The 72,089-nt window shown below is 41.0% G+C and overlaps 1 protein-coding gene across 1 annotated transcript; it reads right to left on the reverse strand.

The window, feature by feature from the left end:
- Positions 1 to 5,297: 5,297 nt before the first annotated feature.
- DIPK1B (divergent protein kinase domain 1B) lies at positions 5,298 to 45,288 on the reverse strand. Its single transcript, XM_051980310.1, has 5 exons — positions 44,546 to 45,288; positions 36,891 to 37,025; positions 11,564 to 11,671; positions 10,127 to 10,303; positions 5,298 to 7,027 (listed from the first exon to the last, which is right to left on the reverse strand). The coding sequence occupies exons 1-5, from the start codon at positions 44,606 to 44,608 to the stop codon at positions 6,215 to 6,217; spliced, it is 1,296 nt and encodes a 431-aa protein (XP_051836270.1). The 5' UTR covers positions 44,609 to 45,288; the 3' UTR covers positions 5,298 to 6,214.
- Between the last annotated feature and the right edge of the window lie 26,801 nt (positions 45,289 to 72,089).

Consider the following 72,089-nt stretch of genomic DNA (forward strand, 5'->3'; position numbering starts at 1 on the left):
TGTACCCTATTCATCTTTACATGGAAAAAAAAAATGGGCAAGTACTCCTATTGATCTATTAGAACACAAGATCTCAGGGTTTTTCATTAGTGTTCATGGACAACATCCTAAATCCAGCATTCCCAAATTTTCCTATTCTCTGCCCCTTGTAAAGGAGTTAACTGGATCTTGCCTAATTTGGTCTTCAGGGGAAACGGGCTGTTTGAAGAGATCCCATCAGTAATGACTACCTGTCCACTTTGCACAAACTATCCTTCAAATTCTGACATAAGAATCAGATTTGGCAATAACTTTGTCCTATCAATACCCCAAAGAAACACATATCACTTGGTTCAAGATCCCAGATTAATTACCTCATAGTCCTTGTATCTCTTGTGCCCAACTCCTTGTCAGTTCTGTCTCCAGTTGCTTCCCAATTCTCAATTACTGATTTGTGTTTTGCCCTCCCGTCCATCCAGATAGCCAGTTTTTGCTTGGCTTTATCCTCAAAAGGATATTGCACACCTGGCCCTGTCTCCCTCAGAATTTCAGACTCCATACCATCTTTTCTACAGTCAGTGTGAGTCTACAATTCCACCACCTTCCCTGGAAGTCTTCTGCCCTACCCTCATGACGTGGGTAAAAGGTGTCTTTAGAAGCTACAGGTGGCTCTTCTCCCTTAATTCATTCCCTAAGTATGACCATTGGTGCCTCTCACCAGGTCCCTAACCTTGCACATTTACAGCTGCCTCCGGATCTCATATGAATCCACCATTGTGCAGCCATCTTTTTTACAAGAAGCCATGTACCCTTCTTGATTAAACCAGTGGACTTGGGCATTCAAAATGTGGAATGTTATCTACAAGATTCCCTGAAGATCACTGATAAATTATGAAGGCAGTCAACCAGACTTTCAATCTTGTTAATACAGTGTAAAAGATACCATTTTTAATGTTGTTTATGCTAGAATTCTATTACAAGTGGAATCTTGAAAAGCTGGAGGAAATTGTGGCCTCTGGATATGTTTTCAGAAAAGGAATTTGAAGGTTTGGGATCCAAAGGCCTTGGCACAGGGCCATGAAATTCTGAAAAAATTCTCAATCTCCAGTTGACAAACCTAAGGAAATAGACCAGTGGGCTAAAGATGACATTGAGGATACTGTCAAAATTTCATATCCCAAAGATGACAGGAAATGACTACTTTAACATATTTTACATGCATTGACATACCTGCCATCTGGGGGAGGGGGTGGGGAGAAGGAAGGGAAAAACAAACAAAAGCTTTTGCAATTATCACTGCAGAAAAATTACCCATGCATATATCTTGTAAATAAAAAGCTATAATAAAAAATAATTTTAAAAATATATATATATATAATAAGGACATGGGGGGGGGGGGGGAATGCTGTTATTGTAGACAGGCCAATCCTGTTACATTCCACAGGAGCTCATGCAGTTGCATGTCCTGTGGAGAGCCAGCTGCTAGCAAAATCCAGTATTCCATTTATGCAAAGGATAGAAAATAAGGATTTATCTTAAACAACAGCTCCCAAGCTGTGTCTTGTGAACAGTAGCTTACCCTTAATCTACATCTTTTCACTTGCAAAAGTGATTGGTATGCAAAAGTGTCTGAGTCATGTAAAATAACTGGTATTAGGTTTTGTGATCTGAGTACAATATCCATGTTGCTGTATAATGTCATGAGAAAACCAACTACAGAGAGAATTTATGCATATCCCTATCCTACCTGTTCTGCTAGGAATGTGCCTCTCCTGTATATCATCCTATTCTTCTGATACTTTGAAAATGAGTAGCCAGTCAGGATATTTGGTATGTATGATGAGCAGAATTTTTGACTGACCAACATTCAACATAATGGATAGCTAATGAGTTTTTATGCTTTAGATATGTTGAAATTTACAAGAAGTAATTTGAAGCATTTAAATTTTGTCGTACTTTGAAGCCTTTACATTTTGTTTTAAGAAAAAACTGGATAAAAATCTTGCATTAAAAATTAGCATTGAAAATCTTGGAGGTGATTTTTAAAAAATAATTGTGATGAAGATATTTTAGGTTTATGTTTTTTTTTTCTTTTTAATGAAAGAAATGTGTTTCATATATTTCTTTCAAGGAAGAAGCATTTATATTTTAATGTTGACAAAATTAGAGTATAAATTCGTCCTTTGCATCTTGCTTTGAATTTTCTTTATAATCTGAGTCAGTACCAAAAAAAACAGCTTGCTCTGTGGGGTGGGGGTAATCTTCACATCTCTCCCACTATTGTAACTGTGTGTCTTTTACTAGGAAAGGAGTTAAGTTCTATTTATTAAGTGGAAATGATAAATAAATTTGCAACATTTGATCTTAGTTCACTAAAATATTGTCCTTGAAGGACTATTAGAAGAGAAGGAGAAGTTTTGACACTAGGTATATATATGTTTATGTATGTATAATTTAGTATTCTTGGGGCTTTTAAATTTTGCTTAATTTTACATTAGTAGTTTAAAATACAAAAAGAATTCTCTAAAGATGTTTTCTCAGGTCAGAGAAAGATTTATTAAATTGCAAAATTAGGTGTGGGGTGTTTTGGAAGTTTGTAGAAAGAATGAGAAAACTTAGGACCCAATTTTTCACCTGGAGCATAGATGATCTTACCATGCAAGTATTCTAATATGTTATTGCATATAATGCATGTTTGGGGTAAGAGGGTATATGAATATGGCTCACATGTAGATTGCAAATTATCAAAGGAGATTGTTGTTCAGTTTCAGTCCCCGTTCCAACATCCTGTGAGGTTTTCTTGGCAAAAATACTGGCGTGATTTGCCTTTTCCTTCTCCAGCTCATTTTACAGTTGAAGAGGCTGATGCATACGAGGTAAATGATCTGTCCAGGGTCACATAGTCAGTGTCTGAAGTTAAATTTGCAGTCAGGTCTTCCTGACTCCAGGCCCAGCATTATCAATTTGCCATCTAGCTGCCCTCAAAGGAAATAAATTAGATCAACTAAGAGTGGGACCCTGCTGGGCCCAAAATGTAGAAGCTGCTTAAAGGTTGTGGCTAGAATGAATATTGGTTCAGATTTTAGAGCTTGTTTTACAGATGAGTAAACCCAGTGCCCAGTGAAATTAAGTGTCTTATTTCAGGTCACACAGTAAACAGAAGAGCTGAGTTTTGAACTCCAGTCTTTGGAGCTCAGGCAACCAAGTGGAACAGGAATAAAGCACCAAGCTCAGAATCAGGAAGACACATTTTCATGGATTCAAATGCAGCCTCAGACACTTGGCTGAATGACCCTTCGCAAATACTTCATTCTGTTCACTCTATAGAGTCTTTGCCAAGAAAACCTCAGGACTCCACAACTTTGGCCTCCCCACAGTCACTAAGTTCTGTATCAAGTCCAGTGAGTTTGGGGGTTTTTTGTCATTTCTTGTTTGTTAATCTCGTATACAAGTTTTCCTTAGACAAATATCGTGATTTTTTGTCAGTACCTTAGTGATTACATTATATAACTATATATTATAAAACATATAGATACATATAAAATCATATAGTCTACACTGACAGTCTAGAAAAAGAGTACCTAGAAACTAGTGCTTTCTAGACTAACAAATGATCATTATTTATCTAGACTGACAATCCAGAAGAGTGCCATCTAAACTGTCTAAAAAATAAGCTTTCTAGATTGACAAGAAAAGTGTCTAGAAAAAGAATGCTGTCTGGACTGTCTAGCAAAGAGTGTTTTCAAGACTGAAAATCCAAAAAAGTGTCTGGAAAAGAGTGCTTTCTGGACTGCCAGTTTAGAAAAATATCTGGAAGAAAGTATGGGAAAGAATACTTTCTAGTCTGTCTAGAAAAGAGTCTGGGAAGGAGTTTTTCTAGACTAGTCTAGAAAGAAGTGTGTCTATATTATGTATCATCCAAGATTTTATTGTAGCAGTCATGGTGAGAGGAATAATGAGATTATAATAACTGTCTCAGTCCTGTTTTTTCAATTCAATCTAATATTTCCCAGGGCAATCTTCTGCAGATCCCATTTCAGCCTCAAGTCCTTACTTTGAGCACACAGGGGCTTTATTAGAAAGTACTAAGTTCATGAAACACCACCCATCTGCAGCCCTCAGAGCATGGCTCTGGCTCTTCCTAGCTCAAGTTGCTTCTGTTGTCCGTCTCTCTCCAAATTGAGCTGGTTCTAATTCCTACTCTAAGGATTTAAGATGGAAGTTCTCATTAATACAAACCTCATAAACAATGCCGAAGAGATTTAATAATGGTTTTAGCAGAATTTAGAAAATGAAAGTTCACCCTTTGAATAGCTCATAACTTAGATTTTTTTTTTTAACTTTAATCATCTGACTTTACCTTAGAGTGCATTTAAAGACCTTTCCGTGGTGTGTTCTGGCCTCCTTGCAATAGGCTGTTTAAGTAGGAGTGTAGCCAGTTTAGTCCCTCAGCCTGGGGAAGCAATCATTTTGAATGTTAATGATAACTTGGAGGCTCCACAGAAGGGGAAAGTTTGGGGAGGGAAAGGGAGGAATGGTGGCTTTAATAAAGCAAAGGAGAAAACTACCAGAAATGAGAGGGAAGAAAATTGGCTGAAATATAATATACTGTTGCTTTGCATTTAACTTTGGTGCTAGATTGTTGAGCAAGGAGTGGTGCAATGAGTATGAGACCATCAATCTCCCTAAAAGTCATTGCCGTTCAGATGAATAGACAATTCTAAAACGAAGACTCAATTTTTACAATAATATCTTGGGTGATGCAAAAAAGACTTGATTATTAATCTTCCCAGCTAATGGGAGAACATTTCTATTCTGACCATCAAGTAAACTCCTATCCATTTAATAAACATTCTCACCTCTTAGGAATATCCTCTCCTTTGGAGGATACATGAGGCTGCTTGGACATTATCACAAGCCCCAGTTTTAGTGGTGGCTTAAATTACCCCACAAAGAGACTTAAAGATTTACCCAACTTCAATTTGTAGAGAAACGTGGAAGGTACCTCGTCAACTCTTCCTAAAAACTGGGCAGTTGAGTCAGGAAAGGGGAGCTGAAGAAATCTATCCAATTAAGAGAAAGTATTTGTCAACAATAGGGTACTGAGATAGAATGGGGGTTTCAACTTAACCCTCTAACCCACAGGAGTCCCCGGAATAACCCAGAACAAAGAAGATTAGGTGGAAAGGAATGCTATTATGACATGTCAGTGACCTGTGGATAAGAGAATTTACCCACAGTAATTAAGAGAACAGTCATCTCAATAAATCCTCAAGGAGCAATTGTTGCAAACAAGAGTGGCAGCTCAGATAGACCAGTGGCAGTCACATAAAAGCTATTTATTTACATCAGTATTCAACAAAAATTTTTTTTGTAAAAACAGCATTATGATTCCCTTGGTCTGTACTAATACAGATCCTTCCTTAATGAGGAATGATTGCACAGTTAAGACTAATTCCTCTGCACAGTTGATTTCTACTTGCTACACAGCCTTTTAGCTATGGTTGCCAAGTTCTCACATTATTGACCTGGGTGTCTGAAGGGTTTAGGACAATAGTCTTGTAAGGATTGCAGGTACATTTTTCCATGGAGAAAAAGGGTTTTAGCTCATGGGAACTTCCTATTGGTGGAGAGCTCTTTCTAGTGAAGGAGAGGAGAGGAAAGCAGAGACAGGTAAATAATGAATTCTTATAGAGGTGGGGCCAGGAAAGGGACCTAATTGTTTTTGTTGTATTCGATTTGTGTTTTTTTTTTTTTTAATCTATCTTCTGGAGCTGGAGAAGAAAGCTGACTCCAGCAAGTGACAAATGTTTTGTATTCAGTACCAGAAAGAAGATGGGATGGTAGTAAGTCCATGTATCCCATCCATTCCTTTGGGGTTTTTTTTAAGATCCTCAACTCCTGTTTAATTTCAAATTATGTCTGGGGAATTTGGACGAGTTTCATTGCCACGACTGTGGAAATGTCACCAGGACAAAAGAGAAGGGAAGAATTCAGTTCTCTCCTCACTGTGGATAACCAAAACCTTTCCTCATAGAAAGTAGCTGTGGTGTAGATAGATTAGAGAAAGCACTTATTCTACTTGTGACATAGAATTGGTTGTAGCCAGAGCTCTGTTACCATGGCCTCTCCCTCGGGATGTGGAAATGTTTGTCCTACAGAACCCTTTGTTGTAATGAGATTCCCCGCAAAGGACAGCAGAGGTGGGCTGTGGCTGGGACAAGCCCTGGTCCCTTTAGGAATATTTGGTATTGGATATCTTTTTCCAGAGCAAGGTCTTGAGGTTACTGAGCACTAGGGAGTGGTGCACCTCCATCTGGCTGGCCAGGCCGCTCAGAGTCATGCAGATTTGGAGCTCCTTCTGGAGCTCCTCCTGGAGGTCTGCGGGGGTGCCGGACAGCAGGTAGTCCTTCAGCAGCCCACACACCTTAGCTAGGTTGGGCTGGATCAGCTCACTCTTACACTGCTTCATGAGCCTGTCGCAGGGCGCCGTGCAGTCCTGGCCGTAGGTGCAGTCCGCGTTCTGCTCACAGTGGCGGCCTTTGAGGAAAGCCCGGACCGCGGCCTCCGGGGCCACCTTGCCCAGGTCAGCCATCTTAAAGTCAAACTTGGCGTTGTAGCCCACGTTGGCAGAGCTGGTCTCGCAGATGTAGAAGACCCCGTAGGTGCCGTGAAAGACCTCCTCCACAAACTCCAGGAGGCCGATGGCGATCTTGGCCCTGCGTGGCCAGGCCGGCGCGAACCACTGCTGGATGAGCCTGTGGAGTGCGGAGGGCAGCAGTGGCCTCAGAAAGGGGGGTACCTCGGTGCCGTACAGGGAGCTGTGGGGGATCTTCTCCGTGAGGTACAGGTCCCCACAGTGCCCCAGCAGCTTGGACGTGTGCTCCTTCTCGTGCAGCGAGAGCATGAGGAGAAACTCATTGAGCTGCAGCAGCGCCCAGATGGACTTGGCTTCTGCAAGAGACACCTTCCCATCCTGGTTGACGTCCGCCATGGTGATGATCTGGCCAACCAGGCCAGCGAGAGAAGGCTGATCTCCAAGGTTACTCTGCCAGATGGAACAAAGACACCCCATTATTTCTAGTGCAGGTAAAGCTGGGATGAGAGCCAAGAAGACTGACAATTGGGCAGGACGGCCTCTGCCTGGCCCTCCGTGACTTGGTCCCACCCAACCTGTCAGCCAATAAACAAGATTTCTCGCATGCCTACTGCTAGCAATACTGTGCTTTTTTTTTTTTTTTTTTAACACAAAAATGTTTTATTTTCAAAACATGTACATGGAAAATTTTTCACCATTGACCCTTACAAACCCTTGTGTTCCAATTTTTCCCCCTCCTCCCCCCACCCTCCCCTAGATGGTAAGTATTCTAATATATGTTAAGCATGGTAAAAAATATGTGTTAAATCCAATATATGCATACATATTTATACAATTCTCTTGCTGCACAAGAAAAATCAAATCAAATCAACAAGGGAAAAAACAAGAAATAAAATAAAATACAAGCAACAACAACAAAAAGAGTGAAAATGCTATGTTGTGATCCACACTCAGTTCTCACAGTCCTCTCTCTGGGTATAGATGGTTCTCTTTTTCACAAGATCATTGGAACTGGCCTCAATCATCTCATTGTTGAGAAGAGCCACATAAATCAGAACTGATCATCGCAATACTGTGCTTCTACTGCCCTTAGTACTATGGGAGATACAGAAATTAAAAGAATGGATTCTTTCCTCATGGAGTTCATCGTCCAGCAGGGGAGAAAGGACCAAAAAATCATGAAAAAGTGGATAACATTATACTAAACTGTGAGTCTAAATAATTGTGTTGTAATCCTGCCCTCCTAATAACTTAATGATTTTGGATAAGGCATTCCCTTCTTTCTTAGCCTTTATTTCTTCGAAATTTGCAAAATGAAGGTGTTGTACCAGATGATCTTTTAAAAACATGATTTTAATTTCAACACTCATTTGTTTTAAATTTTGAATTCCACATTTCCTCCAGTCCCTCCTTCACCCTTTGAGAAGCAAACAATATGCTGTCAAATTATACATGTGAAATCATGCAAAACATTTCCATATTAACCATATTTCAAAAAAAGCAAGAAAAATAAAAATAATTTTTAAAAGTATACTTCAATTTGCTCTTAGTTCATCAGTTCTCTCTTTTGAGGCAGATAACAGTTTTCATTATAAGTCTTTCAAAATTGTCTTGGGTCACCTACTGATCAGAGTAGCCAAATCTTTTACAGTTTAATCATTATACTAGACAATATGAAAGCTCTCTTCTGTTTTTGGCATTCATAAAATGTTCTCTCTATCATACCAGAGAATTTTTTCCTTAAGATCTAAAAAGTGTCCGTAGAATGGATTGCATTTAGAAATCCAAGCTATACATAATTATATTTTTAAGTGATATAATTTCTAATTTCTAATAATTAGAGAAATACAAATATAAGTCTGAGGTCCTAGCTCAGACCCATGACAGATGATGAAGGGCCAATAGGCACATAAATGCACTATTGGTGGAGTCTGGAAGGTAATGTAGAATTGTGCCCCTAAAGTCACAAAATTGTGTATACCCTTTGACCAGTTACCATCACTACAAGGCCTACATCTTAAGAAATGATCAAAAAGAAAGCATAAGGCCCCATATGTACAAATAGATTTATAGCATCTCTTTGAGCTGAAGAAAATCGGGTGCTGTACATTAACTAGGTAATGATTATATAAATTATCATCTATGAAATTGTTGTTTCATGAGAAATGATGAAAGAAGCAGTTTCAGAGAAACCTGGAAAGACACAAACTGATACAAGTGAAATTAGAGCTGAGAGAACAATTTATACAACATTAAAGACAAACATTTTGAAAGCCTTAAATACTCTGATCAATGCAATAACCAACCATGATTCCAGGGGACCCAACAATAATGAATGCTACCGACCTCCTAATAGAGAAGTAATGGACTCAAAATGTGGAATAGCCATGGGGTTTTTTGACATGGTTAATATGAAAAATTTTTTAAATAAGCTTATTTATTGCAAAAGTTTTTCCTTCTCTTTTCCCTCCCTCCTTCCTTCCCTCCTTTTCTTTCTTCCATTCATTCCTCCCTTTCTTCCATTTCCTTTCCTTTCTTCCTCCCTCCTTCCTGTCTCCTTCCTCCTTCCATTCCTACCTCCCTTCTTTTCCAATGGGGGAAAAAAGATGAGCAAAACAGAAAATAAATACTTAATTGAAAAAATAATAATGAACTGCTGTTGAGAAAGTGTTTCTCATGGAAGGCAGGTAAGATTCAAAAATATTTGTGCACATTTTAGTGGCAGAAAATCCTGGACTAACCCTCAGGATCCACCTGGCTTTTAGTTCCAAATGTGATTCTAACTCACTATATAATCTTAAATGACTCATATTAGCTCTTTGGACTTCCATTTCCTCATCTATAAAATGAAGAGTTTGAATCAGGTGACTTCTGAAGTGCTTTCTAGCTATAACAATTTATAAATCTGTCTCTCCAGAAACCACCCAATCAATGCTGGAAGAGACCTTTTTGCCTCTGATGATCAACTTTAAGTAAGTTCTGCTGGCTTTGCACCTAATCAGTATTGCCTAAGTATGTGCTGGGAGATTTATTCATTTATTCATTTAAAACCAAAGACTTGGGCAATAGAATAACTGGCTATGTCAGCTATTAAGGTCAAGGATGGAGACAATAGGGAGAACATACCAATCTAGTTAGAGAGGGAAAAAAATCAAGGACAGCAGAGATTACAGGTGGATGCCATTCTTAGAGCTTGCCCCAACCATAAATACTGGCTCTGCCCAGTGTCTTTAGAGAGCCCAAGAACATCTTTTTGATCTGTCCTGAGGCACAGACCCCCAAACCCAAGTGCTGAAGCTTTAAAAGAAAAGCAAAAACATAATTGTGGAAATTTATAGAAGAATTACATATATAGAAGAAGAACATATATTGGATCACTTGCTGTCCAGGGCAAGGGTGGGGAGAAGGGAAGGAAAAGATTTGGAACACAAGATTTTGCAAGGGTGAATGTTGAAAATTATCCATGCATATGTTTTGAAAATAAAAAGCTTTAATTAAAAAAAAGAAAAGAAAAGAAAAAGATAGATCTGCTGCAACAAACCAACTAACTTTGAGAAAATTCAGAAGCATTTCCCTGAACTCATCCATTGATGTGCCTCTTGTTGGCTTGTCAAACAGAACCAACTCTCTTCGGGGGGCTGTATCAGGATTGTTCTCAGCCTTCAAGGACTCTGTGATACCACATTTGATGATTACCGCTTTCCCCTTCCAAACTCCACTGTACACCTGGTGTAAAAATAAAAGAGTTGAGGAATTATCCAAGTAGAAAACCACCAAAGTAGGTTTTGAGAAAAACTGCCTATACATGATTGGATGTATTCCTACTAGCTTCCAGTCCTGGATAGCTGGGGCCAGGAGGAACACAGATTCTCCTGAGTTTTCTTCCCTCTGTGTGGTGTCCGGACTAGCTTTCTGGAGGATCTCTGGATGGGTCTTGGTCTAAGGTGGAGAAGTGATGAAGGCAGGAGAGTGACCATGAGGCTGGTCAAGGATGGAGTCTGGATGAAGCTCGAGCTCATACACACTTTCTCCTCTCCAGTCCTCTCAGCCCTCAACTATAGAACCATTACACCACCACATCACACTATATGTGTACTAGAGAACCATTACCTCAGCAATCACACTGAGTAAACACCCTACTATAAGTATCCTTGCTTCAAGTAGAACACAGGTGGTCCCGCCCTCCCTAACTTCTCTGAAAAAGGTTTTGAAATGGAAAAGAGAAATGGGGAGCCAAACCAGATATTGTCAGCGGGTTTCCCCTGGGCTAAAGGGTCTTATACCTTACCCAGGGTTCCCTTACTGTCTGCAGCCCTTGCACCTCTGAGTGTCAGTGAGAATAGGGGAACTATATAGATTTTGACCCTCTTAGTCCCCCAAAACCTCCTTCCGTAGGTTTCCTCTCCCCTATTAGCATCTAGTAGGGAAAACAAAAGACAGCAGGAAGCAATTCTCAGTGCAAAATACAGGTCTCCAACCCCACAGGGACCAGGCCTGGGCAGGTTTCTCATTTGTGAAACCATTTACTATGGTCAAAGGATTCCTTGGGTATCAATATGAAGAGGCTCCTGACATAACCCCGGACAGCGTGATGGGGCTTGGAGTTCCTTCCAGCAGGGCGAATAGGCTGTTTGGTCCCCAAATAGGACCCCACTATTGGGTCAGTGGCGAAGACAAACTGTGAGGTGCTCTGTGCTAAGAGCAAAGAATCCAGCAGCTGAAGCTAGGGGCATATTTATGGCCAAAGGCAGGCCCCTCGTCCTTGTCTGAGTTTGGGGCTTAGTCTGTTTCTGGGATTGAGAATACAAAGATATGGAGAGGGGATCAATGACCCTCAAACCTTATTCCTGTTAACTTCAGTCAAAGCTCTGACACAGTGTCCCTCACACCCCATTCCGGGGGGGATCTGGTAGGATGCAGTGATCAAGCCTTGGGCCCCACCTCATCCCTGCGGGGAAAGCCTTTGGCTGGGCCCTTGTGCCTTACCTGCTTAGTGGGAGACGGGGACAGGCACTGCTGGAACACCAAGGTGTGCTCGTCGCACAGGTCGGAGCAGGCAGAACCCGAGATGATCCCCTTCTTGTACTGATCGCACTGGGAGAAGAGAAGGGCGTTAGGGCGGCACGGAGGAGGGCCCGTCTGGATTACAGCCATGGCCAGTGGGAGGGCAAGCCTCCCACCCCAAACTAGATCCAAACTAGATCAATGCACCCTCTCCTTTTTCACCTCTGAAGCTTTGAGCCTTCCATTTCCCTGTCTAGAATACCCTTCCCCAGCCCCTGTGACTTTTCAAAAGCTAGCAGTCTCTTAAGAGCCAGATTAAGTCTCATTTCTTCCAACAAATTATTGAGAACCCACTATTGTAACAGGCCCTGGGAATAGAAAGACAGAAGTATAGTAACAACCCCTTCTCCAGGGAAGCATTTATTCTGTTGGGAGAGAAAATATGAACATATATTTAAAATAAGTAAAAGATCAAAAGGCGAAGAGCATTAGCAGCTGAGGAGAAGCCAGGAAAGGATTCAGATACATGGTAACATTTAGGTCTTAGTAAACATACACTTATTTTTTAAGAGAATTTTTTCTTTTTGATGAGGCATTTGGGGTTAAATGACTTGCCCAGGGTCACACAGCTAGGACGTGTTAAGTGTCTGAGGCCAAATTTGAACTCAGGCACTCCTGACTCTAGGGCCAGTGCTCTAACCACTGCACCATCTAGCTGCCCTAAACATACATTTATTAAGTATTTATATGTGCCAGAGATGTGCTAAGTGCTGGGAATACCAAAAAAAAAAAAACCTTCACAATCTCTATCCTCATGGAGCATACATTCTAATGGGGAGAGACAGCATGTAAATAAATAGATATATTCCAGATAGATACCAGGTAGATACAATACACATAAAGAGAAGAACTAATAAATAATCCAAAAGGGGTGACATTAGCACCTGTGGGGAACCTAGAAGAACCTCCTGCAAGAAGTGGGTTTTTACTATGGTCAAAGGACTATCAAAGTGTGCATACCCTTTGACCCAGCAGTGTTACTACTGGGGTTATATTCCAAAGAGATACTAAAGAAGGGAAAGGGACCTGTATGTGCCAAAATGTTTGAGGCAGCTCTCTTTGTAGTGGCCAGAAACTGGAAACTGAGTGTGTGCCCATCAATTGGAGAATGGTTGAGTAAATTGTAGTATGTGAATGTTATGGAATATTATTGTTCTGTAAGAAATGACCAGCAGGATGAATACAGAGAGGCTTGGAGAGACCTACATGAACTGATGCTAAGTGAAATGAGCAGAACCAGGAGATCATTATATACTTCAACAACGATACTGTATGAGGATGTATTCTGATGGAAGTGGATCTTTACAAGAGCAACATGTTTCAGGCCTATTCCAATGGTCTTGTGATGGAGAGAGAGCCATCTGTACCCAGAGAGAGGGCTGTGGGGACTGAGTGTGGATCACAACATAGCATTTTCACACTTTTTGCTGTTGTTTGCTTGCATTTTATTCTCTTTCTCATTTTTTCCCCTTTTGAACTGAGTCTTCTTGTACAACATGATAACTGTATAAATATGTATGCATATAATGAATTTAACATATATTTTACCATGTTTAACATATATTAGATTATTTGCTTTCTGATGGAAGATATAGGGGAAGGGGAGAGAAATTGGAACACAATGTTAAAAAATTATCCATGCATGTTTTGAAAATAAAAAGCTGTAATAAATGTATAAAAGCAAAAAAAAAAAGGGGGGGGGCAAAAAAAGAAATGGGCTTTTGGTTCAGTGTTTAAAGAAGGCAAGTAAACCAAAAGTTAGAAGTGAGGGGGCAAAGCATTATGGAAATAGTGTGGAGATGAGAGGTGGAGCGTTCCACTCAAGAATGCCAGGATAACTAGACTGTGGAATTGTAGTAGGAGGTGAGATTTTAGAAAATTGGAAAGGGAGCAAAGGGCTGGATGAGGAGCTTTAAATACCAAACAGAAAAGTCTAATTCTGATTCTAGAGGTAAGAGAATATCACTGGAGGTCACTGAACAAAATAGGGAATGGGACATGATCAGACTTACTTGATAGGAAAATCATTTTTCTACAACAGAGTTAATAACAACTACTCAAAGCAACTTCAAGATTATCTACAACTTCCTGTCACTCAATCCACAAATCCAATCTGTTCCCAAATCTTGCTGTTTTTACCTTAACAGCATCACTTACATATGTCCCTTTTTCTCTATTTACATAAATTCAAGCCTAGTTTGGGCCCATATCACCTTTTACCTGGGCTATCACAATAATCTCACTTTTCTCCCTATTCCAATTCATCCTTTCCTCAGCTACCAAAGTGATTTTTTTAAAGAGAGATTGGCCATGTCACCCTTTCTGTTCAGTGAACTTCCATGGCTCCCTATTACCTCCAGGATAAAATCTAAACTTTGTTTGGCCTTTAAAGCTCTTCCTATTTTCCAGTATTCTTACAGATTTACTCCCCCTCATTCTCTGTGATCCAGTGACATTGTTCTACTTGTAATTCCCCATTTTCATACCTTTGCACAAGCTGTTTCCCATGCCTGGAATGCCCTCCCTCCTCATTTCTGCCTTTTTCTTCCTTCAAGTCTCAGTTCAATCATTTGGAGGATGACTAACCAGTTGTAGTATTAATTATTATGATGGAATACAGCTATGTATAAGAAATGATGAACTGGATGATTTTAGAAAAACACGGGAAGACTTGCATGAAATAATGAAAAATGAGATGAACAGAACCAAGAAAACATTGTACATAGTAATAGCAATATTGTTGGAAGAATATGTGAACAGCACGTTATTTTGAGTTATATATATTCAAATCAATTACAAACCTTTAAAGGAAGATGTTTTCCAGAGAAACAAGTGATAAATAGTATAGTCTTCACATATATTTATAAATCTGCATTACTGGCTGACTTCTCTAGTGCAGAGGTGGGAAGGGATGGAGAAAAACAGTTTGGAACTTAAAATGTAACTAAAGATAATAAATTTAAACTTTAAAAAAGAGTCTATAGTTCACCTACAAGAGGCTTTCCTGATCTCCCAAATATGAATACCTCCCTTTTCAATTGTTTCCCATGTGTTCTGTGTGCATATATAAATATATATATGTATATACAGGTATATCAAATGTACCTAGCAATTGATATGTTGTCTCCTTCATTAGAACGCGCTCCTTGCAAGAAGGGACCTTGCTTTTGTTCTTTCTCTCTATCATCACCAGTGCTTGGATGGCACGGTGCCTAGAATTAAAGAAGTGCTTAATAAATTCTTGGTGACTGACACAAGTGACCCTAATATCTCTGCAGGTCGCATTGCACTAGCCAAGTCCCTCCCGTATCCATTCACATTCATCATGTCCAGACTTCCTTGCTGACACTGCAGACACCCCCAGCTGAGGCGTCAAGTCCCTGCCCTTTCTCCCATCCTGCTTCAAGCCTCCATGGGAGCGAGCAACAAAGGCAGCGCTGACTGTCTCAGCCCTCCTGAAAGCTGCACATCCCAGGCCCACCATTACCACAAACAGCAGAGATCAAACAGCAAGATAAATAAATTAGTCCCAGCAGGGAGGTGGTCAATACTTAGTTATCACCAGTTTCTATTTGACAGATGGAGCCGGGCCCTTAATTAAAATGTGGCTGCAAAGAGTTAGTGCTAATGAGCCCATTACCTGGTAGGGTTAGAGGGAGACACAGCTAAAGACCCCACGGCCTTGTCGGAGGAGAAAGAGTAAAGATTGGGGGGGGGGGAAGGAGGAGAGAGGAAGGCTAGGATTTCCAGGTGCAGAATCCCTTTAGAAATAGGATAAGCAGAGAAAGGATGAGCAAGCAGGCAACAATAGTAAGCCCATATCAGGCTCTCTATTTTCCAGGAAGGCTTTCCTTCCCATTCCAGTCCACAGTGATCTCTCTCTTCCCGGGCTCCTAGAGCATTTACCTGTACTAAGTTGTTCGTGTTCTCTCTCTCTCTTGTCTCTGTCTGTCTCTGTCTCTCTCTGTTTCTCTCTCTCTCTCTTGTCTGTCTGTCTCTGTCTCTCTCTGTGTGTCTGTCTCTGTCCTCTCTCTCTCTCTGTCTCTATCTGTTTTTGTCTCTCTCTCTCTCTCTCTCTCTCTCTCTCTCTCTCTCTCTCTCTCTGTTTTTCTCTCTCTCTCTCTCTCTCTCTGTCTCTGTCTCTCTGTCTCTCTCTCTGTATATATATGTGTATATATATACAGAATGTGCTAATTATTAGACACCACTGACTGGAAGGTGTCCCTTGGGCCTGTACAGTTGCACTAACTCATATATGAGACTACCTCTACTCAATATCTCATGGATGACACCAGCTGGCAGCCAAACCCAAGCTCATGCAGGCAAAGTCCAGCTGCCTTCTATGGAGTCACACATATAAGGACCAGAGCTTTTGGATTCTCCTTTTTCCTTCTATTATGGCGCCAATCCACACTCTCCTCCATCAAGAGTTTTAATTGAACCCCAAGAGGTGCATGGCCACAAGGGGAGAAGATGCTTTGCTTTTGGAGGACACCAGCTGAGAGATTCCATGTGATAGTTGAGTACTGGACTGAAAGTACTGAATCCCAAACTTTGCCACTAACTCACCGTGTGAACTGGATTAAGTCTTTGGGTTCAGTGTGTGTGACCATCTAGGAAAGGAAGAGGTGAGACCAGTCAATCTCTAACTTTTTTCCCCTTGCATCTATGAGAATCTATGCAAGTGGTGTGTAACTTTGTTCAGCTAAATAATGTTGATTCCAAGTATTTAATTTGGGATGTTGGGGTAAGGAAAAGTCTTAGAATATGGTCCTTAACCACAGGTTCATTAACATAATTTTTATTTTTAAATTATAGAATAAAATAAGTATTTCTATAATGATAGTACAATAAAAAAGATGATTTGTATCTGAAACTGCAAATCTACTATGTTCAACATGCTATTCCTTTCAAATATACAATAAAATTATCATGTAAATTTCCTTTTTTTCCTTCACTTTTCTACCTGCCCCACAGATGCCTTTCATAAAGGAATAAATATGTGTGTAAGCATATATATATATATATAATTTTATATATACATACTTCTATTTATCAGTTCTTTCTCATATGGATAACATCTTCACTTATTTTAAAATATATTTTTACATATTAATCAATATACTTTATTTTTATATTATAATTTTCTTTATAATAGCATGCCTTTTATGAATTTAATAGCATTTTTCTGAGAAGGGGTCAATAAACTTCATTAGACTCCCCAACTGTTCCATGATACACAAAAATTAAGACTCCTATGCAGTTTCTGTTTTTCTTCCCAGGTTATTTATACTTTCTGAATCCAATTCTCCCTGTGCAACAAGAGAACTGTTCGGTTCTGCACACATATATTGTATCTAGGATATATTGTAACCTATTCAACATGTAAAGGACTGCTTGCCATCTGGGGGAGGGGATGGAGGGAGGGAGGGGAAAAATCGGAACAGAAATGAATGCAAGGGATAATGCTGTAAAAAATTACCCTGGCATGGATTCTGTCAATAAAAAGTTATTAAAAAAAAAGACTCCTATGCAGGGTAATTAATAACTATGGAATACCTCACTACTTGGACAAGAGAAGGGAATAAGCACCTTAGGCTTAGAGATATGAAGATAGAGAAAAAAATCAGAAATGCAGGTAAAAGATTTTCAGATATTTCCTCTTTCTCTCTTCCAGTGGCAAGTTTTTTTTAGGTCAACAAGCTACTCTTCCTTCAGGGCATGAAGTCCATTTGTTGGTCATTCAGACCTTTATTTGATTTTTTTCACCATTTCAATACTAACAGCCTCAGCTACATACATTTTGATTACAGGTAGAAAAACGGCAAACTGGAGAAGGGCATAAAGAAAAGGAGAAAATATTGCTGTCCACAGCTCACAATTACACTGCCCTGTCTCTTGGCCCCCAATTCCTGTGTGCCAGCAGTTCCTCCCTGCCCGCCAAGGCCAATGTTGGGGCTGATTCTATGAAGCTCTCTTGCAGACGGTCCCCAGGCTTTCCTCTCCAGGCAGACTCTGGCTCCCGAGCTAGTGAGTGGTCCAAAACTCCTACAGAGCCTGAGCAGCTCAGAGGGGAGGATGGAGATCTCGGGAAAAGATGCCCGAAAGGCAACCATTTGAACTTCGTGGGGAGTCAATGGGAAGGTGAGAAGCAGATCCCAAAGGGACACATGAAAGAGAACAGCTCCTTGCTGCCAGGGCGCCCGTCTCTCTCTGTAACCCCCAGGCACACACAAGGCCCTTTGTCCCGCTCCCCAGAGTGTCTGACGCGGCTTCTGTGCAGTCGGGGGCCCACAATGCTCAGTGTGTCTGGCTGGGGTTGTGGCGAAACTGAGAAAGAAACCAGATGTCCCCAGGGGAGGTGGGTATGAGGAGGAGTGGGGAGGGCAAACTGAGGGAGCTGTTAGAAGAAGCTGCGAACTGATGGATGCAGGGGCTGTAGCTCTCTAGGTCCATAATGCAGCGTGCTCCTCACCTCCCGACAGAGGCGAAGGCCTCGGGGACAGAAAAAGAAGCACATTTTTGGACAAGGCTCTTGTATACATTCATTTCGATGGACCATGCTTCTTTATTACAAGGGCTTACCCTGCCTCCTTTCTCTAATCTGTTAATTAAAGAGAAGCTAATGTTTAAAAAAAAAGAGAGAGAGAGCCATTAAAACTTTTTCTAATGCATAAGAAGGCATACAGGAGTAGAACAATTTTTAAAAGAATATGTATCATTTATTATATGCTTTTTTAAAATACCAAGTAGAATGAAATGGTTTCCCAACTTTACAGAATCTACCTTTTAACAACGTTTAACAACTAAGACATTTTGAGTATTTTAAATATTCAAATCATCTACAAGGGACCTATGAAGGAAGATGCTATCCACAGCCAAAGAAAGAACCAACAAGTAGAATTTTGTATAATATGGTATTATAAGTACATACACACACACATACACACACTGTGTCTAATGATAGCCTTCCCTATAGTGAGGTGAAAAGGGAGAGAAAAAGTGCATAGCAAAGAACAACTGAAAACTTAGAAGAAAACACAGAAAAGCAGGGTAGCTTTGAAAACAATGTGTAATATTTATTACATTTTTTTAAAAAAGTAAATAGTGTGAAATGGAAATCCATGCTTTTAAATTGAATTTTTTTTATATTGTACTGTGTACATGCTAATGTACTACCTTTTTTGTCTTTCTGTATTTAAGTTCAAAATGAATAAAAAAATTTTCAAAAGAATGTGATTTACTGTGTATGAAAAGGATCTTTTTTTTGGTGTTTAAGTTCAGAATTTGAAAAAATAAAAAGGATTTGCTGTGGAAATGCTAAGGAAGAAATGATAATTCCCAAATTTAGTTAGGAACTGGAAGAGGTCAAGTAATCAACAAATATTCCTTGAGGTCAATTGTGCACCAGGGAAGGAGAAGGTCTTCCTTACTCTGAGCAAAGGAAAGGAAATATTCATCAAGCCTGGAAATAATGGTAGACTGAGAAGGGGTGGGGAGAGAAGGATAAGGGGAGAAAGAGAAGACAGTCAAAGGTAACCAGGGCAGAGCTTGACCAGGAAGGTTGGAGTTCTTGGTTCCCAGGCAAGGACTGGGACCTATTGGATGAAATGTCTGGTGTTATTAAGAGCACAATGGGGCTCTTCTGTCTCAAGTCTGGTATCTAGCCTTTCTACCTGCATGGGCTTTAAAGGAGAGACCTGGACTTTTTTGGTACTAGGGAGAGCTTTGCTAGGGAAATCATTGGAAAATGAAAGTATCAACACAACATTTATAAAGAGGAAAGAAAGACACGGAAAAAGAGGAGAAGAGCCTTTATGGAGAAGACCCAGACCTGAATGTGCCAGTCCATGGAGATAGGTACAAGACCCCAAAGGGAAACTACCAAGAGACTTTATTGTCAAGACATTTGGGCCAATGAGTGGGAAACAAGCACCCTGGACTGAGAAAATAAAATAAAATAAAACCAGGAAAGAGGAATTAGCTTTTTATGAAGTACCTTACCCTTCTTCTTTTTTTTTTTAAAGAAAAAAAAGAAATCCTAATTCTCCCTGATTTTTTTAATTTTAAATTTCTTTTTTATCTTTTTATTTTTTCATTTCTTTCTTTCTTAAAAGAAAAAGTTTCCATAGAGCAAATATTCAGAGCACTTTAAAGTCTGCTAAGTGTTTTACAAAAATAGTCAGATATTATCCTTAAAACAACACTGAGAGGTAGGTGCTATTATTATCCTCATTTTAGAGATGAGGAAAATGAGGCAGAAGTCAGATGTCTTATTTGTCCAGAGTCAAATAGCTAATAAGATCTGAGGCTGAATTTGAACTTGGGTCTGTCTGAGACCAAATGAAGCATTCTATTCAATGTGCCACATTTAACTAGCAAATCAAATTTTGCAGAATATAGTTTTGTGTTTCTAAATTAACAATTACTTTAGATTATGGATTCTTAATCTGATAGACTGAGTCCATGGATAGATTTCATTTTTTAAAATTATTTTGAAATGTATGAATTTTTATTATTTTAAAAAGGAAAAAATTATATCTGCATTTCAATACAATCGGTTTCCTTTGTAATCCCATTTTATTTTATCCATTGAAAATTATATTTTAAAAACATTATTCTGAGAAGAGTTAATAGCCAAAGGGAGCCAGGTCATACAAAAAGCTAACCCCTACAATCTTTAAAGGACATTTCAAAAATGCCATTTTTTCACTATTCCCCTAATTTCTTTAAAAAATCTTTCTCTTCTCCTCTTCCTCCCTTCCCCACTTTGGTTTCAAAACTCCCAGTAATTAGGCATCTTTCAGTGAGTTTTGAAAGGCAGTGTGTTTGACAATGGAGTTTAGAAAGGAGACCTACTTTCAGGTCCGTGCCTCTGGCACAAAGTGTAGCCAAAAGCAAGTCATGCTCCAACAATTCTTTGAAACAGTAAATAACAGATGAATTTGGCACTGCATCAGTCTAATAATAAAATAATTGACATTTATATAGCGCTTTACAAATATTACTTCATTTGATCCTCATAACAACCCTGGAAGGGAGGCGCTATTTTTATGTCCATTTTGTAAGTGAGGAAATGGAGGCAGACAGCAGTTAAATAATTTGCCCAGGGTCACACAGTTAGTGTCTGAAACTGGATGTGAACTTAGATGCTTCTGACTCCAGTCCAGGCCCAGTGTTCTATCTACTGATTTGCCAATGAAATCACAAAGTCTGGACCTTTACAGACACACACTGTGGATCACAGAAGTTCTGAGTCCTGATCTGATGTTCTATTAAAGCAATAATTGGGGAAGCAATTTTTCTGTCTTTGATGATACCTTGAAGTCACCTGCTCCAGTCCTTTGGCCCAAGCAGGGATCTGTTTGTTCACTGATTATTCTCTAGTCTTTTCTCCAGTGTCCAAGGATGGAGACTCAATGACCTTCCTTGGTTTTCTAGTCATCCCAGTGTTTCCCGGTGCGGCGGTCCATTGTTCTTTGCATCCACTCACTCTTGTTCCCACTGGCAGCCAGCTTCTTCCTTTTCAGCCTTCCACAAATCATGGAGAAAACCCACATCCTCTTCATAAACCTCCCCTCCCTTCTCCCCCTCTGAATCTGCACAATCTCTTTTCTGGAGCCAAAGGAAACAGCTGGTGCTCCCTTTCCACTCCGAGTCACAGAGACAAGGGTGATATAAATCCTATGCAAGTCACAAGCGGCTGGCCTTCACTTGCAAGGGGAGGATGGATGTCCAGTCCCTTAAATGTATTAGCACTGGCTCCTGCTCCTTAAGGAGCCATAACTTCCTCACTGGGGTTCCAGTCTCTCCTCTCCGATCCATTTGCCCTCGTGTAAGTCCAGCAGCATGAGTTCCTTTGTCCATTCTCTTCCCACCTTCTACCCTCCCGATCTAGGGAAGCTGACATTTGTGGGATTTTTAGGTTTCAGAGTGGAAAAGTCTCCCCAATCCTGAATAATCCACGATGATACAATAGAAGAGACAGCTGGATTCAGTTCCTGACTCTGACACATACTTGCTATCTCACAATGAGCAGGTCACTTGACTTCTCTGAACTCGATTTTTTTTTTGTCTTTAAAAATAAAAATGATAATATTTATACCACCTACTTTTTAACCTTAAAGTACTAAAAAATTATAAGCTATATGTAATCACTGATGTATATCCTGCTCTTTTAAGTCAAAGAGCCACGCACTGTGGTAAGCACTGGCATTGCCTCCCCAAAAGGGCAGAAAACAAAGCAGAACAGAACCTCCTGAGGAGCTCACAGGCAAACCAACAACCAGAACAAATGAGGTATGCACATATAATCTCAGAAGGAAGGACCAGGAAGGGCTTCTTATAAGGCAGCTGGGGGGTGCAGTGGATAGAGGCTGGATCTGGATTCAAGAATACCTGAATTCCAATTTGATTTCAGACACATTAGCTATGTGACCCTGGAAAATCATTTATCCCTTTTTTTTGGCCTTAGTTTTCTCCTCTGTGAGATGGGGATAATAGCACCTACCTCACAGGGTTGTTTTGCAGACCAAATGAGATAATAATTGTAAAGCACTTAGCATATGCCTGCTGTATTACTGTATAAATGTTAGCTATTATTGCTGTTGTTTTTATTTATTATTGTTGTTATTATTAGAAGGTGAAACATTAGCTGAGACTTGAAGAAAGCCAGGAATTGGAGATGAAGAGGAAGAAAGTTCTAGGTATGGCGACAGCCAATAGGAATGCCTGAAAGGGTTGGACCGTTTTAAGTGAGGAGCAAAAAAGAAGGCCATCATCACTGGATCATAGACTTTGTAGAAGGGGGTGAAGCACAAGAAGACTGGAAAGGGAAGTTCAATTTTGGATGTGTTGAGCTGAAGTCATTCAGGAGAGAGCCAAGTGGAGAGGTCTAATAGCCCATTGGTGATATGAAAATGGAAACTGGGAGAGAGGTTAGAAGCACAAACAGATCTGAAAATCATAAGCCTGAAGATAATAATGGGATCCATGGGAGCTGATGAGATCATCAAGTAAAATAGTATAGAGGGAGAAGAGAAGAGGACCCAGGATAGATCCCTGGGGGACAGCCACAGTTACCAGGAATGACCTGGATGAAGATCCAGCAAAAGGGACTGAGAAGGAGAGGAGGAGAACAAAAAGAGATTCCCTAACACCTTGTCCTAGAGAGCCAGAGCCTACTTCCATAAGCTCTCACATCTCTCCCTTTTTCTTTATTCCCATACTAACAGCGCTGTTCAGGCCCTCTTTTACTGTGACCTGCCCACAGGCTTCCCGTTGGTCTCCCTCTTTCCAGTTTCTCCCTTCTCCAATCCATCACTACACAGCTGCCAAATTGAAACGCCTTAAACACAGGTCTGACTGTGTCCTTCCCCAGTCAAGAAGCTTTCTATTGCCTACAGGATAAAATGAAAACTTCTCTGCTTGACATTAAATCCTTTATAATCTTATTCCAACTTATCTTTCCAGACTTCATTTCACATTTTTCCCTCCTTGAACTCTATGGACCAACCAAAATGACCCACTTGCTGGAGCCTTTGGGGCCACATGCCATCTTCTGTCTCCTTGCCTTTGTACAAGCTGTCTCCATCCTGATGCTTTCTCAGCTCACTTCTGCTGCTTGGCAATATTTGTATAGAGCTTCAGGGTTTGTAAAAGGCTGCTTTTATCCTCCCACAAACTTGTGAGGTACTACTGTTATCATCCCACTTGTACAGATGACAAAACCGAGTCTGAGAAAAGTCAAGTTGAAGAAGTATAATATAAATGAAGTGCCACAATATTGGGTGGGAGAGTGGTTCAAGATGTGAAAAACTCATGAGACATTTATCACAGCCACAAAAAGATGCCATTTGTTGCATGAAACAGCTTACAAGCTAAATCAAATGTGATTAAACAAGGCAACATGATCAAGCAACATGCTTCTGGGTATTGTGGACTTTCAAAGTCAGAGGGAAGAGAGGGAAGGAAGCAAGGGCAGGATCTCCACTAGGAACAAATTGGGGAGAAGCTAGGGAGGAGCCTAGTGAAGAACAAAGCTGATGTGGCTGTGGCCAGGTACTAGTCTGTCTTAAAATATGCTAATCAAGACAGCCTCTGGAGTTGGTCTATCTCTAAGTGACAATGGAAGCAGGATAGATTAGTTATTAAAGCTCCTGTTCCACATCAAAGTGACTGGGACAAAATCCTACAGCTAGTAAGGATCTGAGACTGGGTTTGAACTCAAGTCCCTCCTGATTTGAAGTCCAATACCCTAACTACTGATGCTATGGGAAGACAGGACCATTAATGCAGTTTGCTGGTAAAGCACTAACTTGGGCTGCCACTTTGGAAAGCAATATAAAATGACACTAGGAAAGTTATAAACTATTCATATACCTTTTGACCCAGAAATCTCACTACTTGAAATCTACTGTAATATCTATAACAGAATGAAAGGGCTTATGTATACAAAAATATTCATAACATTCATTGTGATAGCAAACAATTAGAAACAAAGTGATTGTCTATCAGTTAAAGGGTGGCTACATAAATTGTGCTATGTGAATGTAATGGAATATTATTGTATTATAAGAAATGAAAATATGTGTTCAGAGAAATATGGGAACTCCTTTATTGGCTTATGGAGAGCAAAGAAACAGAAAGAGGAGAACAATCCGCATAACTATAATGCTGTTTGTCCTTTGTTCTCAAAGATGACCATGACATCAGGGACATGATGCCATGACATGCAAGTGAATTGGATTTGAGGGAGGAAAAGCTAGGCAAGGTCACCTGCCTTATCTTCTCCTGGCTTCTCCCAGAGCCATCTGGGTCCAGTGGCAAGAGACAGATCCGAATGACTAGAGATGGCTCTGGATGCAGTGGGAGACTTTGGCCTTTTTCAGGTCTTTATGAGATCTTAGTTTGACTGAGGCAATGGCCTGTTCAGTCATTAGCTAGGTAAGAAAGAAGTGAGACAAAGAATGGTCTTTTTTACTTACCCCCCCCCAAAAAAAAGGGAGGGAAGAATCAATCTGGGAGGGGGAGATCTTGTGGGTTTTTGGCCAAAACAGCAACAATTGTTATTTACATTCACTCCAAAGCAATCTGGGCCAAAACAAAGACCAAGTGGGCTTGACCTGGAACCTTTTGTTGGCTAATCATTGAGAGCCACTATAATAACGTGAATGAAAACTACACCATAGCTGACTCTATATTTAAGGCAATGTCCAATACTGGTTCCAGAGCACATATGATCAAACAATTCCCTCTTCTCAGCAAGGGTGGGGGATTATGGGTGCTGAGTGTCATAATGATCCCTGTTGTATAAAATGGTTTGCTTCAACCAAGGTATCAACATTTAAAATAAAACTTGGGGTTTGGAATCTCATCTCTAAAGAATCTTCCAGTTTCAAGCCCTGCGGCAACATAACTGCTTATGATAAAAAGGAAAATTAGACAAAATAAACAGTAAGCAGCCAATAGCTGCAAGCCAATGGTTCTAGGATTGACAAAGGCAGCACTTTCAGCTGCTGATACAGCTACAAAGATGGTGCTGATCCTCTTGGCAGAATCTTTAAACATTATGTTATAAAGCTGACTTGTCCTCTCATTAGGAAGGGCAGAGGGGTACAAGAAAGGGGTTGTTATTCAAAGCAAAAGTTCCAAATTGTAAGAGTAACTTTTTCTAGTATAATTATTCATCAGTCCTCCTATATACTTAATTATCTAATATTATAGAATGAAATTAAGGGCCAGGTCTCAATTTTACCCTAGAATCCTGATATCTAGTCCAATCTCCCTGGAAACGAGTTAAAATAAAGAATACTAGATCACTCCTCATAAAGAAAACTTTGACAGTTGACAGACAGAAGAATCAAGTCATCTAAACAATATATTTGTCTTGTTTTATTTCTGCATTTGGACAGCATCGAGGCAATTTACAAGTCACACACAAACTAGAAATGGCAATATGACATGCCTCTCACTCATTAAGGCAGCAATAGTCAGTATGGAGCATTTAATTCCACAAACCAGGAGTAAGGGCCACCCCCTGTAAACACACACACACACACACACACACACACACACACACACACACATACACACACACATTCCTCAATTCTTACCTATTAGTACTTTATCTTAGCTAGAACCAAGAAAACTAATAAGAATATCCAGAACATTCATTAGGATATGCATCTAAGAATTTTTTTAAAAGAAAATAATTGTTTTCTCGATCAAAATTTATCAAACTAAAAAAACCAAATAACTAAATTTAATTTTTTTTCTAAATTAATAAATTAACTTAGCTTAAAATTTTCAAACAAAAGGGCATTTTCTCTCCTTTCTAACATTATGGTGTCTAGATATGACAGATACACTTTATATATCTGCTTATGACAAAACTGGAAGTCTCTAGTAAATTCATTTATCTTACCTTGATGCTCCACAGAAGGTATTTTTCTATATCAATCTCACTACTGGATTTAGTTTTAAATATTTGATATATTTCCCCAAAACAGTACTATTTCAAGTAAGATACATATATAGCTATATTCTTATGGGGAGGAAAATTTTACAGATCAACCTAATCCCCCTCAATTAGAGAAATGAAAATCTGCTTGGAAAAGTCTTAAAAGGAAACTTGTAGATGAGCAAATCTAAAAATAATTAGCTTTAAATTTTCTTTTATGCTTATAGCTACAGATGCTTTAACAATGAGAAAGAAAGCTAAGTGATGAAATACATGGGACCCCTCAAGTTCCAAATTCCACAAAATGCTTTATATTTCTTACTAATAAAGACTGTGAAAATCCTTATAAATGATGGTGGCTTCTAATTTTCTGGCATATGGTATGATGTCCTTGAAACTAAGCTCTTTGAGCTTATCCTTATACCTGCTGTGACATAAGGACATATAAGGATCTATTTTAACCTATTTGTTAGTTTATTTTTTAAGCACCATCAGCATTAAGTCAAACTTAATCAGATCCTTTTTCTTAAGTGACTACAGAATAGCAAACTCAAGAATTAAAATTGGCAAGTGTCACAGAAAAAAAGACAAGGAGAGCAGTCAAAAGTCAAGCAATGTTATCACTGCCCAAGCCTTGGATAATTTAGGTCTAAAGTCATTCAAGTTGGTGCAACTATCCTGATGTGGCACAAACACAAAACCATTCTCTGGATTGACTTTTTCTTCTCCAGAATAAATCCAGAGCATCAGAAAAAATATATATATAAGCTTAGTTCCTCTTAGGATCTCAATTCAGATGCCATCTGCTTCAAGAGGCCTTTACCAATTTTCCCAATTGTTAATATCCTCCTATCTCCCCAAATTACTTTGCATTTGTCTATTTATGAATATGCACTCTCCCCAGTAGAATGCAAGCTTCTTGAGATCGTGGATTATTTTGTTTCTACCTGTTAGCATTGTACCCAACACCGTACCCAACAGGTGCTCAATAATTGCTTGTTGAATGGGGTTTCAATTTGCAAAAGTTACCAGTATACAAGAACTTTAGGCACTTTCTTCTGGAAGCTTGCTATCCACCTAAGCAGTGCTGAACCAAGGAGAAATCAATCTTTCTTCTTTTTCTTTCCAAAAACATAATGTCAAGAGCTGGGCAGTCCTGATATAAACAAAGCTGAGCTGGTAGAAAGACCAAGAGCCTATTTTCATAAGATTTGGGCCCCATTAGCTGGCCATTCACTTAGTAGGATAAAAATGATCTTGTAGGAAGGCGTGTGGGATTCTAGAATAGATCATCTTTCCCTAAACTAGGCAAGCTCAGAAGAGTAATAAAGAATACTAGGGTGTTCAGATGCGAGCTACAAAAGCCTGCTCACTACAGCATGATCCTGGTGAGAATAAAGGCAGAGGCTGCATTATCACACAGGCCGATGAACTCAGGTGATTTCCTGGCCTGTCCCAGGAGTACGGAGTCCAGTTCACAAAAGCATGCCGTCTGTCCCTACAGCAGATGGCTAAAGCGGGCAGGGTGGCTGGAACCACAACTCAGAAGTCAGCTGATCAAACATAATCGGGCACATTTTTGGATGCTGTTAGATAGCTCTCAATTAGGACCTTCCCTTTGAAGCAGAAGAGATGGAGCAGTATCCAGAGAGAGATGTGGGCTCTGTCCCCCTCCCCTAATTAACACACAAGAAAACTCCATCTCCTGGGAAGGAACACAAAGTCTGACCCAACTCTCCAAGATCATAAGTAACTAAAAAGTTATCAAGCTTTATCCCTGGAGGTTGTTTCCACATTGATGATTGCCTCCATTAGTGAAATCACAGATCCACATGATCTTGAACATGGTTCAACATTACCTTGCTTAGTTTTGCTAAAATCTTTTTCTCCTATGAGATGGCTTTAGGGAAGGGAGAAGAAGGAAACCATGGGAAATGTGGATGATATAAAAATGAGTTACATTTAAAAATATTCACAAAAATAACATACTGAAATAATTTACCATTAAAATACTTATACAATCTTCCTTCCCCCCCAAATCCCCAAGAATTATAAGTTAGAAAAACTGAGTTTTAGTTGCAATTCCACCACTAACAAGTCAATGGTCTGGGCTTGTTTTCTCATCAGTAAATAAATAGTTGAACTATGATCAAATAGGAGGGAGTAGCAGAGGTGGAAGAAGAATTTCTCCTCTAAGATCTCTGTGATCTGGTGACACTGGCCTCCTGCTGTTTCTCAAACAAGACACTTTCTTTCTGGGTTTTCTCTGAAATGTTCTCCCTTCTCATCTCTGCCCTTGGTTTCCCTGGTTTTCTTCAAGTCCCAGGTAAAATCCCATCCTCAATAAGAGGATCCCCTTTAATGTGGTACCTGCCTTCTATTGATTATCTCCAATTTATCATATAGGGACAATTGAGAGTCCTATCATATTCTATATGACATAACACAATTATATCAAATGTAACTCAACTATCCCCATCCTAATTGCTGCAAGAGAGATAGAAGATAAACAAAAATATAAACTGTAAAGCATATGATATTATATCCTCTATTGAAGTATGTAGCATGCACCTGTTTGGTATTTGTCTCCCCCATCATATAATAAGCTCCTTGAGAGGACACAGAGGAGGAAATCTATACTCAGGTTCATAATTGGTATGAATCAGTAGCATAGATAGAAGGGAATTTAGAAACCAACTATTCCAACCCTCTCATTTTATAACTAAGGAAACTGAGGTCCAGAAAGGATAGGTGACCTTGGGCAGATTTGCCCAAGATTGCAAAAGAAATAAATAGCAGAATCAAGATTCAAATTCATCACTCTTTACAAAGCTGACTAGATTCAATAGTAGTAACAATAATAGCTAATATACTTTATAAATATTATCCCATTATTTGATTTCAATATTATTTACATCAGAAAATATGGAAATAATCCCAAGGAACATTCTACCCTGCTGTCACCTTATTCTCTCTTCTCCAAGCTAGACACAAAGGAAGAAACACTTTTTAAGAAACTTTTTTTTTTTGCTTTTTTTGGGGGGAAGAAACTCTCAATAGTAATCAAATCAAGACATAGAAAACAATTAGCAGCCCCTTCCCCAAGCTCAGAATGATGTGACACAGCTATCTGGCTGCTCCTTTAATGGGGGTCAGCTGGCAAAGGAAAGCCCATTGATCTTTGCCTTCCCCTATGTCTAGCTGCACCCCTCCCCCTTCCTTTTCTCCTTTCCCACTCCCCAATCTTCCTCCTTTGCCTGTGCTTTGACTCTGGAAGACATGAAAGAGAAGGCTAAGTTGTGATGGGGGAAGGAGAAAAACCAAGGGCTTCTTCTCTTTTCTCCCATTGGAGGAAAGTCGTTAATTGTTCAAAGCACGAGTTAGGTGAATTCCTGAATGGACATAAGCAGTTGCTATGACAGTCTGTTTCCTGAACTGAAATATGCTGTTCTAAGCCCAAGAACTTAAGGAAAGAGGAGGGAAGAATAAGTCAGGAGAGAGAGCCAAGCCTTGAGCTGCTCTGACAAAGGAGAAGGTAACAGAGGAACTGGAGCGCAGCCTCAGGGCTCAAGGGCCAGAAGCCAAGAGAGCCTGAGCCCTAAGAATCAGCCCCTCCAGGTCTCAAAGAAAGTAGGTTTTTGCTAAATTAAATAATCTAGAAGCAGGCCGGTTTCCACTCCACTCATTGTGGGAATCCCCCGAAGGCAATCTTTCAAGTAGTTCCTAATAACTACTGCCAACATTTTATCCTTTTTACCCTGAAACACACACCAAGTTACAGGAAAAGTTTAGTGTGACATCAGTCTCGTAAATGTGATCCATACATTCTTCCACTGCCTGTCACTCCCGCTTAGTAAAACCCGGCCCCAGGCAGGGGTAGGAGAGGGCGCTGGTCCGGCCGTTCCCAGCTCCCTGCCCTTGGGGTCCCGGAGCAGTTTGGTCACTCTGCGGCTGCTGGGGCAAGTTACTGTCCTCCATTCTCCAGGACCACGACAGGCTGGCGAGTTGTGATTCAGGGAGGGCCGTGCAAGGTCTCCTGCCTTCATTCTCCTATGGTCATCTGTGGCAAGCTACAGACTGGGATGACTGGAAATGGCCGGGCTGCGGCAGGAGGGCCCCGAAGGCCCAGAACGGGGGGGGCCCGAAGGCCCGGAGCGGGGGGGCCGGGGGGCCCACGGACCTTGGAGCTGGAACTCCATCAGTGAAGTCTCCGGGGTGCGGAGAACGGCTGGCTCGCCAAATGACACTTGGGCAAAGGGACACCAAGCTGGCTGCAAGTTTCCCTCCAGGGCCGTGAATTCCCTCTGTGTTTACGGAAACCATGATTCACAATGCCGTTTTCTGGCATTGATACCGAGCATGCAGGAAACCTTCTCTTGGGAGGCTCCATCTATGCCAGCCAGCATGCGGCCAGTGGCTCTCTGGCCAGGAATTTAAAATGCGTGTGCTTAACCTTGAGCTGCCGGGAAGAGGGGCCCTCTCACCTTGGGAGACATCCCGGCAGGGCACAGGACAGGGGCTCTCCCCTCAGGGCTCCAGCCGGCAACTTTTACCCCAGTGTTCCTTGCTCCCCTTTTAGAATGAGGCTCCTTGAGAGTAGAGATCCGCTTGACTTCTGTCTTTGGATGTCCACTATTTAGTACGGTATCTGAAACATTCTAGGTCCTCATTAAGTGTTTGCAGGTTGATAAGGGCCGGAAGACCAGATTTCTTCACCTGCAGATGGGCTGTTCTCTTTGTGTTCAGTGGCACAGAATATGTGTATGTACAGGTATATGCGTGTGTGTGTGATATTTTAATCCAGCAAGGCCACCTGATCCTTCTAAGGATTCCCAGGACTAGACTTAGTCCAAACTATAAAGAATCCCGGTGCCCAAAGGGCTCCTGCTCTCCCCCGGCCACAACTCCACTCTCCCTCCACTGTGCGCGTAGCTGTCCCATATTCAAATATAGATATCAACATTTTTAAAAAGTTAACGGATCCCAAGTTAAGAACCCCTACCCTACAAGCGTGTTGAATGAATTATGCTCATGGGACTTATTCAGGTTGGAAAGATGGGAGTTTTAGCCTTCCCTAGTTAATCAACTTTAGTGGCTTCCTATCGAGTCGAGGACAAAATATAAACTACTCTGCTTAGCTTTTAATGCTTTCACACATGACCCTAACTTAGCATTCCAACTTCAATGGACACTACTCTTGGTTTCACATCTTTTAATCTAGCTCAACTGACCTTCCCCCTGTTTCTCACCATACACTATGTGCCCTCTCCGTAACTGGATGCTGCACGTTCTCCTCACCTCTGCCTCAAAGCCCCTCTTCTCTTAATTTCCTTAGACGTAGCTCAAGCACCATCTTTGGCATGAAGTCTTTCCTGATCCCCTCAACTGCTGGCATTCTCCCTCAAATCATCTTGTATTTAATGACTTTGTTTTTCTATAAATTAACTATATTCTGCAAATGTTATATATGTATTGATGTCTCCTCTATTAGGAAAATGGTTTATTATAAGAAGGGATTGCTTTTCCTCCTTCCTCTCTTCTTCTTCTCATTTTCTTCCTTCCTCCCTTCTTCCCTTCCTTTCTCCCTTCTTCCCTTCCTTTCTCCCTTCTTCCCTTCCTTTCTTCCTTCCTTCTGTCTTCCCTTCTTTTCTTCCTTCCTCCCTTCTTCCCTTCCTTTCTCCCTTCTTCCCTTCCTTTCTTCCTTCCTTCTGTCTTCCCTTCTTTTCCTCCTTCCTCTCTTCTTCCTCTCCTCCTTTTCTTCCTTCCTCCCTTCTTCTCTTCCTTTCTTCCTTCTTCCCTCCCTTCCTTCCTTCCTTTTTCCTTCCGTTTTTTTTTTGTACTTGTAGCTTCTACACCTGGCAGTATAGTTTGCTGTGGCTCTCCCTGGCACAAACAAAACTATGCAAATGTTAATGACCATCACCATCATCATCATCATCATTAAAACAGACCAAGGGAGATTAGATCAGGAGAGGGATAGAGAGAGCAGGGTCAGGGCCAAGCTGGTCGTCATGATAAAGGCACACTGATCCAAGCCTTTTATATATGCTGAATGAAGCAGAGGCAGATAAGGGTCTGATGGCTGGAGAAGTGCCTGGGCAGAGGTGAGAAGGATGTGGAGGGTACGACATCCTCCTTTACCCCCAGGGGCCTTTACTCTTTTTCCAGGGCACTGGGTTTCCCAGCAAGTAGCCAGAAATGTTTTAGACCCTAGCTGCAGAATCTAGCTAGTTGGCTGCTCTCAAGTCAACAAGCATCTTATTAAGCACTTTTATGTGACAGGCACTGTGGTAAGCCCTGGGGATACAGAGAAAGTAAAAAACAATTTCTGTCCTCAAGAAGCTCATAATCTAATAGCAGAAAACAACATGTAAACATCTATATACAAACAAGAATATACTGAAGATAGTCCCAGAAATAAGTCACCAGCATTAAGGGGGATAGAAAAGGCTTCTGACAGACGATAGGATTTTAGCTGAGACTGGAAGAAAGCAAGGGAAGCCAGAAGCAGAGATAAGGAGAGAGGGGATTCTAGACATGAGGAGCAGCTAGTAAAAATGCTTCATTGGGAGACAGAGTGTCAGCGAGGAGACCAAAGTCACTGAATCACAGAATACATGGAGAGGGAATAAAGTATAAAACAGAGATAATAAAAGTCCACATTCATAGCGCTTTTAAAAAATACTATTTTTGCCTTATCCTCTCTACAGATGATGTGCTACTATCATCCCCATTTTACAGTTGAAACAAAGAGGAGCTTAGGTAATTTACTTGGGGTCACACAACTAATAAATATCTGAAACAGGTTTTGAACCCAGGTTTTCCTGACTGGATTGACAACACACTAGTAAGACAAGAAATCTGTCCTACTAGACCTAAAGCGGAGTAATTAAGAATATTTAGTCCCATCATCATGACCATTCACTCACTTTCCATAGCCTGTCTTGCACCCTGCTCTGTAATAGCAGAGGAGCCCATAGGGGTTCTGTAGAAGATGTGGAAGACCAAGATTAGCATTCCTGGAGAACGTACATTCTGGGAGTCAGTTGGGAGAAGTCTGTCTGGGGCAAGCATCTGCCAAGAGCATCATGGCTCTTCGGATTCTGTTGCCAGCTATGGGGATGTACTGCACAGATAGTACCCATAATTTGATTTTCTAGAAAATGCTTCAAAGCAAAGCATTTTTTTCTCCACACTTTAGAGAAGGAAGCCAAGATTCAGAGAGGTTAAATTACTTTCCTATGATCACAAAGCTAGAAAATGTTCATCATTCTATGCTGCCTCTCTAAATCATTTATACCTCATTAACTGGTGCTCCTTATGGTCACTGGCATGCATTTGCAAGCTGTCTGACCAAAATTAGGATTCAGCCCATGGCTGGGAGCAGAACAAAATTCTGATTTTACAAACTTAAGCATATATAAGTGTAATCAATTTTATAAGTAGATTATCTAAGACCTATGATGGTATGGCAATAAGATACTTGTGTTATTCACTAAACTAACTGGGCAGTAATTCACTGGTAACTATTTCTAAATTTGAAGGGAACCAAAGCAATTATTAGCACTAATTCAATCACCCGACAAGCCTTTATTAGGGGTTTCCTATGTGTCAGACACTGCATTAGGTAATGGAGATACAAAGAAAAACCCAAGAAAGTCTCCCTTCAAAGAGTTTATATTCTAAGAAGGAAATAGCATATATATAAATAGGTACACACAAGGCTCAGGGCAGGAAGTAACTTTAGGGGAGAAGGCTCTAGCAGTTGAGGGATAGGCAGGAAGTGGTGATTGAGTTGGGTCTAGAAAGAAGAAGCCAGGAATTAGCATTAGTAATAAATAAATTTGTTTCTTAGCTGCCCTGGCTTCCTTCAAGTCCCTACTAAAAATCTCAGCTTCTAAAAAAAAGTCTTTTCCAATCCCTCTTAATTCTAGTGCCTTCCCCCCGCTGATTGTTTCCTATTTATCTTGTATGTAGCTTATTTGTACCCAGTTGTTAATATAGTGACTCCCATATTATTGTAAGCTCTTTGAAGGCAGGGACTAATTTTCTTTTGAGTTTTGTTTTTTTTTTTTTTGGTACCTTCAGCACCAAGCAAAATGCCTGATACACAGGAGTCACTTAATAAAATTTTTATTGACTGACAAATTAATGGAAAAAAGCTTTCCTTTTTTCTTTCTCTTTCCCCTTAATCAACCCCTCTTTATATTAAATGGCTTATCTGCTTGCCCAGCTGAGACAGCCAGATGACAGATTCTGACATTTTCTCAGATCTCCCTCCTTCCTCTTTCCCTGTTTCCTTCCTCCCTCCTTCCCCGCCCTCCCCTCTTCTGGTGTCCCTGCTCGAACTGCGGATCTCAGAAGACTGCAGCCAAGTAACGGTGAGCTCCTGTGGCCAAACCCCCGCTTCTCGGAGGGCTTTCTGGCCTGCGAGGAGAAGTGATATTTTGGTATTTTGACACCTGCTCAGCCTTCCCACACACGGCCTGCCGCGCCCGTACCCCGCCACCCCTGGCACTCTCAGCAGCTTTTCCCAGCAGAGAATGTCCCCCACGGAGATTTCCACAGTGCTTGTGGTCGTGTTGGAGAAGCAGAAATCGCTCAGCTCGTGCCCCGCCATCACATCACTGCCCAGGCTTCTCTGTGCAACCGTGCCACGTGAAATCCCTGATTTCCCACTAATTACAGCAATGGGGTGAATGCTAAGTAGGTTTGTCCTTAGCAGGTAGGAAGTCTGCAGTGCTGAGAGAGGGGGATGGGAAGAGCTGGTTAGCATCTGGGTTGGAAGATTTTTTGTAAGTGTTCCCTGTAATTATGTCTATTAATAAACACCAAGAAAACTTGCAGTAAGCATGTGCCTCAGCCTAGCGCTGCTCCGGGTGCCCCTGCCGGACCCACTGACACCAGATGACCTTGTTCCAGTCCCGCGCCCACCCCCTCACTGCCCTTGCCCCACAACTGCTATTTAAGTCTCAATATCACAAACTCTCCACCCCACCTCTACCTCCCTCACTTTTCCAAGCCTGGGCAAGACTCGAGGGAGGTTCTGTCTGTTAGCTAGAGCTTTGTTGGGCCAGGGCAATGGCAAACAGTGCTGAAGTTTCTCCTCTTCCTTGTGTGGGTGGCAGGGGCTCTGGAGGGTGATGTGAGACTGAGCTCCATTAATTAGGTAGTGGGAGTTAGTTTTATCAAGAGCCTGGAGCTCGGGGAGCCTTCTTTATGCTGCAATTTCCATTCACACGTAGCAAGAAGCCGCTAACTAGGGAGAAGAAAGGCAGGGTGAAAAGCTTCAGTTTCAGGATACAGACATGAGATGGGAAGGGGCTAAGGGCACGGGGGCTTCACAGCAAAAGTGAACAGAATCCCTGACTATTCAGCCTCAGGGGACCCCCAGAAGTCTTTGAGCCGAAGTTGTATGGGAGCATGTACATCCCTGACAAATGGATCTTCTCTGATTCCGAGGGTCCCCCCACCCCGTGTCCCCCACAGACAAAGACCAGCCTAGGGTGAATTGTGCCCCAGAGGTTTCAGCAGGATGCCTTCCTAAATGAATGTTGTGGATTGCTGTGGGAAGCAGACTTTTATTTGAATTTAATTAGTAACTGTATCCTTTTTAATCTTATCACAAGTAAAGTTGTTTTTATTGTATTTTATGGTCCACAATGGACTTATTACTTTCAATAACAAACCTGAATCACCAGATTGGCTGGAGGTGGGCCTGGTCCCGGGCACTGAGAATGGCTATTTAACCTCTCAATGCCACGGCGACTCACCAAAAGGATCAAGGATAGACAAGCTGCTGCTCTACTTTAGTAAAGAAAGTTCCCTTCCTGGAGTTTCCTTAACCCAAGAAGTCATAGGTCTGGGAAAAACAAACAAACCTTTGCTATTCTGCAGCCCACATCTTTAATCCTGTCCACAAGGACATCATGTAATAATTCAATTCCATGGTTAAGATTCAAGAAATAGTCCGCCTATATCATCATCCATTCTGGGTCAATCTGTGCTGCTTTTTAATGATCAGTGCCTCCCTTTCAAATGTTCAGAAACTATCCTTTTAGCAATATCTGCCAGAATTTTTATCAGGAATTAAAGGCCTAGAAGTTGAAGAATCCAGTGTGTCTCTACATGACTCTATCTTTATGTGCCTCTGTCTCTCTCCTCTCCTCCCAACCCCATTCCCTGCTTCAGTCCTGCCCTTCACAATTCTACATCTTCCCTGGGCCAGTCCCGAGAGCAACTGTTCCTTCCTGTCCCTCTCTCTCCCTTCATGCTATTCCCTCAGTCACTTCCCCCATCAAGAAGGATGAGGTGTTTCCATTAACTGAGGACTTGAAAAGTCACTCTCTTAGAATATTAGTGTCTGAGGTAGCCCCTTAGTTCAACCTTCTCAGCGCAGGTGAGGAAATCAGTGCCTAGAAATCAATTCAACTTCTCATATGTGAAAGATCACAAAGATGACAAAGTCACAAGAACCCTGCACAGTGTTTTTGTCCCAAACTATCATAGTCAGAAATTATCCACCCAGGAAGGGCAGCCAGATGAAAAAACATTTAGATCACAAATGAAATATGTTCAATATTTTAATCTGTACTATTCTCTGGAGAGAACTTCATCCTCTTTTTCCTCATCTTCTCTCTCTCTCTCTTTCTTTCTTTCTTCTCTCTATCTCTGTCTCTGTCTCTGTGTCGCTCTCTGTCTCTCTCTCTGTCTCTGTCTCACACTCACACACACACACATACCCCAAATTTAGGAGAAATGCAAAGGTTGGGGGAAAGCAGCACTTACAATGATCATTTGACAGACATGTCCTCGGCAGAGTTCTGAGTATGAAGAATAATGCATGTACACCACCCAGCTGCCTACAAAGATGCCCAGCCATGCCAGGAAGAGGTATTTCACCTTGATTCCAGGTAGACGATTCTGTAAAAAGAAAATAAATGGTATTTTAATAAATAAAACTATAGTCAATTCTTTATTATATAGTTATGGATTGTTTATATCGTATGTAGAATCAGGACCAAGTTCCTTTCCCCCACAAACTTCCTTAACTTCTATTCCTGCTCATCAGGAAAATATCTGTAATGTACTGGACTTTTCCTATTAGAGACATTTTTGGTTGAGGGGGGAGGAAAATTGGCTTTGCTCCTGATGGAAATGAAAAAGAAGGACCTTCAGGATTAGCTTGTCATCTGGCATCAGCTTCAGGTTCTTCCTGCTGCAGTAACTAGGGCAAAGTGAGCTTCCCAGCAGCCTTTTCTCTGTGTAAAGGTAGTGGATATCCACTTACTAGACTCCCTCCTCCCATCCCAACACACGAGGCCTGAGGGAATTATATCATGACCCAACTGGAAGCTAATTCCAGTCTTCCAATGCAAATCACTGCATGTCACCGTGGGTCAGCCTTATTGCAGAAACCATGTCCTAGACTGATGACTGCCCAAGAGGGAATCTAATTACACAGAAAGCTTGTCAAAAAGAAAAGCCTCAGACTTTCTTGGACTGAAAGACTTCAAAATCCCAAGAAAAACCACCTCTGTTCCCCCAGTAGCATCTGGCCAAAGTATCATGTTCTGAGACGCCTGAGACCTGGGCTTCCCCTCTGAGGCCCAGGGAACATCAGCTCCTTGACCTACCACCGGGCCTACCTGATCTCCTGATAAGCACAGAGTGTGGCTTCCCTGCCAGCTCCAGGGCTGATCTCTAAATCCCAAGTGCGGCTAAATGACCAGAGCAGATGGAGGAAATAAAGCAAGATGATGTCACCCTAACCGCGACTGCAAGGCCCCCCAAATCATATTTTGGGGATGGTAGAATGACAACGCCCAACATAGGGGGGTCTGAAATGGGCTTCTGGTCTCACTTCCCCTCCCTGAACCCTGCAGTCAAGACAATTTCCTCTCTCTCTAGTACTGGTCAAAAGCAGAATAAAATAGTTAGGGAGAAAGTGATGAAAGATGTTCTTTGTGACCTTGAACAAGTCCCATGACCTATCTGTCTGGTGGGGAGGTTGGAGCACTGCCTTGTCCTCCCCTCCTTTTTGGGGTGCTGAGTCCTCCCTGCCAGAGGTGGAAATTCAGCGTCTGTGGGGATGGGGGATACTGTGGAAACAGGGTGTGTGTGCCGGGAGTTCTGAGGGAAAGGTGCGAGGTAAATCCCTAACTGTATTATTTTCAGTTTCACGGAGGATGTTAGTGGTCAATCCTACCCAACCCCTCAGCACAAAGATGTGTGTAGATGGCAGAGGCGTGAGTGCATCCAACAGGCAACAGCAAAATGGCCTGTGCTGAGCAGCCTTGTTTCAAGATTATTAGAAAGCCACTAGAACTTAATGCCCAGTGCTCATCATTGTCCACCATCCCACCACCTCCACAAACACCAATTCCTATTTCCCCATTACTCTGTTCTCTCTAAAAATAGGAAAGCAAGAAATACAGAGGCCGAAGGGTTTAGTGATACCCCCTTTTTTGTGAGTGGCAATCCAGCTTCCAACTAGCTAAAAATAAGGAGCTAATGGGGTGTAGCAGGAAACCAAGTGCCCACAATTGCCTTTCTTTTCTTTCTTTCTTTCTTTCTTTCTTTTTTTTTTTTTTTTTTGTTTGTTTGTTTGGCAAGGCAATTAGGGTAAAGTGACTTATCCCGGGTCACACAGCTAGTAAGTGTTAAGTATCTCAGGTGCCATTTGAATTCAGGTCCTCCTGATTTCAAGACTGTTGTTCCATCTGCTGTGCCATCTAGCTGCCCCAGTTTCATAGTTTCATAGTTTCTAAAATCTTGAGTGTTGCTTATATTTATGCTTTCTATCCATTGGCATGGCAGCAAATCGTTAACTGGCTCTGGACATCTATAGGAGAGGACTATGGGAACTGAGTATGGACCATAACATAGCACCTTTACTCTTTCTGATGTTGTTTGCTTGCATTTTTATTTTCCTTCTCGGGTTTTTTTTTTCTTTTTAGATCCGATTTTTCTTTTGCAGCAAGATAACTGTATGGATATGTATACATATATTGGATTTAACATACATTTTAACATGTATTGGAATCCCTGCCATCTAGGGGAGGGAGTGGGAGGAAGGAGGGAGGAAATTTGGAACAGAAGGTTTTGCAAGGGTCAGTGTTGAAAAATTATCCATGTATATGTTTTGTAAATAAAAAGCTATTTTAAAAAACTGGCTCTGGGAGAGGAGGGGATTGTACACCTGACACACTTTTAAATTTAATCTATATTATTAACATTTTTCCTATCTCTTTCTTAAACCTAAGCAATCAACAAACCAATAAATCATGTCCTGATTTGTTGCATTTGTCTACTTCCACAGTGTGAAGGCTTGCCCTGAAAAGGTAATAATCAGCTTTCAAAAGCCTCTTCAAGCTGCCTCAGTGCATTGTGGTTGCTTCTGTCCTTTCTCTCTAAGGAAGGTGGGATTTTCTGTCAAGGATCAAGGCCCTTTGACTAAAAGAAAAGACAGAAATGTAAGCAAAAGTTCCCCCCAGGTAGATATTTCCTCTTTGAGTAGCTTCCTACAGAGGGACATACACATTTTATTCAGTGTGAATTTTAGCACAGCTATTTGCATGTTGTCTGCCCCATTAGAATATAAACTCTTTGAAAACAAACCTTGCTTTTGCCTTTATTTGCATCTTCAGTACTTAGCAAAATTCCTAGCAGATAAGAGGTACTTAGTAAATGCTAGTGACTTGATTTTTCTCAAATTCTCTGACATTTTAGATGAAAGGAGGAAAGAGTCCTTGACTGTGAAAGCCCTGGCTCTACCATTATCCTCCTATAGGATCTCAGAGAAATCATTTTTAATTCTTTGATCCTCAGTTTCCCTGATTATAAAATCAAGAGGTTGGATTCAATTAATTCTATCACTCATAATTGGTTAGTGACCCTTTGAACAAAATTCTCTGCCCATGAAATCAAATGAATTAAATAAATATTAAATTAAGTAAATATCTGGAGGAAGGGTCTTAATAAGGATTTTACATGAAGGAGAACGGGTTCCTTTGATTTCTGCTGTTTTCAGCGGCTCTTCCTAATATCAGAACCCAGGAGAAATGGGCCACTATTCAAGTTGCATCTTGACAAACTGACTAATAGCCTGGGTTAAAGAGAACCTGCATCTTTTTAGATAAACACAATGGGAAGAAGGTGATTGAGATCAAAACACCCAAGCTTTTAAGAGAGTTAGACAGTTCTCATCTTTATGCTCTATTCTCTTTAAAAACAGTCCAGTATTATGCATTCACAGACACTATGAGAATGCCCATTAAACAAATGAAGGAAAATCAGGAGGTTTAAGGAAACTGACCCAGGAGAGAGCAGCTGAGCTATTTTCCCCATGGTTATTGTGAACAATGCCAGAGAAGAACATGATATGAGGCAAGGAATGGGAAGGGGTGGCTAATGATCCAAAGGAGTGAAAAGCTAACCATTTTATTAGAAAGCAGGCTTTCTTCCAAGGAAAGAGGTAAGAACTCCAGTCCTGCTGAGATTCAACACTGGGGCCAGGAGGAAAACCCATCCCGGGTCAGACTCACATAGATGAGATCTGCACCCCTCGGCTGGGGTGGGCCCCAGAGAGGCCCTGGAATTCAGGCCCGGTAGTGGGCAGAGCCCCAAAGGAAATAGGGAGCATGTAGCAAGCATGGCTTGTAGCTTCTTCAAAGGCTCATCTGGGTGTTTCAGAGCCTGCCTTCTGGTACCTCTGGCCTCTGTTGTGGAGTGACTTAGCACTAGGTGAGTGTTCAGTTTGCAGTCGCCATAAAGGAGCATTTGTAACTGAGAAAAGGGGTGGGGGTGGGGGAGTGAGGCTGTTTTCTCCTACCACCAAACTGCATTTCCTGGCAGCTGGTCTCTCCCCTATCTCTTGCCACAGCCCTACTCCACCTGTCATACAGACCTGTCTGTCTTCTCAGTTCTGAAATGCTAAGGCAGGACTCAGCCTGGGAAGGGGGAGGAGTGGGGGCTGCCCAGTCTGATGCTCGTGTATTTTCCTTATCTGCTTGTTTTTCCTGGTGGACAAGTAGCTCCTGCTGACTTTCTTGTATCCCCAAGGCCTCTTCCTGACAGCTTGCCCTCAGTCTTTCCTTATGGAGGCAAAGGCTGAGTTAATTGGGCTTAGCTTAGGATAATAATTGCCTGCCAAGCCTTCCTCCTCCCCCAGCCCTACTATCACCGAGAGGACGCAAGCCTGGGAACATCCTCCCTTTGCCTCACATAGGAGGCCCAGGAAGCCAGTGTCCAAAGTGGCAGAAAATTACAAGATTTTTAACTCTTTCAAGGTCCTTATTTGAGCACTAGCCTGAGACGATGCAGATTCATATCCAGTAGATACAGTGTCCCAGGTATCTACTGGGTCCTCAGAAAAAAGCAAAAAGAATTCTGCTCTTCCTGCAGCCTCGAGGTGGAAATACCAAAAGAAAAAAAGCCCATCGACCCTCACGCCAAGAGAGCTCCTCTCCAAACCATTCAGGCCGCACAACTGGCAATTCAGAGGCTGATAGAATGAAAGGAATCAGAAACGGGCAATTGAAATTGCCTCGCTGGCTCCGGTGCCAGGAGGCTGCCAGCCTTCGCGTCTGCCTAAGTAAGTGTGCCGGTGCTTACTCAGGCCTGACCAGGCCTTTGAACGCCCATCAGCATCAGTGCCTTCTTCACTCTCTGTGACCTATGCAAGGTTCATGCGCTCTTGAAACCTGGAGCTGGGCTTTGGCTGCTGTTCTAAGTGTGTGAGAAGTGCTCCTGTATTTTGACCCTTTTCCTTGTTATTCCCTTTTTCTAAGTGCTCTTCAGGCCAGCAACTCTAATGGTCTGTTGGTTGTTTTTTACACATCCTGGCTCATCTCTCCACTCAAGGCCTTTACATTCATCATCCGGGTTCTGGCCTGGCTCTCTATTCTCACATCCAATTCTTAGAAGCCCTGGCTTTCCTCAAAACTAATCTCACCCTCTGGGTCCTCCCAGCTGCCTCCCCCCTAAGTGACCTTCCACAGGCTCTGGTTGTACCTTGTGCTGTTGCTGTTTAATCTTCTGAGTTGTCTCTGACTTTTTGTGACCCCATCTGGGTTTTCTGGGCAAAAATACCGAAACGGTCTCTCATTTCTTTCTCCAGCTCATTTTACAGATGAGGAAACTGAGGCAAACAGGGTGAAGTGACTTGTCCAGGTCACACAGCCATTAAGTGACTGAGGCCAAATTTTGACTTCAGGCTGGGTATTCTATAAAGTTCTATAAAGAACTGGGTCTATAAAGAAGACAAGTTGCCTTCTCCATTAGAATGTGAGTTCCTTGAGAACAGGGGCTGCTTTTTCTACTTTTTCATCTCCCCAGAGCTCAGCATAGTGACTGACATATAATGCGTACTTAATAAATGCTTGTTGATTTATGAACCCAGCATAGATGTACACATGTCATTTTTTCAATAGAAAGCCTTCAAAGAAATAGAGGTACAGAAGAGGGATTCATTTTGCATATTACCAATTCGAAATCTTGTTTTGCTCACTTGTATATTTGTTACAAATCTTTGATTTTCTTCTTTTCTTTCAATTAAAGGGTGATAAGAGAGATAGGGAAGTTATAGATAGGGTCCTATCCTCCAAAGAAAAAGTAGGAAAAAACAGAAGGAAAGCCAGAAAGAATCACTTACAAAGCAGAACAGTTTTGGAAGTTACATATTGAATGTATTATATACTTAAAAGAAAGGCAAGCTCTAAATAATGGAGATTTATAGTTTCATGTATAAGTCCTTCCTTCTATTTCTATACTATAGTGCATATGAGAATGCACATTTTATTTCATGTTAGCGGTTTAGAATAAAATAAATATAAACTTTTTTTAAAACCTTCAACTAGTATGTGAGGGTCTTCAGTACAAAAGAGGGTCCCTGGATCCCACTATGCCTTTGCCCTCTAACAGGAAAAGCAGAGGGAATGTGTATGCCAGGAAACCTTGCCCATTATTGGTCAGAATCATTCCAGCACTGGGTCCTTACTTCCCCCCATGGTCTTGCTCTTAAAGGGTTAAGAACTTCAGCCAGTCAGAAAACCAGATTGATTTTTTTTCTTTTAAAAACAACAATACATTATTTATTTTTTTATATTCTTTTTTGAAAAATGAATTCCAAATTCTCCCTTCAACCCTTCCACCACCTATTGAGAAGGGAAGCAATATCATACATGTGAAATTGTTCAAAATATATTAAATTGATCTTTATCATTGCAACTGACCTCTAGACAATCTCCCTCCCCTAATTCTGCCTAGTTGGGCTGATTTCTGGCTATTTAGTTATCACAAGGATTCAAAGAATAAAAAATCGGAAAGCCTTAACCCTTTTTTTGTGGGAAAGCACTAAGTAGCAGAGGATGTTTGTGTATTCTGCCTGTTTAAAGCATAGGTTCCTGCAACACACAAGTCTCTTTTTTGTCAAACTTAGGATAAGTGGAAGGCACCTCCTCAATTTCTGTGCTTTATTTTTTCAAATCATTTCCTTCCTCTTCTTCTTTACCAACCAACATAGACTTGAGCTGTCTTTAGAAACAAAGGTGCCCAGATGACAGCAAGTATTTTTTCTGTCCCTCCCCTCTTCGCTCCAGAGACTGTGTCCTTTCAATGCCACTCACAAGCAAAGCCAGAGGGAAAGGAAGAGTTAAAGCTCCCAGTTGTGCATTGTACTTCCCTGTGCTAAGAATCCATGCTCTGCCTGGATGTAACACACAGGTTTCCTTCCCGAAAACAAGCCACAGGGGAAGGCAGGAGAGCAAGTGGGTGAGAGGCAAGGCGCATCTCTTGCAAACCCAAAGGACTGCGGGCTGCCGGGACAGCTGTGCCCTTTCCTGCGCCCGGGGAAGGCGTCTGCCCTGGCAGAGGGCGGCATTTCCATCCCCGGCCTGGCCATCTCCCCCCTCAGCTGGGTGGATGCAGAATCCAGCTCCTCGGCGAGCGACAGAAGGAGCACCAGCCCGTGGGATGGCTGGCCCTCCTCGCTGCTTGGCCTGAGGAGGAGTCATGGCTGGGGTGGGGCTGGGCACACTGGTAAGGCTACACAGCGTGGAGGAAGGCAGGGGTATGTTAGCCACGGACGGAGAGTGGGCAGAAGGCAGGGTGGAACGTGCCTTCCCCAAGGAATAAGAACAAACAACTTTGGCCGTCCCCAGTCTCCCGGGTGTTACCTAGTTGGGGGCGGGGGTGAGTGGGTTGGGAAGGTGGAGAACTAAGGATATCCTATGGTTGATGGATGACTTTCCTTTTGCACCGTATACACGCCATCGAATGGCCCTAAGAAATAAAAGGAAAGTAGTCCCACGGACGTCCCTTTCTGGCTGTGGCGACCCCTCCCCTTATGCCCAGACCCGACCCCCGACTTGGGAACGCGCCAACGACCCTTCCCCCCTCCCAAACTTCTGGCCACCAGCGTGCCCCGTCCTGCCCGGCCTTACCTGCAAGCCCTTGGTCAGGGGGCAGAAGAGAACCAGGTGTACCAGACGCCGCAACCTCCTCATCCTGGCAGGGACCGGGGCGCAGTGCCCGAAGGCGGGGCAGGAAAAGGCAACAAGAGGGCACGAAGCCCCCGGGGGCTGCTGGCCTGGGCCGCTGCGCTCGGCCCTAGGACGTGGGCACGGGAGAGGGGCTCCGTGCACTTCGCCTCCCTTCCCCTGGCCGGACCGCTCTCTTCCCGGGACCCTCTTGCTCCGGGGAGCCCCGGCTAGGGGCGAGTGTCTTCAACGCCCGCTGGAGCTGAGCGCCCCGAGTGGCCGGCGCCCCCGCTCCCTCTCCATCCCGGCCGCCAGCCGGGGCCGCCGCGGGCACTGAGCACGAGCCGGCCGAGGCAGGAGCCAGCGCCGCCCCGCAGCTCGGCGCGGCGTCCCAGCTCCCCCTCGGCTGCTGCAGTGCTGCTCGCTGTCACCGGCTCAGCCACGCCGGCCCCCTCCCCGCCTCCGCATCCGAGCCGTTCAGCCTGCCCGCTGGCCCCTAGACCGGGCGCACGCCGCCGGCCCGGGCCGCGAGAAGCGGGGAGGGGGAGGCTGAAGCAGCAGCTGATGCTGCTACCGCGGCCGCGCTGCTGCAGGGGGATGGATGCTCCGACTCCCCGGAGCTTTCCAGCCGCCTGAGCCGGGCGCAGCGCTCCCGTTAAAGGGGAGGGCGTTTGGCAGCCGGAACTTTTTGACTGCCGATCGAAAGGGGAAAGTGAGGTTGCGAGGAGGGGAGCTGTGTGGAGGGAGGGGGTGGGGTAGGGCGCGTGTTAGCCTGTCCGCTGCTAACCCAGGCCTCACCCTCCCGTGGGTGCCTAGGCTGCAGGGGCCCCCTCCCCCTATGCCCACAAGTTTTGCTTTTTCTGGCTGACCTCCTGAAAGATCAAACAGCCCTGACCTTTTCACAGGACACTCACGACTTGTCAGAGGCGCGGGGTAAGCCGCGGCCTCCTTCCCGGTTTGAGAGTGGGCTTAAGGAAGTAGAGAAGTGGCAGACGCCGGCACTGGGTGCTCGCCCTTGCCCCGCTCCCCCTTCCCCCCCATCCTTTCTAGGGGCTTTTCCCCATCCCATCTCCTGAGCAGCTTCCTCCACTGCTGCCTGGTGGCTGCTTACTGCCATGGAAGAGGACCACCTAAACGTGAACAATAACGCCATTAATACTGACACGGGAAAGAGACTGAGGGCCAGACTTCCAAGGGCTGGCCGCCCCAAGAGCTTCGCTGACCAGTGTGTCCCTCCGGCCCGCGAAAGAAGAACCAATAATAACTTACTTTGTATAGGCCTTTATTTTTGCAAAGCTTCCTCTGGGGCCCATTAGCTCATTTATCTTCGCTACACTCCCCAGAGTTAGCTAATGGGAGTATTATTAGCCCCATTTTGCAGATAGAAAAACGAAAGACTCCAAAAGTTTAGCTAACCTGCTCTTTTACTTAGTAGGAGAGCAGGGCAGAATCTGAGATCTTTGCACCGCATCATATGGTTTTTGCTCCCACAGGGGAATCCCAGAGGCAAATTAACAGTTTCGGGGCCAAGAGGAGGAGATCAAAAAAACTTCTCTGGAAAACCCCATTCTACTCCTCTCTCGGGGCCTTCCTAAAGATGAGTGTTTTTTTCCTAACTCAGTAATTGACCAAGCAGGCTGCCCAGCGATGGCAAACTACGCCACTATTTTTGCCAAGAAAACCCTTAAATGGAGTCATGAAGAGTCAGAGGGGACTAACTAAACAACTAAACCACAACACAATTACTGGCACATTCCTGTTCTTCCTTCTTGCCTTATCCTGCTGTTCACATCTTGAGGGGTAGGACTCTGTCCCTGGCTTAACCTGTAAAAGAGAGGCTACTTCAGAGGCCACAGACTGGTTCCTGTCTCACTCCTCCTCCCTTCCCTGACCCTGCCATCCTCAGTGATTTTCAGTTCCTCTGCCTTTCCAGAGGGCATCTCAATCTCTTCCTGGTCCTACTGACAATCCAGCAAGGGCTGGTATCCTCTAGAGGCTGGAATCCCATGATAATTCTGGAGGTAACAGGCAGGTTTGCTCCAACCTTGTTCATCTCTTTGGATTTCGCTTGTCTCCAAGAGAGAGATTGGTATTCTTAACTCATGATTATTAGTTATAGGTGACATCCTCTCCCGACTCCCTTTGCCCAATTAAAAAAAAATGTTTAGAAACATCTTTAAAATATACACATACCCCACAATCCATATTTACTGAGAAGGTGAGAGATGTTGAAAGGATGAAAAGGAGAACTGGGAAGATAGAGGTGGCAGATAAAAGTTCAAATAAAGATGTGTTGCTTCCAGTCTTTGGGAAATCCCCTTGTAACAAGGAAGTTCTAAATCTTCTCTTTTGCTTTTAAAAGACTTCTTATAGATATCTGCTCTGATTAATTTCAACCATCTAGTTTTCCCAAGAGTAAGACCCAGTCTCATTGTAATGAGATGCTGCAAAGCCTTTACATTAAGATTTCTATTTGGTTCTAGAGCAGTTTTTAATTTTTAAAATTTTTTTTAAAGCTTTTTATTTTCAAAACATCAGCTTTTGATTTCTTAGATCAAGGAGAGGTTCATGGAAATTCTGAGGTGAAGCACAAAGTATTTGCTTTCTACATCCACTGATACTTCTATATAATTTATTTTTCTGATGACAACAACTTGATTCAATGAAGGTGATACCACAAAGCTGAAGTGCATGATAGGTCTCTTCCAGATGTAGAGCCAGTGGAGTGGCCTGATGTACACGCCAATGTCTGTAACATGAAAAAATTTGATGATATTTTTCCATTCTCCATGGAAAGGACATACATAGTATTCCCTAGTATGCTATGGGAGGTGGCTAGTACATAATAGGCACTTAATAAATGCTTATTGATTCACTGAATGGTAAAGCTTTGCTACTTAAGGCATTTGGGTAGTACAGTGGATAGAATGCTGACAGAGGAGAGACTCATCTGTGTTTAAATCTGGTCTCAGACACTTACTAGTTTTATGATTCTGGACAAGTCACTTAACCTTATTTGTCTCATTTTCTTCATCTGTAAAATGAGCTGGAAAAGGAAAGAGCAAACCACTCCATACATACATGCAAAATCCCAGATAGGCTCATGAAGAATAGAACATGACTGAACAATAGATCTGCTTCTTACCTGCTTATGTAGTCCTGGGCCAATTATTTAAGCTCTCTAAGGTTTGACTTTCTCTTTTGTAGAAGTAAAAGGGGAAAGAAGGAATAAATGCTCATTAAGGCCTCTTCCAGCTCTGAATCCTATGGCCATTGTGAAAACATTTAAAACTTCCTTTTTAGTTTCTTTAGAAATGTTAAGAAAGAATATTTTCCTCTAAAGCCTTTTCCATTCTTAGAAAGGTGATTGATAGATCCAAGATAGAAAAAGGCTTTTCTTTATTAAGAGTATTAAGACTATTAAGAGAAACACTCAAATTTAATTCTTTGGTGTTCTCCTGAAAGCTTCCCTCCCCATCTAAAGTGATTAGTGCTAGAACCTATCCTTTTTGGAGAAAGAATAGGAGAAAAAAATTAATAGGGAAGGAAAGAAGGTCCCTTTGTTTAGCTTCAGGAATGTGTTGCTGTTGTTCAGTTTCAGTTTTGTCCAGCTCTTTGTGACCTCTGTTTGGAGTTTTCTTGGCAAAGATATTGGAATGGTTTGCCATTTCCTTCCACCAGCTCATCTGACATATGGGGAAACTGGAGCAAACAAGGTGAAGTAATTTGCCCATTGTCATATAACTACCCATCTGAGGCCAGAGTAAACTCAGAAAAGTGAATCTTCCTGACTCCATGCCTGGCACTCGCTATACTGTATCACTGGCTACAGCAGGAATGTAGGGGAGTAGGATTACTCAATCCTGGAATGTTAACCCAGACTGTATTTTTAAATATCTGACCCTTGTTTAAGATTCTGATTATTATCTGAAATCTTCTTGGAGCAGAGAGTCATATGAGTGGTATGGAAGGACAATGCAAGTTTGGACACTTCTTTTTCCAAACTAAAAATGGCTTGGATATAGATTCCAAAGGAATTTAATGTGACAGATTTGAATCTAAGTCACAGAGTACATTATTCATATTTTTTTTTCTTTGACACCATCAATGGTAAACTACTGATGTGGAGCACTTAGGTAGAGACTGACAGATTATTTTTCCAATCAGGACATTGACAAGAAAGAAAAAGCAGGATCTGAAAGGGTTTCTGGGCTTTCTGATGGTGGTAATATGTTTCCTTACTCTTTATAGGGGCCTTCTGTTTGGTTCAGGAAGCTGCTTATCTTGATCCTGGGTTCCTGGTTTAGTGGCAGTGCCCAATGAGTTAGTTGGCTGTACTGTACAGATCAAACTGATAAGTTTCCCTCAAGTCCAGAGCCAAAACTTTTAAAGTTCATGAGATGTGAAGCCCTTTGTCTTTTTTCCCAGCTGAAATAACCCAACAATTTAATTGGTTGGAATGGTGAGAAAATATGAGGGAGCAGGGAAGATAAGCACTTTTTCTGTGGGAAGTGCCAAAGGTTTCTGTTATTTGAATACTTGTCCTCCCCACCTCAGCCTCACCCTTCCCCCTTAGATCAAAAGTTTTTTTGAGAGTAGGATTTGCATTGTGTTTCCCCATTGCCTTTCCATCTAATAAGTGCTTGCTAATTATTCATTAAATTGAATTCTAAAGACTACATTTTTTCCCTTTTGTGATGGGAATTGAATTAATCTCAAGTTAAATGTGATTTAAAACTAAAAACTAACCAAAATTTTCATTCCCCTTTTTTCTCTACATCACTTCTAGACTTTACTTTCTTTCTCCAAAGACAATCTTCCTTCAGCTGTCTCCTCTCTGGTTTGCTACATAGAAGGAGGGAGAAAAAAAGGGAGGGAGGAAAAGGGGGTCACCAAGGCAAGACACTCATTCTGTAACTAAGCAATGTTATTGAAAACCTGTGAATTGCTAAGATCATTATTTTCACACCTCTGAGTTCTTGCTGGCTGGAGACCCTTCGGCACCACAGTATATGTTGCCTGGTTGCATTTAGCTTGTAATTAGCAAGGGGGATACCCTTCCCTGACTAGCCTGAAGCAAAAGATCTTTTAATATGTCAGGGGTGGGCCTATCTCACCAATAGCTGAGAGAAGCTGAGAAGACCCTAAAAAATTTTCTGCAGTATTTCTAATGAACTCGTGCTTCCCAGGGAAAGGAGTCCATCCACACATTTGCATAGCAAACCCTGGACTTATGTCTCTCCTCTGTAGAGCTCAAGCCCCTTTGCATTTAGTTCATTTTAGTTGTGAACTCTAAGTGGGGATGGTAGTATGGTTCCATTTTCAGTTGGGGCCAATAAGGTAAAGTAACTTCTTCCAGAAGACAAAAAATCTCGAGTTTCTCTTCCTTCTACATTGCATTGGAACCTAGAACAGGAATAGGACCTTTGATTTCATTATTATAAATACAGATATACATATATATATATATACACACACACACACATATTCCTTAGAGAGGTAATGCCTTCTATCAATGCAGGTTGATGCATCTCTGCAACTTTTACTCTGAGCCTAGCTGCCTAGAATATTTATAGGTTAAATGATTTGCTTTCACAACCAACATTTGTCAAAGACAGAATTTAAATCCTGGTTTTCCTGACTTAGAAACTGGTTTGCTGTCCCCTAAAACAACACAGTTTCTCTATCAAATATTTCTCAGACTTTTTGTTCTCAGTCTTTGGTTTGTGATAGGAACTCTCACATGATCTACTCCCCAGATAAATCCCAGCATGATTATTGAGACAATAACCATTAGACAAGCTGGACCATTGGTTGCTCCAGAGCAGCAGAGATTATGAAAGGTGACAACAAGCAGAAGGCAGTCAGAAGGCATCTCTGCCTCCAGGATCTGATGTGCTGCAGACTACCATGAGGGGAGTCGGAGACTGCTGGACCCAGGGTTTAAGAATCTAATTAGGAGGAGCAGACCTCCTCCAGAAGCAAAAAGCCAAGTAATTAAGTGATTAGTCTTGAATGCTAAAATGTCTAAAGAACAGTTATCACTGAAAGATTAATTAATCCAATCACAAGTGCTATAAAAATTTGGCAACTACAATTAGGGCCACACATCTGGAAGACACCTCCCTGGAAAACTGGCTCTTTTCCTAAGCTTCTTTGGTATTCATAGTCCAGGTTTCCCTTTGGGTTGCTTACTTTCTGGGTAGCCTTTCTTGTTCTATCTTTTCATATCACTTTTTTCTTTCCTTTCTTTTTTCCTTTCCTTTCCTTTCCATTCCTTTTCTTTCCTTTCCTTTTCTTTTGATTCTTCTCTCCTCTTCTCTTTTCTCCCTCTCCTTTCCTCCCTCCTTCCCTCTCCTTTCCTTCTTCTCTCCCTCCCTCCCTCTCCCTCTGTCCCTCTATCTCTGTTCTCCCCCCGCCCTTCTCTCTCTCTCTCTCTCTCTCTCTCTCTCTCTCTCTCTCTCTCTCTCTCTCTCTGTCTGTCTGTCTTTCAGAAGTGGAGATCTTCTGGCTATCCTCTGAGCAGAACACCACACTATCAATCTCTTTTTACAATAACACCAAGGCTAACGTTTCTAGGAGGTCTTCTTGTGTCTTTCTTTCCTAACATTTAATTTATAATAGTAATAAATGGTAGCAATTGATGAGTCCATCTTAAAGATCAGACAGGACAGAAAGACAAGAACTCCCTACATTTAATTCAATCCAATGAGAATGTATTAAATGAGCAAAGAAGGTCCTTTGCTAGGACATAAAAAGAAAAACGGTCCCTGTTTTCAGGGAGTTTATATTCCATTGGAATAATAATGTGAAGCTAACTCCAGCCAGTCTTCTGGATGTTTTCTGTGGTCCTCCCTTCCTTTTCTGAAGTGTTCCAGTGAAGGAAGAAGTTGTATTTTCCTAACACTACGATAATGATCAGCCTAGTTAGTGAGTGAGTCAGTAAGCATTTAAGCACTTACTAAGTTAAAGGCACTGTGATAAATCCTAGGGATACAAAGCAAAGTAAAAGACATTCCATACTCCCAAAGAGCTCACAATCTAGTGGGGAAGACCACAAGCAAATAAACTTGTACAAACAAGTTAAATACAGAATAAACAAGAAATAATTTTCATAGGGAAGGGACTTAGAATTAAAAGACGTTAGGAAAGACTTCCCGTAGAGGATGGGATCTTAGTTGTCACTTGAAGGAAGCCAAGGAAGTCAGGAGATGAGGAGGGATAGAATTCCAAACAGGAAGGATAGCCAGAGAAAATGCTCTGATCCTAGAGATGGAATGTCTTGTTCATAGAACAGCTAGAAGGCCATTGTCACTGGATCAGAGTAGATAATAAGGGAACAAGGTACAAGACAACTGGAAACAGAAGGGAGAGCAGGGACTAGATTATGAAAGGCTTTGAACACCAAACAGAAGGTTTTGTATTTGATTCTTGAAGTGGCAGGGAGCCGCTGGAGTTTTGTTTTAGTTTGGGGGTTTTTTGAGTTAGAAGAGTGTCATGGTTGCACCTGAGCTTTAAAAAAATCATTGCCAGTTGAATGGAAGATGAATTGGAGAGGGAAGAAATTTGAAGCAGGCAGACCCATCCCCAAGCTATTGCAATAATTCAAGTGCAAGATGATAATGGCTGCCCCAGGGTGGTAGCAGTATTGGAAGAGAGAATAGGGCATGTTTAAAAAATGTTGCAAAGATAAAATCAATGAGTATTGACAATAAATTGTATATGGGTATAAGACAGTGATGTCTTTAGAAAGCTACTAGGCCGTGATACTGCCTCTACAGTAATAGGGAAGGTAGGAGTGGGGGAAGGAGGATTTAGAGACAAAGACAATAAGGTCAGTTTGGGACATTTTAAGTTTAAGATGTCTAAAAGGCCTCTGGAAATATAAGACTAAAGCAGAGAGGTTGAAGTAGGATAGGTTCTTTTGAGAATCATCAACATGGAGACGGTCATTAAACCCATGGGAGCTAATGAGATTACAAAGTTCAGCAATATACAGGGAGAAGATCTAGGGCCAGAGGGCATGACCTAGATGGGGACCCAGCTGGGGAGAGGTGAAGGAGGAGAGAGTAACAGAATGCATCTGATATAGATCCCTAAGAAGGAACTCATAGGGAATGATCTCAACGTTTTCTGTAAAATGTGAGGCAAAGTTCTCAGCTGATGGTGGAGGGAGAAGAGCTAGAGAAGATTTGAGAAAGGATTAAAAAGGTTTGGAAGAGCCACTGTAGATGGGAGATGGAGATGGAAATTAGAGAGGGGAATAGTGAGTTGATAAGAGAAGTACAACTGTTCAGGTACAACCTAAGGAATAGGTTATGGGAAATAAGATGAGACGTTATTGGGTGATAGAGGTTGGGGAAGAACCTGGAAGTGGCAATGGGGAAAGAGTGGATATGTCATCCAAGAGGAGCCAACTTCCATTGATTGCTAGAATATGAAAGGAAGGAGAGAGGAAAAGTAGGATGAAGAGAAGTTTGTTGCCTATGGGACAGGCATTCCATAGATCATAGTGGAAGGAGCATGCTTGGTTGGGACTTTGGAATGGAAGGGTTGAGGGAAGTAGGAAAAAACATTTGGTTATAGGGGATGGGGAATGATGGGGTGGATGGTGATTTGTTGGTGGGTATGATCAGATACAAGAATTTTCGTTATCATGTAGAGGGCACCATTATTCTTCCCAAAGAAGCCTGGAGATCAGTCAAGAAATAAGTACATCATGAAACAGAAATCACAGGATCAAATTTCAATACTCTTCTCTCTGAAGGCTGAAGAGGAGGAGACAGTGCAGAAGTAGATGGTTACCCAAGCTGCAAAACAGGAGATGGAAATTCTAGGCCCTCACTATTCTACTCTTCCTCTTTCCTCAAGGGCCAGGTGCAACAGGATTTGGAAGGTCTGAGTACAAAGGGAAGGTGGCTCCTTTTTTCATTGGGGGCTTTCTGTGTCAAAGCGTGCCAATACTTAATCTCAACTAAAACAATAACCTTCAGCCCCTCATGAGATAGCTTATGATAGAAGTTCCTGCTTGGCACTAAGTCCCAGAAAGAACAGCTGAATTTCCCATGATTTCAGGGTATTCAGTCTTCAGGCCCTCCAGCTACAGCTGTACTTAACCATAATGGCTAAAAAAAAAGTACAAGCCTTGAAGTTCAATTCCATTGAACTGACAGAGAAGTGAGGGTCTATGGCATTGTACCAAGTTGGGGAGGATTGGAAAGAAGAAATTGATTGCTGCTTGCCCTCAGGACCTAATTGAGGGTACACCTAACTAGCAGAATACAGTCATGAATAATGAAATGCCCGAATGACTATTAAAGATTCTAAGGCCTACTTTAAATAGGATTTAAGGGTTTCCAAGTGCCTTATGAATATCATGCCATTTGATCCATCACAACAACCAAGTGTTTGAGATTAATTATCCCAAATTTACAAATGAGGAAACATAGACTGAGAGAATAAGTGAAGTACTTGGGGTCACAGTGCTAGGAAGCATGACAGAATTTGAATTCAGATCTCCCTGGATCCAGAACTATCTGGGGAACGAGGGAAAACACAAAGAAAGAATAAAGAAGGAAGGAAGAGAGGGAGGAAACATTTATTAAATGCCTATTATGTGGCAGTCACTTTACAAATTTGATCATCACAATTTCATTTTACTATTGAGGAAATTGAGGTAAATATAAGTAAAGCGACTTGCCCTCATAGCTAGTAATTGCCTGAGGACTGGTTTTGAACTCGTGCCTTCCTCACATCAGTGGCTGCATAAGACACTCTCCAAGGTACCTTGCAGCTCAAAATTTGGGATCCCATACTAGGAAAAACCCTACTGCCTTCATTCCTACTCATTTCCCTTCTCTATTCTTACAGCTCCTATCCTAATTTTAACTCTTACACACTTTAAAACAGTCAATTGCAATAAGTTTCAATCTCTCTGCGCCCTTCCTATCCTTACGAGATTCTCCCGAGGATTCAATTATCTATAATGTCACTCCTATAATAGGATAGCTTCACTAGTTCTCTGGTAGCTAGTGCTGTTGACATGATAGAGCACTAGGCTTGGAGGCCAGAAGAATTGAGTTCAAATACAGCTTTATGTGACCCTGGGCAAGTCACTTAACCTGATTGCCTCCGTTTCCTGGATTATAAAATGAAGATAATAATAGCACCTACCTCCCAGGATTGTTTGTGAGACTCAAATGATATAATTATAGGCTGATCTCTAGTTATATGAAAAAATGCAAATAAAGACAATTTTGAGGTACCATTTCATACCTCTCGGACAGGCTAAAATGACAGGAAAAGATAATGATAAATGTTGGTGGGGATGTGGGAAAACTGGAACACTGATGCATCATTGGTGGAACTGTGAACAGATCAAACCATTCTAGAAAGCAATTTGGAACTATACCCAACAGACTATCAAACTGTGCATGTCCTTTGATCCAGCAGTGTCTCTACTGGGCCTGTATCCTAAAGAGATCATAAAAAAAGGGAAAAGAACCTGATGAGGTTAGTGGCAGTCAGAGAATTATTAAAATCCCCGTTTGGTCGGCTTAGGTTCTTCATCAAAGAATTCATGAAGCTCGAATTATTAATTGGCAAAAATGGAAGTTTACTGTTGGATAGGAAGCCAGATTTGCCAAGAGATTGACTTCTTTAGTGTCAAAGTCCTATTAGGGAAATGGAGGCTGGAAATGAGAAGAGAAAGACTTCTCAGTGAGCAGAGTCCTAGCAAGCTGCTCTGGACCTTCTGCAAAGAAATGAGTAAAAGGAAACCTGTTATATGGATAGCTCTTGGTGGTGGCTGGGACAGCCTGAGCTGATCAGAACAGGATTTCTCAACTGAATAAGAAGTTAGAATTTCCTGAATAAGGATGTGACTTTTCAAAAAGATCAATGGGAGTTGATTTGCCCTGAATAGTGTTACTTCTCTCATCCTGGAAGGATGGGCCCTCTCTCTAGACTCCTTGGAGCTTGGGAGATCCTGATCTGAGATCAGAAATGGAATACAATTTCAGAGTGATAATTTTAAAGGAAGCACAGTTTCACTCCCCCTTCAAACTCACATGTGCAAAATATGTTTGTGGCAGCCCTTTTTGTAGTGACAAGGAACTGGAAACTGAGTGGATGCCCATCAGTTGGAGAATGGCTGAGTAAATTGTGGTATATGAATGTTATGAAATATTGTTTTTCTATAAGAAACAATCAACAGAATGATTTCAGAAAGACCTGGAAAAAGTTACATGAAGTGAGGTTAAGTGAAGTAGTAGAATCAAGAGAACATTGTACACAGCAACAACAAGATTATGTGATGATCAATTCTGATGGATTTGGCTCTTTTCAAGAGCCAGGTGATTCAGACTAGTTCCAATGATCTTGTGATAAACAGACCCATCTGCATCTAGAGAGAGGACTATGGGAACTAAGTGTGGATCACAACATAGTATTTTCACCTTTTTTGTTTTTGTTGTTTGTTTGCATTTTGTTTTCTTTCTCATTTTCCTCCCTTTTGATCTAATTTTTCTTATGTAGCATAATAAATGTGGAAATATGTTTAAAAGAATTGCACATATTTAACCTGTATTGGATTACTTGCTATCTAGAAGAGGGGGAATGTGGAAGGAGGAAGAAAAATTTGGAACACAAGGTTTTGCAAGGATGATGTTGAAAAATACCTTTGCAAATATTTTGAAAAATAAAAAAGCTATTTTTAAAAGAAAAAATAATAAAAACTCTTTACATTTCAAATAATAATAATAATAACAATTGTAGGCTGATCAATTAATCAATTTCCAAAATCAATTACTCAAAACAAAAAGTTCAATCTTTTCCAGTATCTAAGATAGATGCACTATAATTACGCCATCTCTACTTTAAATCCATTGAGAAGCAAGGCACTTATACCCTTTGATCCAGCAGTGTTTCTACTGGGCTTATACCCCAAAGAGATACTAAAGAAGGGAAAGGGACCTGTATGTGCCAAAATGTTTGTGGCAGCTCTGTTTGTAGTGCAGTTCTAGAAGCTAGAAAATGAATGGATGCCCATCAATTGGAGAATGGTTGAATAAATTGTGGTATATGAACATTATGGAATATTATTGTTCTGTAAGGAATGACCAGCAGGATGAATACAGAGAGGACTGGAGAGACTTACATGAACTGATGCTAAGTGAAATGAGCAGAACCAGGAGATCATTATATACTTCAACAATACTGTATGAGGATGTATTCTGATGGAAGTGGATGGCTTCGATAAAGAGAGCTAGGTTCAGTTTCAAGTGATCAAGGATGGACAGAAGCAGCTACACCCAAAGAAAGGACACTGGGAAATGAATATAAACTGCTTGCATTTTTGTTTTTCTTCCTGGGTTATTTATACCTTCTGAATCCAATTCTCCCTGTGCAACAAGAAAACTGTTTGGTTCTGCACACATATATTGTATCTAGGATATACTGTAACCCATTCAACATGTAAAGGACTGCTTGCCATCTGGGGGAGAGGTGGAGAGAGGGAGGGGAAAAATCGGAACAGAAGTGAGTGCAAGGGATAATGTAAAAAATTACCCTGGCATGGGTTCTGTCAATAAAAAGTTATTTAAAAAAAAAAAAAAAGAGAAGCAAGGCACTTCCTTTTTTAGACCAATGGGTAGTCTCTCAATGCCCTTTTGAGAAAGACTAAACTTTAGCAAATGTTTGTGTGGGTTAGGAAAAGAAAAGGTGTAAGTAGCAAAAGGATTTCTGCCAAGGTGCTTTGGAGTGAGGGTTGAAGATAGGTGCAGAGGACCTGAAACCGGAGACAAATATTATTTCTTGACTCACACTCTTCTGAATGGGTTCATTACCTGAGACAAGCTCATTTTCTCTAACTCTTTCAGTCAGCACAGTGTGCTGAGTGGACATGATGAGCCCAGCTCTCTCCCCTGCCCACTCACTCTGAGTACAACCTTGAGCACATTTAATCCCTCACCACCTCAGTTTCTTTATCTGCTTAACCTCAGCTTGGGTGGAAAAGAGGATTGCACTGAATCATTCAAATTCCTTCCATCTCTGGCTCTTAGGATTTTGCATCATCTAATCTTTGCTTTTGTTTCCTATTTTCAAAGCAAAAAGATAATTAACTCTTTCAGGGCCAGTAGGTATATCTATATACACATGGAAGTAAATATCTTTCCTTCCTTTATAAAACTTGATATCTTTTGTTTTTATATCATGTTAATTTCCAAATATATCCCTTTTCTGCCTCTCTTATAATGAAAAAGAAGGGAAAAAAAATTGGTTCATCAAAAGCAAACAGATGGAATGACCCTTACAATCTATGGAGTAATTCATATCCATAGTGAATTTCCAAAGAGAGGAGATGCATTTTCTCAACTGCAGTGGTGAGGGGCAACCTTGGTCATCATATGCACACAATATTCATTGTTTTCCTCCTTTCAAGTAGCCAGTCAAAAAACAATTACTAAGAACTCACTAGGCATCAAGCAGGGGCAGTTAGATGGTACAATTGAGAAAATGCTGGGTCTGGAGTCAAAAGACTTTTCCTGAGTTAAAATCTGGCTTCAGATACTTCCTAGCTGAGTGATCCCAGGCAAATCACTTAACTCTGTTTGCCTCAGCTTCCTCTTCTGTCAAATGAGCTGGAAAAGGAAATAGCCAACCACCTCAGTATCTTTCCCAAGAAAATCCCAAATGAGGTCATGAAGAATCATGAAAAACAACTGAACAGCAACTGAATAACTACAAAAAATGGGTCAAAGCACTCTGCTGAGTGCTAGGGTTAAAGAATAATAATAAAAATAAAAGGCAAAAGCATGATCCCTGACCTTATGGAGGTCACATTCTAATGGCGAATAGAACATGCAAATATCTATGTACAGTGTGAATGGGAGGCAATCTGCAGGTGGATAAGATATAAGATACAATTTGATCTGAGTTTTGAAGAAAGATAGCTAGGGAAGCTAAAGGCAGAGATAAGGAAGGAGAGCATTTTAGAAATGGGGTATTTGGCTCCTCAACCACCTGCTACACACATTTGATTGGGGATTACATAACTACTGAAAAGATTAATCCCCATTTTAAAGAAGGCTGCTCAGCTTCCTAGGGTTCTGATTTGTTTTTTTTTACAACTTTTCAAACCCATTTAGAGTATACAATCAATCAGAAGCATTCTGTGGCAATTTAGTATAGATTTTTAAAAAAACAACATTTTAGCCACTCTGATCAATACAATGAACAAAAATAATTCCAAGAATTCATGAGAAATACCTTGCAACTCATGAGAAATACCTTGCATCTCCTGAGAGAGAGCACCGATAAACTCTGGGTACAAATTGAAGTATAATTTTTTTACCTTTTTTTTCTTGATTTTTTTGAGACATAACTAATGTGGAAATAAATTTTGTTTGATTTTACACATATAATTGATATATTATTTGCCTTTTTAATTTTTTATTTGCCTTTTTAATTAATGGAAGAGGAGCCACAGGAAAGAAAAGGAAATAATTTGAAATCCCAAAATATCTTTTAAAAGAATGTTAAAATTAATGAATTTTTTTAACGTTATAACACTTTAAGAAAAAATAAAACTTGCAAAGTGTTTTACCAAAAAAGAAAAGAAAGAAAGAAAAGAACAAAGGAAAAAAGGAAGGAAGAAGGAAAGAAAGGGAGGGATGGAGGGGAAAAGAGAAGCAAAAACAGGGAAGAAGTGAGGGAGGGAGGAAGGGAAGAAGGAAGGAAGGAAGGTAGCAAGGAAGGAAGGAAGCAAGGAAAGAAGGAAGGAGGGAAGCAAGGAAACAGGGAAGGAAGGAAGGAAGGAAGATAGGAAGAAAGGAAGGAAGGAAGGAAAGATGGAAGGAAGGACAGAAAGAATCAAAGAAAGAAGGAAGGAAGGAAAAATACCTTTCACATAAGAAAGATGGCTAGAGAAAGGAAGAAATCAGACAAGGGAAGGGATAAGATTTCTTGCAAATATTTGTCATGAATCTGGCAGTATTTGTTATGAGATGAAAAAAAATCCCGTTCAAGAGTGGAAAGGAATAGACGAATAAAAATTTTCATAATTATTAAGGAAGTCTAGTCTAAGACAGCAGGATTGAGGCAACTATTTTCACAAAGCTACAGGTATCATTTATCCAAGGACAACAAATAATTGCTTTTACAACAGTGGATGAATTCATTAGCTTTAGTGTGTCCTTACTAGTTTATTTTATTTTTCCTTCAGGAGACAGCCAGTGATAAGACAAGAATTATATCCTGCAAGGAATAGCAAAAAAAAAAAAAAAAAAAAAAAAAAAGCCAGTATCACTAAACTGGCAAATATATAAAGAGGACAACAGGACAGGCAGGATAGAACAGATTATAAAGGGCTTTAAAAGTCAAACAGAGCATTTTATATTTGATCCTGGAAGTAATAGGGAACCATTAGAGTTTATTGAGTAAGAGAATGACATGGTCAGAACTGTGATTTAAAAAGATTACCTTGGCAGCTGAGTAAAGTTGAGAAAAACCATTAGGCTATTGCAGTAAGTAAGGAGGTCTGCTCCAGAGTGCTAGTTATTTGGGTAGAGTGAATCGGTCTTATGTGGGAGATATTATAAAAATGAGATGACAAGACTTGGCAACGAATTGAATAAGTGAAATAAGTACAAGAAGAGATTTAAGGATGCTGCCAAATTTGAGCGCTCAGACTGGAAGGATAGCAGTGCCCTCCAAGCACGAGATAAGTTGAGAAGAGAGGGGGGTTTGGGGTATAATGTGTTCTTTTTTTGACATATTGAATTTTATTTGCCCAGGGAATGTACAGTTTGATATGGAATTCAAATGACAGAAATATGAGGCTGGAGATCAGGAGAGAGGTTAGGACTATATAAATAGATCTAAGAATCATCAGGAAAGGCTTGATAGTTGAATCCATGGAAGTGATATGGTCATCAAGTAAAATAGTGTTAGTGATAAGAAGACCTCAAACAGATCTTTGAAGGTCATCTTTAGCATGACCTAGATGAAGATCCAGCCAAGGGGAAGGAGGAATGACCAAACAGGAGGAAGAGTACAAGGAGAAAGTGTCATCAAAAACTCAGAGAAGAGATCCAGGAGGAAAGGTTGATTTAAAGTATGGGAGACTGCTGTTGTTTGTCCTTCATTCCATGATATCAAGGCGATGAAGCCATGACCAGCAAGTGAACTGGATCTGAGTGAGTGAGAATTATACAAGGTCACCTGCCTCACTGTCCCCTCCAGAGCCCTCTGGGTCCAGTGGCCAGATATGAATCAGGACGACTGGAGATGGTTCCAGATGCAGTGGGAGCCCCTAGTATTTTTTAAACTAAGGTTTTTAAAGGTCTCAATCTGACTGAGGCAACTGCCCATTCGGTGATTAAGGCCAGGTAAGGAAAAAATGAAGCAAAGAATAACTGCTGGGAAATCAAGGATGAAGACTGAAAAGAAGCCATCTGATTTGGCAGTTAAGAGATCAGTAACTTCAGAGTGAGCAATTTCATTAAAAGATGAGGTTGGTCTGAGGTACCACTACTCCCCTTTCAGTTTGACTAAGATATCAGGAAAAGATAATGCCAAATTCTGGAGGGGATGTGGGAAAACTGGGACACTGAGGTATTGTTGGTGGAATTATGAATAGATCCAGACATTCTAAAGAGCAATTTGAAACTATGCTCAATGGACTATCAAACTGTAATTTTGATCCAGCAGTGTTACTACTGGGTTTATATCCCAAAGAGATGGGGAAAGGGACCCCATGTGCAAAAATGTTTGTGGCAGCCCTTGCAAAAATGTTTGTGGCAGCCCTCTTTGTAGTGGCCAGAAACTGGAAACTGAGTGGATGCCCATCATGGAGAATGGCTGAATAAATTGTAGTATATGAATGTTATGGAATATTATTGTTCTATATGAAACCACAAGCAGGATGATTTCAGAGAGGCTTGGGGAACCCTACATGAACTGATGCTACGTGAAATGAATAGAACCAGATCATTGAACAATACTATATGATGATCAATTGTGATGAATGTGACTCTCTTCAACAATGAGATGATTCAAATCAGTTCTAATTGTTCAGTAATGAAGAGAGCCATCTACACCCAGGAAGAGAACTATGGGAAATGAGTGTGGACCACAACATAGCATTTTCACTCTTTCTGTTGTTTGCTCGCATTTTTGTTTTCCTTCTCAGTTTTTTTTTCTTTTTAGATACAATTTTTCTTGTGCAGCAAGATAACTGTATGGATATGTATACATATATTGGATTTAACATATATTTTAACATGTATTAGACTACCTGCCATTTAGGGGAGAGGGTGAGGAGAAGGAGGGGAAAATTTGGAACAAAAGGTTTTGCAAGGGTCAATGTTGAAAAATTACCCATGCATATGTTTTGTAAATAAAAAGCTATAATTAAAAAATTAAATAAAAAAAAAGAAATGACCAGCAGGATGATTTCAGAAAGGCCTGGAAGACTTATATGAACTGATGCTGAGTGAGCAGGACCAGGAGATCATTATATACTTCAACAACAATACTATATGATGATCAAGTACAGATGTGGCCCTTTTCGGCAATGAGATGAACCAAATCAGTTCCAAGAGAGCAGTAATGAACTGAACCAGCTACACCCAGCGAAAGAACTCTGGGAGATGACTATGAATCACTACAATCACTCTATTTTTGTCCTCCTGCATTTTTTATTTCCTTCACAGTTAATTGTACACTATTTCAGAGTCCGATTCTTTTTGTGCAGCAAAATAACTGTATGGACCTGTATATATATATATGTTGTATTTAACTTATGCTTTAACATGTTTAACATGTATTGGTCAACCTGCCATCTGGGGGAGGGGGTGGAGGGAAGGAAGGGAAAAATTGGAACAAAGGGTTTTGCAATTGTCAGTGCTGAAAAATTATATGCATATATCTTGTAAATAAAAAGCTATAATAATAATAATAAAAGAAAGGCCCAGAGAGACTTTCATGAACTGATGCTAAGTGAAATGAGCAGACCCAGGAGATCATTATACATGGCAACAAGGAGACTATACAATGATCAGTTCTGATGGACGTGGCTCTTTTTAACAGCGAGGTGATTCAGGCCAGTTCCAATAGATGTGATGAAGAGAGCTATCTGCACCCAGAGAGAGGACTGTGGGGACTAAGTGTGGATCACAATATAGTATTTTCATTTTTTTGTTATTGTTTGCCTGCATTTTTTTGTTTCTCATTTTTCCTTTTTGATCTGATTTTTCTTGTGCAGCATGATAAATGTGAAAATATATTTAGAAGAATTGAACATGTTTAACCTACATTAGATTGCTTGCTGTCTAAGTGAGGATAGAGGTAGTGAAAGAGGGAGAAAAATTTGGAAAGCAAAGTTTTGCAGGGGTGAATGTTGAAAACTATCTTTGCATGTATTTTGAAAATAAAAAGCTTTTAAAAATTAAAAATTAAAAAAAGATGAGGTTGGAAGTCAGCTTGCAGAGACTTAGAAGGAAGTGAAAGGAAAAGAAATTAGGGCATCTGATATATAGACTTTTTTTTTTTTAAAGGAGTTTAGGGAAGAGGAAGAGAGATATAAGATGATAGCTAGCAAGGATGACTTGATCAAGTGAGGGTTTTTAAGCATGAAGGAGACACAAACATATTTGTAGGCAGTAGGAAAGCTATTAGTAGTTGAGGTTTTAGCAACCAGTAGGAGAGACTGAAGAGTGGAAAAGCAAGGATAGTAGAGGGGATAATGTACTAAAGAAGACAAGATGGGATCAAGGATATATGTGGAGAGGTTTGTCTTGGCAAGAAGGACCACCTTTCATACAAGAGAGTGATGAAGGCAGAGACAGTAGGTGAAGACAACTGAGTGATTTGAGATGAGCAGCAGGAGAGAAGAGGGAAGTCTTAATGAATGGCCTTCATTTTTTTCAGTGAAGTATGAGATAGGTTCTCAGATGAGATTGGAGAGGGAACAAGGAGCTATAGGAGGATAAGGAGAGTTGAAAAGGTTTGGAACTTTTACTGGGTAAGGGAGATAGTTAATTGATTGACGCAAAAAAGGATTCTTGGGTTTACTGAGAGCCAAATTGAGATTATGTAACATTAATTTGAATTTTCGCTATCTTTCCTTCTTAAAGGTGCTCTCTACAAAAGTCCTCCTCTAAAATCTCACTATGGCATAACAGTGACTCCTGGATTCTTTTTAAAAATTTATTTTATTTTTAATTTATGGAATAAAACAAGCAATTCCATAACATAATACAATAAAAAATGAAATAGCAAATCTATTTTGTACAACTTGCTATTCCTTTCAAATATATAACAAAATTAGCATGTAAATTTCCTTTTTCCTCTTCTTTTCCTTTTCCCCCTAGAGATGGCTACCATTAGAGACAAATAGGTATACAGATATATAGATATGTATATAGGTATGTATGTATTTACATATGCATGTACATATAAAATTTATTCTATACGTACATCTATTTATCAGTTCTTTCTCTGAATGCATCTAGAAAAAGAACTGGATTCAAATAACCTCTTTCTTCAGATATTCTTTATTGCTGATTAGGTTAATAGTCAATATAGTCAATAATAGTCAAAATAACTTATTCATTCAATGTGGTTCTTAAAACAATATTACTGTCACTGTATACAATATTCTCTTGATTCTATTCATTTCACTCTTCAATATTTTATGCAAGTCTTTTCATGACTCCTAGGATTCTTGAAGGTTATGCCAATGGAAAATAAGTTCTACTGGAGCCCATGAAGCTAGTAGGTCCCTAGTAATGGGTTGTCTACCAGACACTTGGGTTTAAGGGGCTTATCACAAAGGCAGCTACAGGGTGAGGAGTGTTTCACCCTGAAAGACTCTTGAAGTCCAAATACTAAGTCAAAGAGGGTAACCATATATGCTAGAAGAGAAAGTACATAAGACAACTTCAAAGCTGTCCCCAGACTGGCCAAATGAAGTGCCCAAGGTCCCTGTCCAGGTAGATTCCACAGCATGGTTTGGTCCTTCTTCAATCATCATCAGCAAGCTTTTCATGCCTGACTTCAGTTCTACTTATCAGAAGTCTCTATATGACCAAGGGCAAGACACTTCTCACTGAACCTCAGTTTCCTGGCTTGCAAAATAGGAAATTGAATTAAGTGGTCTTTAAGGACATTTTCAGCTCCAAATACTAGGATCCCATGAATGACCACTCATCCATAGAGATGATGGGTAAAACTGGTTCAGCTCCATCTCTCTATAATAATCATGAATGAAGGTATCATTGAGTGGTAAGAAGCAGTATGATGAGCTACCTACCCAAAACTCACTAAATAGATCTTGAAAATACATCAGATGAATTTTGATGGAGAAATCCAGAAAAATCACAGCGAGTCATTTGTCCGTTAAGCCTGACAGAGAGAGGAAGGCAGTGAAGTCTGTAGACATAGGATGGGAGCTTGATGCTTATAGAACACCAAGCAGAGACTGCACCAATGTAAGAGAAGGTCTCAGACCCTGTACAAGGCAGTACCAGCCTCATACTGAGCACTGATGGAGACACGTGACAGCTGTTGCACAGATCACAGAGCAGACTGAGAAGGGCACCTGTACACCTGAGAAGGTGGCGTTTCAAGGGAGGAAGACCCTGAATAGTGTAACAAAGAAAGGAAGGAATTCAGAAGCAGGAACAGCAACAGCACCAAGGATGTAGCTCAGATTTCAGGTGAGAGCGGGATATCATTTCTTGCATCTAACCCATCCTTCCAAGGAATAAGCAGGATAAGAATTGAAAACCAAAGGAGAACCTTCAGTCAAGTTACTCGTTAAGCTTTCTAGCTGGTTGTGAGGGCCAGAGTCTAACAGCAGCCTACTGCTGCTCAAACTCAAGCCCAGGTGAAAACTTGCAGAGGAGGGGATGTGGGGAAATTGAAACATCAATGCATTGAATGTGGAGTTGCAAATTGAGGGAATACTCATCAGTTATTAACCACCCAATCAGTGGTTATGATGAAATACTATTGTGCTATAAGAAATGATGTTCAGGATGCTCATAGAAAGATACTGGAAAGACTTAGAAGAATTGATGCAAAGTGAAATGAGCAAAACAGTAGAACATTGGACACAGTAATGGTAACATTGTACAGTGATCAACTGTGAATGACTTAGCTGTTCTCAGCAACACAATAATCCAAAACAATTCCAAAAGATTCTTGATGAAACGTGCTATTTATCTCCAAAGAAAGATGAAGTTTGCATATCAAAGCATGCTTTTTTAAAACTTTCTTATTTTTTTTCTTGTGTTTTGGATGGGGAATAAGAGAGTGGCTGTTTTCTTTCATAAAATGATGGATATGAAAATATGTCTTGCATGACTGCACGTGTATGATCTATATCAAATTGCTCATTGTTTTAGGGAGGAGGGGGAGGAGAGAATTTGAAACTTAAAATTTTTATTTATGTGTAATTGGGGAAAAAATAAAATAGTAAATAAATATTTTAAAAGAAGAAGAACTTGTATAGCTTTGAGCAGGGGGCCAGCAATCAGACTCTGCCATGGACCAGATCACTTTAGGAGCGCTGAAAACTTGCTCAGCTTGTCACTGAGATTCTGGGATAACACTACATTCATTACTGCAAGAAAGCAGCAATAGAACCCTCCCAAACCTTTCTTCCAAAAGTGCTGCAAAGCACTCAACCTCAAGTCTAACATCAGAAAGTAGGCTAGAAGAGTGAGCAAACAAAAAAGAAGAGAATGACTCTAAAACATCTTTAAGCAAAACTTCAGAGAAAAATACAGTGGGGTACAAACAATTCAAATTCCTGGAAGAAATGAGGCAAAAGTTTATAAAAAGAGTTTTAAAATATTTTTATAAATTGAATGAGTGCACTTGAGGGAAAAAAATGAGAGCTATGAAAGAAATAATTGGAAATGGAATTAACAGCTTGGCACAAGAGGTACAAAACTTTGCCCAAGCAACAAACTCACTGAAAATAAGAATATATCAAATAGAATCCAAAGACTCTATGTAGCAACAAGAAAGATTAAAACAAAGTCAAAAGACTAGAAAAGAAAAAAAAAATCTAAAGTATCTCCTAGCAAAAATGACTGAACTGGGAAAGAGATAAAGTAGAAAAAATTTAAAATTATTAACCTCTTTGAAAGTCGTGACTACAAAAAGAGCCTATTTCAAGAAATTTAAAAAAAAAAACTACTCAGAGCTCTTAGAATGAGAAGACAAGGTGAAAGAGAAAAAAATCTATTGGTTATTCCCTGAAACAGCCAAATGAAAACTCCTACAAATTTCATAACCAAATCCAGAATTGTGAGGTCAAAGAAAAAGTCTTTAAGCAGCCAGAAAGAAAGAATTCAAATCCTAAAGAGCCACAGTTGAAATCACACATAATTTTGTAGCTATAAAGGAGAGGATTATTTGAAGTACAATATACCAGAAGGCAAATAATGGGTTACAGCAAAGAATTATTTACCTGGCAAAATTGAATATAATGCACAGGATTAAAAAAATGATCTTTTTGAAATCTTTAATGAAATAAAGGACTTCCAAGTATTTTTGATGAAAAGATCATAGCTGTGTAGAAACTATGAAATTCAAATAAAGGAATAAAGAGAAATATAAAAAGATAAACATGAATGAACATTGACTCATTGCCCAAGGCCACAGTAGGGCCCTAATCAAATTAATGTGATTAACTACAATACAGTATAAATAATATTAATTTATGGTTTTATAAGTCAGTATGGGGCATTTAGGGATCTTTTGCTCCTGTTTGAATTTGACTACTTTGTTGAAGATCTTGGAAGAAGAATTTCTAAGAAATTGAGGGTTGTTGTTGCGCTCTCCCTCTAATTGACTTCCAGAAAGAGACTTTCCCAATTCTAAGAAAAGGTGAAATGTGAGCTGAGAATGTCCTTCCCAGCAAGCATGAAATGCAAAGAAAAAAAAGCAATAGATGAGGGGGAGAGGAGTGAGGAGAAAATGAAGGAAGGAAGGGAGGAAGAGAGGAGGGAAGGGAAGGGAAGGAAGAAAAGAAGGAAGGAGGGAAGGAAGGAAGGAAGGAAAGAAGGAAGGAAGAAAGGAAGAAAGGAAGGAAGGAAGGAAGGAAGGAAGGAAGGAAGGAAGGAAGGAAGAGAGGGAGGGAGGGAAGGAAGGGTGGGAAAGGAGGGAAGGAAAAGAAAGAAGGAAGGAGGGAAGGAGGGAAGGAGGAAGGGAGGAAGGGAAGGGAGGGCTAGAAGGAAGGAAGGAGGGTGGGAAGGAGGGAGAGAAGGAAGGAGGGAGAAAGAGAGGAAGGGAGGGAAAAAGGAGGGAAGAGAATAAAAAGAAGAAAAGGAGAAAAGAAGGAAAAGGCGGAAGGGAAGGAAGGACAGAGAGAGGAAGGAAGGAAGGATGGGAAGCGAGAGATGAAGGGAAGGAGGGAGGAAAGAAGGAAGAAAGGAAGGAAGGAAGGAGAGAGAGCAGGAAGGAAGGAGAGAGGAAGGGAAGAAGGAAGAAAGGGAGAGTAGAAGAGAAACAAGAAAGGAAGGAAGGAAAGAAAGGAAGGGAGGGAAGGAGAGAGGAAAAAAAGAGAGGGAGGGAAGGAAGGACAGAGAGAAGAAAGAAGGAAGGATGGGGAGGGAGAGAGAAAGGGAGGAAGGAAGGAGGAAAGGAGGGTGGGAGAGAGGAAGGAAGGAAGAAGTTATTAAGTGCTTATTATGTGCAAAAAAAAATTACTTATTTATTATGCTAGGTCCTGGAGAAACAAATAGAAAAGGAAGTCTCAAGGAGGTCACATTCTAATGAGGAAGACATTTATGGAAGTTTTCAGGGACAAGATGTTATGGCCACATGGTATTTAAGGTGCAGTGACAAAGCAGAGAGTCACACCTCTTTTTAAATGTTATTTCCATTAATAAAATGATATCAGAATCTGATGTAGGATGATTTTACAGAAAAAAAGAACTTGAGTGTAAGAACATTCTTTTCTGGGTCTCCAATAGCCGTAGCTGTAACATCTGCAGGAGCTTCTGCCAGTTTACATCTCCCTAGAGATTGTTTTTTAGGATGATGGTTGAAGCCAGTGGGCTGGAAGTATTGCTATTCCCAAGGCTCTTAGGCTCATGGTCTGAGCAGTCAAGATGCTGTCAGTGGTGTTTTGATTTGCCTGGTACATGCTGCTTCCTGCCTCTCTCAGGAGCAAGACTAAGCTGGTTTGACCACCCTGAATATGGCAATTGTTTGCAATTGTTGGGGACACTTGGCCCCTTCTTCTCAGGAGTTGCTTCTGTGAATAATGGCTGTGAGGGCCAGACTGGAAGCAAAACCAGAGGTCTCAGAAGAAGGAAGAAAGAAAGAAGGGAATAAAAAGAAATGAGAGAAGGAAAAGAGGGAGGGAGGAAGAAAAGAAGAAAGGAAAGATGGGATTAAGAAAGGAAGAAAGAAGGAAAAAAGGAGGGAAACCAGCATTTGGATATTCTGCAAGAAAAAAATTTAGATTGCATAAAGGTCAACAGAAATATTTCTGATCTCTTCCTGGTGATGAGAATAGGAAGTCCCTTGACTTCTACCGTAGCTTCTTTCCTGGACTCAAATGGAGACTTGAAGTCAAGCAACCCCCTAGGAGATGACTTTTGGGCAGATAGGTGGATAGTGGATAGAGTGCTAGGACCTAGAATCAGGCTTCCCAAATTCAAATCTGGACTTAGTCACCTATTAGCTATGTGACCCTGGGCAAGTTACTAAAATCTGTTGTCTCAGTTTCCTCATCTATAAAGTGAGTTATAGAGAGAAATAGCAAACTGCTCCAGTATCTTTGTTAAGAAGACTACAAATGATGTCACAAAGAGTTGGACTCAACTCAACAACAATATCTCCAGATTTAAGAGCTTGTAGCAATTTCTCCTTAATCCTTACCCTGGCCACCACTGCAACACAGGCAACATAGCTCAAAGCTTGTGGACTACTTTGCTGCTGCACTTTGAATCCATTTTTTTCTTCTTCAGAGTATCCTCAGATGCCATCATAGGCTGGAAGAATTTTTTGCTCTCAGTACAGAGGGCTTTGCCATGTGGGAAGGCTACTGGGCTCCAGGTCAACTATGATTTCTTCAATGCCAAATTCAGTTGGCTTCCACAAATATTTACTAAGCACTATTGTGCAGTAGATAATCAAATGGAAAAAGGAAAAATTGGGAATCAGGCAGCAGTGTTAGATTTGGAGTCCTAGAAAAATAGACCTAAAGCTAGAAGGGACCTCAGAGGCCGTCTCGTTCATCCGTCTTACTTTACAGATGGGAAAACTGAGTCTCCACTAGGTGTAGTGGCTTGCTGAAGACCACATAGGTCTAAGGAAGGTCAGCAGCAGGTTTTCTATTTTCAGAAATAAATAACCACAGGGAGTCATGGAATCATTGCTCTAGAGCAGGAGTGAGGTCCCTTGGTCTGATCCTGCCAAGGCAACTGCAGACAACAGCCTCCCATTGCTTGGGTTTTTTAAGTTGATAATTTTATGTAGCCCAAAAATGATATTATAAATATCCAAATAGCTCTTGGCAGAAAAAAGATTCCCTGCCTGTGATCTAGAATATAATAAATTTCAGAGATCCTCTAATCCAAACTCCTCATTGTTACAAACAAGAGACAAGTGATTTGTCCAAGATCACACCAACAGTAAGTGACAGGAGGTAAGATTCAAACCCAAGTTTTCTGACTCCAGACCCAGATGTAGGTTTGAATCCTGCCTTTCACAGGTACTACTTGTATGTCTTGACTGACTCAGATTGAATGTAACTAGCAGTCATTTCTACTTTGACCAGAAACCTCGAGGAACTTTCCCTCCCAGATTTATTTATTTAGATTTTTTTTTTTTGACTAAGTGAAAGAGGAGTTTCTTTGCCTCAGTTGCTACTTAGCCTTAATTACTGAATGAGTACAGCCTCAGTCAACCTGAGACCTATGGAAGACAGCTCAAAAAGGCCAAGGTTTCCATTGCATCCAGGCCATTTTCAGTCACCCTGATCTATATCTGGCCACTAGATCACTGGATGGTAACCTGGCACAGACCAATTCACTTGCATATCATGGCATCACCTCCCTGATATCATGGTCCTCTTCAAAAATAGAACAAACAATAACAATGACCTTGGGCAAATCCACTTACCCCTTTCATGCATTGAGTGTTCTTATCTATAAAAGAAAGATAATAAAAAATGCTTGAATGACTCAGATCCCTGGGTACTTGGGAGGCAAATGCTTTGTCAGCCTCAAATTGCTATTAAATAGTGAGTTATTAATAAGTAAGTTATTAGATAAGACATAATCCTCTCCATCATAGAAATTAGAGTATAAGGAGGATAGACCTAAAGATGAATAGCTTGAAAAGATTTAGGGGATACAATATCAGTCTTCACTTTGTGTAGTGGAAGAGCTCTGAATTTATAGGTAGAGCTCTAATCTTAACTTTGCTCCCTAATACCTGTGACTTTGGGTATTTTATTTAAATTTATTCTGGACTTCATTCTTCTCACCTGTATTTATGATGATTATTCTGGCTTTGAAAGCTTTGTGTATTACACTGGTGCTTCTCCAATAGCTGTAGGTATCCTCAAGGGGGTTGAAGGTGATAGCTAGTCTCTGCCATTGATTCAAGACCCCCTGATTATATGTCCTCAATTTAGGGGTCCCCGGTTGTGGAGCCAGATAGCACAGTAGGTATAGAATGCTGGACCCAGAATCAGGAAGTTTAAATTCAAATCAAGTCTCGGACATTTATTAACTGTGTGATCCTGGGCAAGTTACAAGTTTGCCTTAGTTTCCTCAACTGCATGAACTGGAGAAGGTAATAGCAAACCATTCCAGTATTCTTACCAAGAAATCCCCAAATAGGGTCTCAAAGAGTTGGACACAACTGAATAACAACAAAACTTGGGGCAACTTAAGTGATAGAGTGTCAGACCTACCTAGAGTCAGAAAGACTCCTCTTCCTGATTTCAAATCTGGTCATAAAGACTTCCTAGCTATGTGACCTTTAGTCACTTAACCTTATTTGCCTCAATTTCCTCCTCTGTAAAATGAGCTGAAGAAGGAAATGGCAAACCATTCCAATATCTTTGCAAAGAAAACCCCAGAAAGACTAGGGAATGACTGAAAAATTACTGGGAAACACCCTGATAATTTTTAAGCGCTTAACAATCAAGTTAGCTTTTACAAAGGAATGTTTACTCCAAGGGCAGAGCTGGAAGAAACATATATTCCTTCCCATACCCCCAATACCTGGGGGAGGATATTTCCCTCTGGATCACCTAACCTTCCTGCCTCCAAGATCTGCTGAGCCACCTAGTTGCCCAGTTTGTTTGCCAACAGGTTCAAAAGGTCTGGGAAGGCTTTGTAGATGGGTAAATTGAGGATTGGGTTTTAAAGTGCAGGTAGTATAGAGATTAAAATTGTCCTACCTACAATAAGAGAGACCAAGGCACAAGTCTGAGCTAATGGCACTTTATTAAAGGGTCCGTGGTCCTCTC

This window comes from Antechinus flavipes, chromosome 2 (assembly GCF_016432865.1).
Source record: "Antechinus flavipes isolate AdamAnt ecotype Samford, QLD, Australia chromosome 2, AdamAnt_v2, whole genome shotgun sequence".
Taxonomy (NCBI): domain Eukaryota; kingdom Metazoa; phylum Chordata; class Mammalia; order Dasyuromorphia; family Dasyuridae; genus Antechinus; species Antechinus flavipes.

Bases quoted from the DNA above. Each gene is read 5' to 3' on its own strand.
- DIPK1B (XM_051980310.1), bottom strand. From the start codon at position 44,608: ATGAGGAGGTTGCGGCGTCTGGTACACCTGGTTCTCTTCTGCCCCCTG. The intron at 37,026-44,545 runs GTAAGGCCGGGC...TTCTTTTTACAG, and splicing joins CCCTGACCAAGGGCTTGCAG to AATCGTCTACCTGGAATCAA. The intron at 10,304-11,563 runs GTAAGGCACAAG...TTTTTACACCAG, and splicing joins CCCCGTCTCCCACTAAGCAG to GTGTACAGTGGAGTTTGGAA.